The sequence below is a fragment of the Scomber japonicus genome, chromosome 12 (genome assembly GCF_027409825.1).
Source record: "Scomber japonicus isolate fScoJap1 chromosome 12, fScoJap1.pri, whole genome shotgun sequence".
NCBI classification, from domain to species: domain Eukaryota; kingdom Metazoa; phylum Chordata; class Actinopteri; order Scombriformes; family Scombridae; genus Scomber; species Scomber japonicus.
The window spans coordinates 13,921,749-13,984,339 of NC_070589.1; the positions used below are offsets into that span (position 1 = coordinate 13,921,749).

The following is a 62,591-nucleotide window of genomic DNA, read 5'->3' on the forward strand; positions in this document are numbered from 1 at the left end:
GTTTCTGCCAAACACCTGCCCACTCCCCCACATGATGGACGCTTGATCAACCTTAACCTTACATGAGTTTCTTAAATGGCTGCATTTATATTTCTTAAAGGAGTGATAAACAGATGAGTGGTGCTGTACCTCTCAAATATACAGCGTAGGCCGACAAAGCCTAGTGCAAGGGGCAGCGCTATAAGAAGGTCCTGGGGTTGCGGCTGGTCAGAGTCCGCTAACTGTTCCATGTCTTTCCAGGTCACACCTGGAGGAAGCCAGTAGTCCTGACTCCATACATCTGAGAGCAGGTCCATTCTGCTTTAAGAGGATGAGGAGAGGTGGTGAAGTAAATGAAGATGACAAAAAACCAAACAAAACAGTGATTTCCAAATAATTAAAGTCTCCTTACACTCAAATGTATTCTTCTTCTTTTCTTCAATTCAACTTCTGTAAGTGTGATGTGGAAACTTGAAGCTTCCCTTGCACAAATACTGAGGATGGACTTATCAGTGAAGTCGGAGATGTCTTGTGTCCAGCAGAAAAACTTTTGAAAAAAAAAAAGAATAATCAAAGATTCAGATTTGTTCATTGAGGGAGAAAATGCCATTTTAGGGATTTTCTAGGAGGTAATTGAAGATTTTTGGGGGGGATGGGGAATATTAAATACAAGTTATTAGTCAAAATAGAGTATTTTATCTTGAAGAATGTCGGTGGGTATCATCAAACCCCAGCCTAACCACTTTATGTGAGTTTGTACATGTGAACCAGATGAGGAGACCAGTGCTTGGATTTGATTTGGTACAGAAGAGGACACATTCAACATAACATTTAACCAATCTGAGGGTTTATATGGACAACATGATGCAAACTGAATATTTCACACATTTGATACATTTCTACCTAATGAAAAATGTAGAATTTGTTTGATTTCCATTACTTATATGTATACTTATATTTCAAGATAAAAAAAAAACATGATTGGGGACATGACAGTTTGGCTAAATGAGAGTAATTAATTTAAATGTAATTAATCCTGGGTACATATGATTATGTATGGGAGGGGGGTAATCATGTAAGATGAGCTTTTAGAAGCCCATATTTACACCTAATACATGTATATGATGTTATGGGGACTCAAATGGCACTGATGACTCAGCTACAAACATATTCATCCTGTAATTTATAACAGCAAAACTATCATTACATTACATTACTTCTAGGAAAACTACTTATCACATGTAGTTGAAAAAGCAGTGAAACTCAGCTGTGAGTAGTCTATATCGATAAATACAAGCTTTTTAAAATGTAACAAACATACAGTAAACAACACAATGGAGCAATTGTCTGTTGATAGGAAGACTGAACACAGGCAGTCCAACGCAAAGAGAAGCTGCTGCATCATTTCCAATTTGAAACTGAAGTTGTAGTTTCAGCTGCTGAAATAACTCACCTGCTCTGTTGAAGCGATGAATTGGTCAATCCTGAAGACAAAAAGATAAAAATTCCACCTGAAAGAAGCAGTGGTTTTTGTTTCAGCTTGGCTGCTGATGCGCACCGACCTCAGCAGAGGAAAAGGTGAACCAGTCGCTCAGCTTACGTGTCAAGTTAGACAAGAGAAAGGGAAGCAGTGACTAAAACCTTCAACATAAACTCCCCCCCCCCCCAATTAAAGCCTGGCAAACACTTCTGAGTCTGTGGTAACAACATCGAAATAAGTTGTCTGCAAACCTCTGTGTGTGTGTTTGTGTGTGTGTGTGGGGGGGGGGGGGGGGGGGGGGGGGGGGGGGGGGGGGGGTTAGAGTTAGAGTTAGGGGCTTTGTTCTCCAGAAGCACTTTTCACTGAGCGTATATATACACAACACAATACAACACCGGAGGCACACAACAACTTACCATATAAATGCACTGAATACATGACTCACTCACAACATATTTACCAAACACATCAGAGGAATATTTGACATCATGCCTTTTAAAAACCTAGTTCTGTCACCATTCAGTCATTTCTCAGATAGTGTTTCGCAGGTGAACCTTTGTTCTGAAAGCTTCCGGTCTTTCTTTGGTAAAATGATATAGCTTGATATTTGCCAGAGGCGTCTCCTGCTGAAACCCACACTTTATAAACCATTAACTCAGCGTGGACAACAAAGAAAACACTAAACAGCTTAACTAATTCACTAAGAACTCGTACTGATGTGGTTTAGGCTGTAGTTTGTCTCTGGAGTCATTTTTAAACATTTATTATGTTTTAAAATGTGGAGTAGGATATAAATAGCTTTTGACATCAAGTCATGGACCAAATATTTACTTTTAGTTTAATATCATCAGTCATATCTTTTGCTTCATATTTTGTTGCAAAAGTTGTCTGTGTTTGAGCTTCAATGTGCAGAATGTAGTCTGTGCAGAGTTTGACACTACAAGTTTTCACATTTAACAGCTGAACGTTTCTCAGTTCATCTGTTCATTTTGAGTTTAAGGCATAGATCGGGGGGCAGGATTTGTGACATTACAAATAGTTTGGAGGTCAGTCCCGGTCCAATATTAAAGTTACATAAGTGTGATGTGGAAATTTGAAGCCTTCAGTGCACAAACACTTTGTGAAGTAGGAGGCATCTTGTAGGAAAATAAGTCATTTTAAGGAATTTGACATATAATTGAACTTTTTGGTGGAAAAAACATATCAAACACACGTTATTATTCAAAATAGATTAATGTTATACATTTTAAAACATGTCTGGAGGGGACCTTTAACATTTCAGGCCACTGATATTGAGCTTAAAGAGTATGAATGTTCTGTTCCTGTTGATTTGAAATTGATATTATGTTACTTTTGAAAGAAGAAATAATCCATTCTTCTTTTTACAAATAAAAGAAGTGTAATTCATCAGCAAATACACCCTGTTTCAATTTAATACACTTTGCCACTACAACCCTGGTCTGACCAATGTTAGCAAAGATAATTAAAATCAGTAAAATCAAATGAAATCATATAACTGAATCCTTTTACTGACTTATCATCTGACTTTTCTTTTAAGATCTTATAATGAAACTTCCCACTGATCAGAAAAACAAACGTTGTCTGGCTTTAAACTAAAGTTCAGATGATGTGCAGTCGGCTCATTGGTGCCTCCCATTATATTAAATTCAAATTATTTTTAAATGAGTGGCCCACACTGGGGCCAGACTAAACCATGAGAGGAAATACCCAGTATGATATATCTCATTACATTTCCCTATTTTCACCAGACGTGGTACTTTATAGTAAAGATAAAATATTTGACTATGACAGGAAATAAGCATCAGAAAACAGGAAGACTATATCATATCTCATTACATTTTATTATATTCATGACATGCTTCTCCCAGGTTAGCACTCTCTAGACAGCAGCTGAGCCCACACCCACTGCAACTATTCCGGACTCTTCCAGGACTTCAAAGTTTGAAGATAAACAGTCTCTGTTAAGTGTGTGCATTTAGGCCAGCTTTTTGCTCAGAACAAATGTGTGTGCTGTTATAAGGCCTCTGTGTTTTACTGTAAACAAAAAAAAAACCCTCCAATGATGCCCGCCCTCTCAAAACACACACACATAGAGGCACACACTTCTTCTAAACTAACCGATACACACAGGCAAACACTTCAGTTCTCCTCACACCATCCTCCTCCTCAGTCAACACTCAGCTGACAGTATTGTCAGGGAGAGAGATAAGCAGGCTGACAGACTGCTGTCTGGTGATAACATCACTTCTGTTATGCAGATGAGCCATTCTTCCTTTTGGCATGCACATCAGCCTTTAACACAGCTGTGTTATGTGTGGATCATTTAATGGACTAATATGTAAAAGGTGTTAGAAATGTGTGTGAGAGAGAGTTTGTGTATGTTTTACAGCAGACAAATAGGATTTGCATGTGTCTGGGTGTGGGCTGTGCTTAACCACTGTGTTTGCGTGTGTGTGTGTGTGGGTGGGTGGGGGGTTGGGGGGGTTCTCTGCATCTCTGTTGTTGGATAGAATACCAGAAAATTAGATTGTGCATATTCAAGTAGTTATTTTTGCATACTGTAGGCACATGCCTGGACCTCCACAAACTGAGAGGGAAAACAGAGACAGATATACTGTCATCTTGACTCTACAGGACCAGATATTAGATATAAGACAGCCAAAACTGCAAAACGAGACCTAAAACTGACACATTTCTTTATATATCTTGAATTGCAGAAATAATCTATATGAGAGGTGTCACATATAGTAACAGAGAACCACTTCTGTCATGCATGTCAGGCATGAGGTCATGTTTTTCCATGATCCAGCTTTATTTGCATATCTGGGTGCACATGTGTTTTTGTGTGTGTGTACAGCATGTGCATGAGAGGGTGATGAGAACTGAGCGCCTTTGTTGTAAGTAAATTGTCGGAGCCCACTGAAGCACAAATCAGTCCTGTTAATTGCTGGACTAATGAGATGGGGGCGTTGCACTGCAATTCCAGCCATCTGTTGGAGCCTGACTGTAGAGGGTCTGATTTGGACTATTTGTGTTTCTAGTGTGTTCGGTCTTTTTTAAATATATATATTTGGGTTTGTAAGTGTGTGTGTTTTCCTTGTATGTTCCTTCCTCACACCTGCCCTGCATTAGGTTAATTACCCATGCCTTGCCCTCAGTGTTTTTCTCCAGCCCACACCTGTCATGTATCAGTCTCATCAGCCCTACTCTGTCACAAGTGTCCTCCCACCCAATCACTCCCTGCCTACACTTTGGGCTTGTCACTTGGTCCCCAGTCCCCCATTAGCTCTGTCAATATGTAAGTCTCGGTGTTCTGTTCAATCTTGTTGGATCTTTTTGTTGTAACTTGTCTTGTCTAGTTTTTGTTTGTTCTTGTCAGTCCAGGAGTAAAAAAAAAAGTTTCTGCAGCCCTCCCCTAAGTCTCTTGCATTTGGGTCCACCTGCCCCACTCTCTCCCTTACATGACAATGGGCTCTTCATATTCTGTATATTCCATCATTTTTATCATATATGATCTTGAGTGAAGTATTATATATGTATGAATCCATCATGCACTTCTTCCAAAAAAGTTTACTCAGGAAAAGCACACTGGTGCACAGACTGATTCCCACAGTATTTGTGGATACGCTCTTGTAGTTGTCAAAGTGTCCAGAAGAGGTCACAGCTTACCAAATTTCTGACTTACTGAAACTCACAAACTGAGACTACAGGGAATTCAATCAGGAAGGAGACAGCTGAAAAGGGAAAACTGGGGAAATCCCCACAAAAATATGCATTCAGGAAATAAACTTTGATATGATGAACTACAGATGAAACAGTGTTTTTTGTCATACCCCTAAATCACATGGAGTAGCCCAAAATGTTGTTTTGCATCTTTGCTATTCTGACTGCAGCTGATGTGGATCTTTTGAAAAAAGAGCTCCTGTGTGCCTTTTTTCTCTCCTCCAAACAAGCAAAGGATTTTGACCCTCATTTAAGTCAGTCAGTGTGGGGATATATTTTATCTGGTGGTGAGCTGACTCTGTGAAGGCTGATCCTCATCAATTAACTGGCTGTGTCTCTTTACGAGCCTCCGATTGATTATTCGATTGATTTCATTTGCTCTAAAGCTCACCAATATTGATTTGAGTGCAGCGGTGAGGATAGCCTTTGCTCAAAGTAAAAGTTTATGTGTGTTTGGATTTAAAATGCCGTTTGTTGTGTGTGTGTGTGTGTGTGTGTGTGTGTGTGTGTGGGTGTGTGAAGTAATTAGTCTTTCAAAAAGCAAGACCAGACAAAACCTTTTATTTCAATAAAAAACTGAATGCTACTTTAAAGAGAACATTAGGAAAATATTTAATTTCCTTCCTCTTCTAAAAGCAAAAGGTCTACATCCAGGAGGTTGGACCATATACAATAGTTTGGTACTTTATTAAACAGCATTTTGTTCATAATTATATGGAAACAAATCAACTTTTCAATAAATCAGTAAAATATCAATACTAAACTTTTTTTTTATAAAGATCCTTTCAGAGCAACGTTGCATAGGTCTTTACAGTATAACAAGGGCAGAAACAATATTACAAAACAAGTGGCAAAAAGGAGCACATTTGCTTTTTCTTACATTGCTACAGGCACTGTTGAACAGATTTGGCTGGTGCACTGGACGGGGCCTAAAGGCAAAAGGATTAAGGGGATGAAATGAGTGTACATGCAGTTCATAATCGTAACTTTATATGACACATATTAAGTCAGCGTTGTGACCACTGAGCTTCATAAGCCTCTTAAAGGGAACGGCGACGTCAAATAGCAAAACCTTAAATAAAATGTTACGTATTATAAAGTTTGGATTTTATAATAGGATAACACTGGATTTATAACACAGAGAATTGAGACAAAATCTGTAGATAGAAACCCCAGCTAGAACTCATTTTCCAGACACAATTTAATTTAAATGATTCCCTCAAATTATAGATGCTTTGGTCAATTAAAACCCATTTTACCTGAGGAACATGTTAGAGGTGGTACAAATACCACATAATATCCAGCATTACTCACATTAAAAAGTACTTTTTCAAAAAGATGCAGAGAAACTAAAGCAACTCTTATTTTTTTTTTGGTTCATTTTTTTTTTTTTTTTTTGCAACATATAGAGTTTACAGTCTTCTGCACTATCAGAGTGTATTAGTTTTGTCTCAATTACTTCCATGTCTGCCCTTACCCATTTCATTTCTCTTTTATTTAATTAGGGCAGCCCTGCTCTCTATTTATAAGTCAGCCCTGGGATTTGTAAAAACATTACAGAATTACCAAATGACGTGATGACCAGGAGTCATAACATTATGCTGTGATACTGATCGTACTGATCGATACTGATCATACTCATTGATACTGATCATTGTCACTCTAAAAGCTACAGTATTATGTTGTGCACGCCACAAGTCACATTAATTACTGCAAATTGAAATGGATACAGGGCTTCTGGTGTGCCTGCTCCTTTTCTTTATGCCCTGATGCATCCTCATATAGTGACTGTTCAATGCTTTTGATACTGTGTCTGGCAGAAGACAACTTGCATTACCCTTTACACAACAAACATACTGCAGTTACTTTCATTATCAGAGGCAAAAAGCTTTCAGAAGGGCATTGACATCATTAAAAGTCCCTTAAATAAGAACCTTTCTATATCTCTCTAATCCATCTCTTTCTGCATTAACCCTCATCTTTACACCAGCGCATAATCAAACTGTCCTCTGTCCAGTCCCTCCTTATGGTCCGTCCACGATGAAGCTGGCATGCTGCTGTAGGGGTCTAACAAGATGCGGACACAACGAACGACGAGAAAGAGCAGCAGCAGTACGAGGAGGCCCACAAAACACAAGGCCGTTCCCTGTTCGGGGTGCCCCGCCATGGGCTGTAGCACCGTCGGGCCCCTGGGGAACCCGGGTGGAGCAGGAGAGGAGAGGTCATAGTCCACGACCCAGTAGTTTGTATCACTCATGTTGGAAGTCGGAGGAATGTTTTGAAGGATGAAACCACGTATTGTACCAGCTTTGTTCTTCAATCAGAAGCTATGAAGAGGAGCTTTGCTCTGCATGGTCATTGAGTATAATATCTAAACCCAGAGGAGGATCACATGGTGAAATCTGACAGCTGTCAGAGGAGTCAGCAGATTGAACTTAAGCTCAGTGTTTCCCACAAGCCACAGGGTGAATAAATTGCTCCAGCAGAAGTAACACGGGGCAATCAGTAGTGCAAATTAATAAGCCCTCTGGTTAGCCAAGATACAGAACTGAGGCATGCTCAGTAAGCTCCAATTAGAGGGCTGGTTTTATGTCACTGTTTTCTCTTATGCATTAACAACAATGCAATAGCAGAGGCCACTTATTTAACTTCAAATCATATGCATGGTCTTCAGTGGAGGCTGCACATGTCAATATTTGAAGTGTCATCCAATAGCAGCCCTGGGGAGGGGGTATTGTAATTACAAAGTGAAAAGGAAATGAAAAGGAGCATAAATCTCAATGGCTGAAGATGTTCCATAGATCAATTGAAGTGCTTGAAGGCTGTAAATGATCCTTGTTGTAGTGCTTCTGAGAATGTTTGACCTACGGCTGCATTGTATTGGGTTGTCGATCTCCAGGGGAACCTCTTTGTTTTGGGATCGTCTCATCAGGATGGCTGAGAGAAAAAGCAAAGATAACACACAACATGACATGAGTGAGTTTCCAGCATGCAGAGGTGCTGCATGGGAGAAAATCCTGATTGATTCAGGGGGTTCAGAGCTTGACGTGGGCCTGGGAACATGTCAAGGATTATAGATTTTTTTTTGTGTTTCAGGGACCTGAGTGAGGTGTTTTCAGGGGGCCATCTGGCAGTACCCCCGCCAACATTTATTAATTATTGAATGCTAAGAAAGTAAAAAACACAGTCTCACTTGAAAACTGTTATTACATATCCTGTCTTCTAAGTGTTTCTGGTAAGAAAAATAACCGAGACACGGCAGAAGTGCTAGCCCTCTCCTGAACTCAGGTACAAGATAAATAAATCAGACACTGATGACAGAAGAGAAAAATGTGGAGGAGCCCTTAGAGAGTTGCTATGCAGAAACACTCTCCGTACCCTTTTTAATGGGCCGTGGAGTGGAGAGACATTTCCTGCGGTGGGTGCACTCCCCAGTCAGCAGATTCTATTCCAGGAGGCTTCGTCTCCCTCCTTACCACCTCACTGATCCTCACAAAGACACATTGATAGCTCCGCTGCTCTCCGGGTGATGAGACTAAAGGGCACAGCAAAGCTTTAATAGGAGACTTGAAGGCTTAATTAAAGAAACTGCCTGCCTCAGTATCAATTATCAAATGGGCCTGTGGTTATATCAGACAGTCCAGGTAGCTGCATTTAAAGAGAGCAGAAGCTAAATAAACTCGATAGATTCAATAAAAAGGCATGAAGTGGGCATGAAGTTTACACAACAGGACAACACAGACATAATTCACTGAACACAAACCAGTCGGAGCAAAGCTGCTAATGGAAATAATGAATGAGTAGTTCTGAAACACATTTGAGGTGTTGTGCTGTTTAATTACATCAACAACTAATAACATCAAATCACCCTGCTTTTCCTGCACAGACGATTTAGTTTTGGGATTTGACTAATTTGATCAGCTTATATAGTTTATAAGCTCTCAAAAAGCAAACAAGTAATTAAAGTTGGATTTAACAGTTGGATCATTTTGAATTTCTGCTGAGTCAAAGCATTTTCATACAGTTATGCAACACAACCAAACTTTTTGCTTTTCACTACAACTCTACTTGAGTAAGATCCTTAATCTTACATTGGCAGACTAGTTAAATGAATTATGCATTTTCCATTTCTTTTTAATCCCATCATACACCTTCTTCACAAGCAGGAAACCACACAAAACACTTAGAATATTAGAATAATTAGAATATCACAAGCTTAATTGTTCATCACAAGCAAACCCAGCAGATATGTTGTAGCTGCAGATCATGAGAGTTCAAACCTGATCTGAGAAGCTACCTATCTGTTTTCAGGTGCCTCAAAAACTCTGGAGGTTACCCAAGGTCATGGTCATGTACATACAAACACCACATGGCTGGGTGATGAAGATGGAAACCATGTGGTTGCTTTGAGAAGCAAAACAAACACTGATTTAAAGAATATAAAAGAATGAGTGAACATCAATTTCACAGCTCATCGATCCTCATTGAGAGACCTGCTTTGGTTCCTAAGCAGCAGATAAATCACATTGTGGAGCCTCAGTGCACCTGATTTACACAAACTGACTTTTAACAGTGCCGGATGCCAGATGGAAAGTGAAACACGGAGGAATGTCCTGGAATCATATTGTCTACCTTCAAAACAGCAACAAAAATACAGTTAAAGTCCAGAGTAAAATCTCGATATTCAGCCTTTCATAAAGCACCATGGAGCCAATGAACTCTGATGCCAGAGCATGTGCAGTGACATATGGTACTCCTTGTGTCTGTAATACCTGTAATACCTCTCATATATGTCTATGGATTATGAAAGCAGCTTTGAAAAATGTCAAGGACTTCTCGAAATAAAAAGGGTAAAAATCATACTGATGAAAACTGGAGAAAACCCTGAATGTGGCAAAACAAAGCTATATAGATCTGATGTGAGGAGCTCTCAATCTGATGTTTTATTCTTCTGGTTAGAAGAAATAAAAAATCACATCACTTCATCACACACATGGTGTCATTTTATTAATTATATCATTTTCAAAGCTTCCATTTTATTATCTGAAACTATTGCACAATAATACATCAAAAATGCCATAACAGCATTGAAGTTGCATTTTTATGACTTTAATACATTTACACACATTTTTTTAGTTTTGGTGCCTTTTGACTGATTTGTTGTGATGGTGTAGCTGTTTCCATTGTATCAATGTTAGTATGGATTTCATTTATAAGATTTAAAAGAATATTTATTTAAAATGTTAATTTTTTAAAAGGTGGTGAAGTAACATTGACTACATATCCTAAATTAGTGAGAAATAAATTTACACAATGGCACAAAGTTAAAGTTAACCGACAACTTGTAAACATGTGATCCATAAAGTGACGCTCAGCTACGTGTGACGTTCACAACTTTACATTAAGACATAGAAACAAACATAACATAGAAAAAAGTTTGAACAATGCTACATCATCCCAAACTGAAAAACGATTAGATTAGAGAACTTACTTTCCGGCTCATGTTACAGCTGAGGACATCTGATGAAGAACACATCGGTTGATGATGAAGATGATCCAGCAGCTGTTCAGCACCGTGGACAGCTCCGGGCTCCGGGTTTCAGGTCTGTCCTACCGTGCAGTGCCTCCTCTCCTCTGGTCTGTCAGGGGCTTTAAGTCTTCTCAGTTTGCGGGATCCGCCCCACCTTCCTCCCTCCTTCCCTGCCCACTTATGACTGTCCCTCTTTGGCCTGCACACATAATCTTTTCGTCTGGATGAGTAAAGCGCCGAGAGCCGTGTGTGGCTTTTGCATTATGTAAGAGGACTGCATGGGGGGGCTTGTACTGTAACCATGTAGTCAATATGGCACAGACATATGTAGTGTCAATCAGTCTTTTTAAAAGTTCATTATAGCCTAATGATTCTATCATTTAGATAGAATCTCATATACTGATGAAAAATAACCTTTGAACTTAAAAAAGTCATATTGGGTGCATATATAAAGCGGGAAAAAGAACATCCAGCTAAATCCCTGAGAACCTGAGTTTTTTTCTGTAGTTCATCTTTATTCAAATCAAGGGCTTAGCATTATAGCAGATCCTAAATTGAACAAATAGGGTTGTGTAGAGTCATTTGAGATAAATGTATGATTTTGGACTATGTAAAACTCTAAAAACTTTATACAATGGAGTTTTTACAAGAGAGTATGGGGTAAGATATTTTAGAATACAAATATGATAAGATCACTGGAAACCCTTTAGGTTCAGGACAATGCATTGAAGCCATGTAATTGTGTCTGGTAATTCAGTTCAGTTTTAGTAACCATGGAGGCACTTTTACATTTAAAAAAATTACACATTTTCATCTGACTTTGTGACTATATGACTATGACCTCAGTATTTATAAAATCCTGGTGGGGTTGGTTAATAAGTCCCAATGAATGCCACAAGCTAAAACGTATTGGTCTCATAATGAAGTTGTTCTTTACAGGTATTGCTGGCATCAGGATACCTTCAGACTTCTTCCCTTCTTCATGCATCTTGGAAGAAGGTGAGGTTGTGCCAGAAATCCCTAGCATGGGTTGGATAATAATGCACCTAACACTTTTCACCTTTTCAGAACTCTTTTGATGTCAGTTTATAATGTACATTTGTGTACATGTATTTGTGTACTGTGTATATTTAATCAAATCACCACAAATGAATGCACAATGAACTGGCAGCTAAGCAATTGCCAGCCTTGAAATATGAACATTATAGAGCCTTGTTTAGTTTTTTTTAGAAGCTCCAAGCATTAACAATTCTTCAGATTTGATGAATTGATGAAAGTTACTTTACACAGAAAGCACTTGTTTGCAAATGTTTAGAGAATGACAAGTTCATTAGGTTGTATAAGATGGTTTAGTCACAGCTAGTCAGAATGAATTGCTAATTTTGCTGAACTGCAAGAAAATTACATGATCACTGTGAAACAAAACAAGTGGAGCTACCTGACTGTGCCTGAAGCGAAGCTCCACATACTTACTGTGAGAAGTAATTAATTGACACAATTAAAACTGTACAAACACTGGGGCAGATTGCAGTCGGTACACATCTTCATCTCCCCTGCCTGAGGCCGCATGGCGTCTCCCTGTAGGTTTAATTAATAGTCAGCAGATTTTAACGCTGTCCTGAAGGGACTTGTAATCAAATCACACTGAGCAGAGCTGCAGCAGGCCGCCCACTGAGGTTGTAATTGATAAGAGTCTCCAGCTTGCAAGGTTACGAAATTCAACATTTCTATCTCTGTACTTACTGTTACATATTGGAGGTCAAGCTGTGGTTCAGGGAGCAGAAGTAGGTTGCCACTACAGGATATCTGGGTCTCATGACAGCAGGTGAGTCAGAAGGTGTCTTGTAAAGTGCCTGAGCCTTTGCTGATCTATGTCTCCTGTCTTCGTGAGACTTATATCACAACCAGGACCCAAACTAAACCCTGTACTGAAACTAAGTGTTTGGTAGAGCTTGTTGGTTGGCTTCAGAGCCTCATAGGTTTAACTGAAGGTATGTTGTCCCAAACCTCACCAATCACCAACAGTTCAGGGCTTCTTCAGATAACTCCCAACTTTTTCTCTCAAATTGAATTTAATGTTACCTAATACAAGAATTTCAAAAGAACTTTTGGCATCAGTTAGGGTTAGGGTTAGTCACTGGCAAAATATTGTATAATATCTGCTTACATAATGGTTGGATGCTGCTCCATACACCACATTGAAAGCCTTTGTGTTATATAGGCTAGAGCACAGCTTGGTATTGTACATGTTAGTGTGCCACCAGGAACACACTGTAACAAGTAATGAAGTATACAAAGGAAAGCACAGCACTGTCTCCAAGGCCTTTTCTACTTCCAGGCTGTTGTGTTGATGCATCCAGCCTCATTCATTCAGGTTTAATAGGAGTCCTTGTTGCTCAGGGGGGCAGAACAGGGACAAATTCAATGAAGAAGTTCTCATTATACCCTGAGATTTACATGGTTTTACACATTGAAAGAAGCTAAACTCCCTGCAGAAAGAGGTTAATGATATCGCTTATCTGCAATGATCAACTTTCAAAGAGCAAGTTCAGTCGGCTTTAGTCATAATCAAGAAGAACAGAGAAGACTTTGGAGTACTGAAGGAGGTTAGTTAGTATAAGGACGTCCCCAGTCATTCATCACAACAGACAGCTGTGGGATGAGGTCTCCTATATATATTGGCCCTGTGTGTGAATCTACAGGCGTGCGTTATTGCAAGCCTGATCTATCATCCCTATACTACCAAATCCATAGGTTTATCAAGCAGTGTCAATGGCTAGATCCATGGACATCTATCAAACCATGTCAGTTTTTAAATGAGAAAACAAAAGACACACACACACATTCACACACATACACACGCACACATACAGCGTGCAGTTTAATTTTCTCTTGTGAGGGCAAATGCACACAATGCATACAAAGCTGCTGACTCTAAGGAAACTTGGATGAAGCAAATCATAATACAGTGCTCTTTATTCTGCAGACAGACGTAATAATGGATAAAAATAGAATATAGATTGTGTTTTTTTTGTTTAACTCAAAGATAAAATCATGAATTGTACACTTCAAAGATGTATGTAACCTGTAAATCTTAATGAAACCTTTCAAGTATGTGTACACACTGTACAGTACAGTGTGTCATTTTTCCAAGTAAAATTTCTCATTTCCTAAACTTGACATAATAAATAGGTTTGTTAAAATGCACGAGTTTAAGGTAAAATGAGTTCATGTCCATGTAATTCACTAAAAGTTTGAGTTTAACTTTATAAGAAATGGGCCAATAATTAGGTTTCTCTACGGGAGAAAGGCTCTGCATCATTAAAATCAAAAGGACTTTGCTTCCTTAGCATTTTGCGTGTTGTATTTATTAATATCTTGCAACATCTCATGTCAAAAGGGGGCTAACAGAGTGTCCCACATGGGATGGGTTTTCCTGCTGGGAAACAATAATGAACTCAGTAAATTTCACACAATCTGTTATTTTTATATTTGATATTTCTTGGGGGCTAGACTCAGATGACAAAGATGCTTGTTGAACTGACAAAATGAGGTGCACATCTTATGTCAAACATTTCCTAATTTTCATCTATATCTTAAATATACAGATATCAAATCATCAGCACACAGCAGGGGCTCATGACAAAGCGAATCAAGCATAGTACCATCATCGGGGATACTCATCAGTTCTGGTGCTATTAGTAACAGGCCACCTCACGTGGTTCGACCATTAATGGCTTTTGTCACACATAAAAAAAACAGGCATTAATTGAGAGCTTTTTTCACATTAAATTCTGGTGCCAATAACTTAAAAGACAATTACCAGGAGCTCAACATCTCTTCACAGGTATGGACGTTTTTGTAAGTTTATGAAGTAGTTGATGAACGTGTTACAGTACAATCATATGTGTCGTCTGCAGTGACACATAAGTTACACATAATAAAGGCCAATAACAGTCAACACAGCAGAACAGTAGTGTACTCATTCACTCAGGTTTTCATTTTCAGCACTAACCCCTTAAAAACAGCCACATTTAATACAGTAAACCAAACATTTCAGTAAGAAAAAGAAATGAAGAAAGTGCAACATGAGATGGCAAAATGATCCTCAAATAATGAAGCTGCCTCGATGACATATCTGACTGTGGTCCCATCCGAGCTTACTGAGAAGCAACGCTTGACATTTACTATATTTACAATGAGTTAGGAGCTTATATTAATATGTAGATACATGTCTTCTTATTAATGAGGTATGTACACTGATTGACAACTTGAGATGAAATACAAGCATATATTGTATTTCCTCCACTTGTTTTGTGGTTTTGCAAGCTGCAGTGCATTGGGCTGTCTTGGCCGTGGTACATATGAAAATACAGATCATTACATAATATATTTTATGCTTCTGTCTTCATCTTTCTTATTTTACAAGCTTTTGATACATTTTTGATGTAAAAGCCAGCAGGAAACACCACAGCTTCATGTTTAGTGACTCAACATCTTCTAACAGTTATTAGATGCAGCCTTGAAAAAGAAAACTCCCAACTGTTTTCTTACTAAAAATATAAATTACCTTAAAGTCTAAATGGCTAATTAAATCTCTTCTTATATGTGCTTTTTTTGGTCATTTTAATAGCTATTATGAGCCTCCCCAGTGGTTTAGAGTCTGTGATGCTGACATTTAACTGTTGCATGCCATTCCCTCGCCTTTTCCTTTCATTTACATTCATCTGTATATACTTTTGCTGGCACACACAGTCTGCAATTAACATCTACACTGTTATACATTTGGGGCTGCATGTGGACATGGGCAGATGACAAAATTTACGCCACAAATTTAACATTTAAACTGAGGCCTGTGAACTTAAACCATCGGTATCTCTCATGATGTCACACTTGGCTGTGTTGGTTTGCTGCTGGCTGGCACCACCACAAATCTAACAAGTCTCCATTTCACTGCCTCAACTTTCATTTTCCGTTTACAGTATTTGACAAAAACAGTTGTGAGGCATTAAACTTGAGCTTCAGGCTTCATAACATCCATCTGAAGAGCAACAAGTGCCATCACACGGGCTATGTCCATTTTTTTCCCACCGCCGGTCTACCATGATCTTCTGGGATTTGGTCACCAAGGCTGGATGGACTTGTACCATCAGATGAAAGAAAAGAGGTGGAGGGGTGGGGGAGCGGGTGTAACGTTGCTTGCATCCTTTTCAGAAATAAAGTTTATGTTCAATATTCACAATCCTCTCAGTACCTGGAAACCCAAAAACTGAGCAAACCGGTGCAAGAGACAACACATATACGCGCAGTGGATGTTCACATTTCTACGAGTTTGTCAAATCTCCATGTTTTTACACATCGACACATGAATCCTGTGGGTGGCGATAGAGAAATGGTAGTGCGTGTACACAGGAGCATGGGTTTACTCTGCCCTCATTAAATATGTGTGTTTACGAGCGCCAGCACATGCAGGTTTTTTCAGGCACATCCTTGTTTTCTCCTGTCCGGTCTTCTCAGTTTGTGTGTCCAAGATGCACCTCTTAACCTGCGTTCCTCCTCCTTCTAGAGAACCTGCTCGGTGCTGGAGGCAGAGATGTCGAGGAGTCTCCAGGCTGCGTTAGGGTTCAGCTCCTCCTGGTCACGACACAATGCCCAAACATACATCATCCTCATCACCTTCTCCTGTTGAGGAGGGAGAGGAAGAGAGGGTCAGAGACAGTATGGAGACGTTGGACTTAAGTTGAAATTTCAGAGCAAAAGCATTGCCTCTCTGATTGATGATGGGGATGCATGATGCAGTTTGAAACCAAATACCAAATATCAACTTTAAAAAAAACAGTCCAGAGTCCTATTACTACATCAAACATTAATGTCAAAGTAAATAAGACAGATGCGAATGGAGCATGATCTAATTTTAGTCATTTGAGTTTTTTACTTCCCCTAACTGTCTCTGACTATATCAGATTCACTATACTGGAGCAATAATTATGAGTGTACAGACCGGATCTCCTTCCACTATGTCTCCTTTGGGGCTGCGGATCACCATGACGACTTGAGCTTGGAAGGTGATGATGAGCACAGGGCCCTGGTCCATCATCTTCCCCATCGCCAACTACAACAACGCAGAGCGAGGCAATGAACAAATGAAGTGAGAGAGAAGAAAACAAAGCTCAAAGCGAATTCACTTGCCCTTGAGGAACCTCGTTATTATCACTTCCTGCAGTAACCTGGTTTATTAAACGTTGACAAGTGACAAAAACACTTACGTCTATATTATCAATGTCAAGGATTTTGGATTGAAAGAGCAGCCCCAAAGCTCTGGCCTGCTGGATGGGGTGAGCCAGCTGACTGTATGTCTGAGGACAGAAACATAAAAACACACTCAGCATGAAACATTATGCTTTGCACACACTGTAAGCAAACCACACTGGACAGATTAACAGTGATTCTCTGTGAGGGTTTCTATTACTGAAAAGGTGATTGTTTGTTTGTAACTACATTGAAATATTGAGAGGGTGCATAAAACATGTTAAATATGTTAAAACATAGGGAGATGATGATGATGATAAGGTCTAAAGACAGAGTTTTATTTAAGGCTGATTACAAGGAAAACTTAAAGGCAGCAGTATGTAACTTACAGCTTCATAGCACCAGTCCTTTAGTACATCCAGCTCTCCACGGATCATAGCCTGTAGAAAAGACAATGATATTCACTATATTGAAGGCATATTTCATACTGTAAGTGAGCTTAGGCAGTAAAACTGATTTATATTAGTAAGTTATACTTATGACAGTGTATTCCAGTTAAATTCTGTGGCAACTTGTACTTCACATCAAACCTGGTCAGCGGCAGTTTTAAAAATGGAAACAACAGATGTTCACTCCATTAAACCATAATCAGAGTGATTACATGTCAACTGACTGCCATGCTCCATCCCTGGTTTTAAATCTACAGTGTGGGTATTTTGTCTCCTCCTTCTGGAAGTGCGAGTAATTACAAAAACACTGTTGTGCCTGCATAAAATGATCCCCCCTGCCACCCCAATCTCCTCCATCTCCAGGAGCGCTCTGATAAGGGCAGAAGGGAAAAAAAGTGCTGGAGTTGTCAGATAAGGTAATCATCTATGTGTAACCTATTTTCCACCACAATAATGTGTACCTTCAGGAATTCTGGTGCACCGGAACAGCAAAGTCACCACAGATATCAGATTTTAAATTTCTGTGTACTGTGAAATACAGAGATTTGTCTGTAAACTAATTTGGAAGGATTTGAATGTGATGGATGTCCATTTATATGTAAAAGTACCGCACTGAAGGTTTAAATAAAAGCAAATGTTACTTTTCTTCATTATTATTATCTTATATGCTGTCAGCTCTATACAATCAGCTCTAGTACTGACAAAACACATTGTTCTGAGTGTTTCCTGCCATCAGTCATTTGGATTATGTTTCATCTGCTCAGTTTTCTTTGAAAACTGACTTTATTAATCAAAACATAAGAAATCACATTCTGAACCTGATCTGAGTATAGAAATCACTATCTGTGAAGCAAGACCTTTATCACTAAGTCTTTCCCAAGCCTTTCCTTAGTTCCTTTCCTCATTTATTGAGCAGAAAATAGGAATGAAACAAGCAGAGTCAAGGTCAGAGAGAGAGAGAGAGAGAAAACAGAGAAAAGCTAAGAACAGTCTGTTCACCTCCAGTATATTTGGGATGATGTCCTTCTCACACTGTTTGAGAAAAGAGTCTTTGTCAAAGTTGGGGTCTGCCTTCACGATCTCCGTCAGAACCTCTGACATTTCCGTCTTAGAGAAAAGACCACCTGAAATAAAAAACAGCAGCAACAAGAAAGGGATCAGTCAGTACTAGGCATGGGATAATAATAATAATAATAATATAAAGATTTATATGTTGTGCTTCTTCAATATCTGCATTTATAAAAAAAAAAACAAAAAAAAAAACACGCTACACCCAAAACAACTTAGCAGACACACTGGTGGGTCAAAGCAGAGACTATCCAAGTGGATCAAAACACTAACACGACTGAGACCCTTCTCTACATTGAAGCAATGCTCTAAAGGACAAGTGTGTAGGATTTAGTGGCTTCTAGCAATGAGGTTGCAGATTGCAACAAACTGAATACTCCTCTCCATCGCCTTTCAATCGTTTAGGAAAACATACAGTGGCAAAGAAACATAAAAGACCCTCTCTAGAGCCAGTGTTTGTTTTGTCTGTTCTGGTGCAACATAGCAAGCTCACTCTAAAGTTACAAAAACATTATATTTCTTATTTTCATGTAATTACACACTTATAAAAACCTGCTCATGAACATTACAATCCATTTTTGCCAATAGATCCCCTTACATCTTATATAATAGTCCTTTAAATTGACTGCTGTATTTTGAACATGAGTAGGTATTACTGTTGTTGCTAAAACAGATAAACATGTCCATGTTCATCTATTCTGTTAAAACTTAATACTGAAATGGCCATTTTCACATATTGTTTGTAAGGAAACAACTCTGGCCAGTAAGAACTATGAGCTACAGCGGGGCATTACCTATGAGGTCAGTAACTTTGTCAGTCACAGCTCGGGATGCTCTGATAAGGGCATTGTCACTTTCATCATATTTCATCTTCATCTCAAAGAACCCTGCAAGAAACAAAAACAGGGAAAACACTGTGGTGAGGATAAAAAGTTTTTCAGTAATGATGGAGGACACATTTTAGACCTGTGATGGCACATAGACCACTGCCTAGATTTACACCTGAAGCCTGAATTGTGTTAAATTATGAAAATCCACTGTATCTGGTGCCACCTGCTGCCTCTGAAGGAAAATTACACACATCCATCCATTATAAATCCAGGGGATTTTCTTACTATTAAAAACAACATTTTTGTCCTTGAAGTCCTTCCACTGTTGGTACCACTTTGCATCCTTGTGGAGAACGACACCCATATCTTCCCTGAATCACAAAAATACAGTAAAATCAGAGATGTTTATAGCAATTGATGTTATGATGTCATGATGCTCCTTTAAGGCGGTATGGGTTAAAATATAAACAGATTTGAGCTCCAACAGTTACTCACTCATTGGCCTCGAACACTCTGGTGTCACTGTCTGCTCCTTTAGATGAGAAATCACTTCTCTTCCTCAGCTGAGGAGGAGCCCTGTAAGGGCCGGCATCACCAACATCTATCTCCTTCTTCATGGTCTCCACACTCTGCACAGATAACTCACTGATTTAGTAAAAGGTACATGTACAGCAGTCATACTGAGCTGCTCATCTCAGTACACAGTCTAACTTTTAACATATGTGAAACTCGAAATTCAGAAGAGTGAGTTTGACCCGAAAATCTTTAGCATTATGTTGGTTGTTGACTGTGTGACCATAGTAGTCAGGTCAGTCCAACTGTAGCTAGCAGTGATGGCGTGGTGAACCATCCCAGAGCTACTGTTTCAGAGAACCATGGCTTTGCAATAAACGCAACAATGAACAAAAAATGAATGGATGAAAACTCTAAATCACCATGTTATCTTTATGTCTCTGAAATCAGCTACATCAAACATGCCAACAGCATCACTCAAATATAAACAATAAAATGTCATTTACATGAATATAAATTAAGCATTAACGGTCTAGTCTTAACAATTAAACACATCCTCACAATGCTTGAGTCAAAGTGCTCGAGTTTAAGCAACGCTGACATAAGAGTTATGATCACCAGCTTTAGCCAGAAAGTTTTCCCCTCTAACCTGTGAGATGGCCTTGAATGCACTGGTCTTGCCCAGTTTTTCTCCCCCCTTGGAGACAGATTCAGCTGAGTGCATGGCTGTCTTGGCTGCCTCCTCCACACCTTCCTTGATCTTCTTACCAATGTCGGTACGAGTCATCTCCTCCAGACCCTATGGCAAGAGTGCAAAAACACACAAACACAAGAAATAGATGGAATCACTTCGTTAATTGGGGTAATTTTAAAATGACACTTTTTGAGATGTGATGTATTTTTCAAGGTACACAAAAATATCAAATATGTATAGCTGTATAATAGCATCATGAGGAAAAACCTTTATTTCAAACTGTGAAACTATGTCAAAGATACGATAAATCTAGTATGCTAGTATGTGTGGATTCTGAGCAACCAAGCCAGTGTGTTTGGATGAGTGTACTTTATAGGTGGTTCTGTACCTCCTTCATAGTCTCTGACAGGGAGCCGAAAGTCTTCTTGAACACCTCTGAGGTCTTCACCGTCTCTGCCTCAATAGTTTTCTAATGAAGGAAAAAAAATAAACTAACATTGTAAAGCAAATAGTGGTTGATACAGAAAAAATTACAAAAAAACTATTAAAACACAATGAAATAAATCATTTTCTTACATATTTCCGGCGTGCCTGTTGGAGGGCATCGGACTCCTCAAGCTTCTTGGCCTCCTCTCTGAACTTCTTTATGTTATCTTTCATCTCCTGATTCTTACTGAACTCCTGACGGAGGTTATCCACAAACTCTCCCAGGAAACCTTTACGCCCTGAGGCATATCGCACCTAATGAAATAAACATATAACATGTAGCATAAGAGTCCAAGAAAGAAAGTAAGAAGTGGACCAAGCAGTCTGCTGACACAAACTAGTAAAAACAGCCTTTAACTTTCTAAATTAAATCAATTCTTTTGAAATGACAAAATCATTTTTCTTTTTCATGCTATCAACAGTGAGTACATGAGCTTCATCTGGAGATGAGTGGGAGCTGTCAGAGTGTACCTGCACAGCAGCTGCTGGGCTCCTCTGTAACCTGTAGGCATCTCCTCTCCACACAGAGGAGACCAGACACCGGGAGCTGAGGGCCAAGGCACGTCTGCCAACCAGCTGTAATGAAGAGAAACTTTCTATAAGTTAAAAACATCAACTCCCCCAACATTGGTGTGGATGGAGAATAAATGGTAGCTGATGAAACATGTCACCTACCAATAAGCTATAATTAAAAATAATGACATAGGAATAACAACATAGGAAAAGAAGAGTAATTTTGTTGTCTGCATATCTAGATGGGTGACAAATTAAAAGACAACCCAATATAAATTGTCTTAATAAGGTTTTTGGCTAACATGAAACACTTCTCTGCTCCATGACATAGATTCTACAAGTCTGTTGAACACAATTCTTCCAAAAGATAGTCCCTCATTTGGTAGTTTGTCGATGGTGGTGAAGCACACTCTCTAACATATCCCTCCCAAATCTCCCACCGAAATCAGGGGTCTGCGACAGCCACAGTATATAATTTTCAAACTCATTAAAGCAATAAGTGACCTCTTGTGCTCTATGAATAGCCACATTTTCATCCTAAAAGAAACCACTCCCATCAGGTCAGAAATACTTCATCACAAGAGAGACATAACAATGTGGGGCAGGAAAATGCCACTCAGAGCTGCACTGTCAGGGTCAAGCATTCATGTCTTTGATAGAGAGATTGATAGGCTAATTTCCCTTTGGGATTAATAAAGTAAAGTGTTACAGCAACCACAAGACATAAATCAAAATACTTAAACAGTAAGGCAGGTAAAAGAAACAAATACAATTTAAGTTATGTACAAAGAGTTAATTGACTGAATTAAATATAGCATTATATAAAAAAGAGAATACTAACTTTAGCCACTGTAACTAGTAAAACCCTCACCATTTAAAGCCTTTAAAACTGAACAAGCTATATAGTAATTATGAAAGGGAAATTTTCTGCAATATTTCCACCACTAATGTTTTCAACACACTTCTAAAAAATGTGAATCATCAGAGGCCCCACAATACAATATTATGACGATACTTGAGACATGATATGATTGTGAGTATTTTGATAACATATTATGATTTATTACCTTTTTACAACTACAAATCGCTAAAGGAAAACTTTGTTAACATCCATTTTTCCCCTGTATTCATCTCAACGAAGTCATTTTTACTGTAGCAAAATGGGCAGACAGACTGACTAGTACTGTCATGTTGCACACACCTGACAAACTGAACTGTTTGTATTATAATATGTTCTGCAGAGTTAAACTTCACTGAGTACAAACATGTGTGGGCTAGTGCACTATTACAGGTATCTTGAACAATTAAATATGTACAAAAAGTTCATGCAGCCCCTTCAGCAACTGGGGGCAAGTGAAAATAAATGACTGTTAAATTTGAATAACGTTTAATATTAGAATACTACATTATGACAGCTGTGGTTGCATAAACTGTATAATACAGGTCTGTCAGTGAAGCAGTAACACCACACAATGAACCCCTTCATATAGTTTATCCTCTAGCGTCACATATTTTGAAAGTAGGTATTTATAACTAGGAGCCCATTTAAATACAATGGCAGCAGCATGTTTGATCTGCTATCAAAATGAATTCAATATGACAAAATAGGCCTGTGACCAAAGAAAGCGTTTACGAGCAGCTAGCTAAAACTCTTGAATCTGACGGGTCACGTAATTTAGTGTTACACAATATTACGTGACATTATTGGGGTTACCATTAACAGCTAGGTGTTGTATAATAACTGCTCATTGTAACGTTGCTTCAGACTCCCATTTAAACAGAATAATACCATATAATACATGTCTTTAGGTCACATATGCTATGCAGACATATCAGTACACACACATTTAAAATGAAATGTTTACTTAAGACGTTGACAGTTAACATGCAGACCACCGCACGCCTGATGCAACACGGCCTGTCTCTAATGACCGACGTCTGGCTCTCTCGCTGCATTAAAATAATCCCGCTCTGTAATCATTTCCACATAACTGGACATGCACAGACGAACACCGAAGCCGCGTACGCTTATTAATGTTCATAAATATTCCGCCGGAGACCTAAGAGCTGTAATGAAGGACATGAATGAGTGTCTCACCTCGTAGCACCGACACACGGAGGCTGCCATCTTGATCTTGAAATGCGCGGAGCTGCACGTGCTTCCTTGCTGCAGCAGCTGACCTTCCGATAAGCCAATAGGAGCCGAGTTCGTCCTTAACGGGGCGGGGCCAAGTGACAGCACTACTTTAAAGGGAAAAGTTACCCCAAAGTGTAGATAGATAGATACTGTAGCTATTATATAGCCTAATGGGCATTTATACAGCATTTACGGACATTTTTATTGACTAAATCATTGATCGATTCATTGAGAAAGCAATTGGCGGATTAATCTATAAGGGAAAATAATCATTAGTTGCACGCCCATAAAAAGTTTTTTATGGAAAAATGCGGCAACCATAAAAATGAGCAAATGATTGCTGATTTATTTGTTTATTTGTTTTGAAATGTGCAAGGATGACAAAATGTATTACATATGCCTGCTGTAGGTTTTCCAAAACAAAGAGTACATCCACTTCCCACTTACACTCATTGTAATAATCCCAAACATAGACAAAAGAAAGTTTAATATTAATTTACAACTATAACCACAGCCAAAAACTGCTTCTCGCAAGTCAGCAACCCTCTGATTACATTAACCTCTGCCTAATTGACAGCAGCACAAATCTCCCAAGTGGTGGAGGTTTACCAAACAAAAGAATAATCATTTAAGGCAGAGCATATTTTTATATCTTAAAGCATGTCTTGAGGGGATCTTTAATTTTTTACATGGCGTGAATTTTTCTTGATGTCTCCTATTTTAAATATATTTAAAATAATAATTTCACACATGCACCATAAAATGTAAACAGCTGAATACTTTGGCAGGTTTTGTTCCTGTAAAAGTGAACTTTAATGATAATGTTAATGCTCTTTGTGTCCAGGCCTTGTTATTCTCTCCATGTGTCAGCCTGTGCTCTCCGGGTGAGTGCTCAGCGTCTGTCGGCATGCGGGTAAAGCGCGCCCCCTTGAGGCAGCTATGTAAATTACAGGGACTCCTCCCCTCCCTCTGCAGAGTTGGGAGCTCTCCCTTTCTGCAGCCAGCTCGCCTTGACAGCCGACACTGGCGCAGAGTCTCAGCACAAACCTAAAAAGCTATACCATAATTTTTCTGGTTTACAACGATAATTCACACCTGTGCTACTTTTCACACATCTTCTTCCGGAGACAAGCGTCGGAGCGGCCTCGTCTAGAATGGGGAACCGAGACGATGAATACGATTTCTTGTTCAAAGGTAAAAAAAAAAAAAAAAAAAAAAAAGATGACTGCATTCCCCCTGTGCACAGGCTCACACCGACAAAGCTATGCTCTATAAATGCCTGTAAATGTCTGTCTGTGTGTTTTCTCTGTCCAGATGTGAGTTTTCTAAGCAATCGAGCACATGTTTTTCATGAAAACTGCCTGAATGCTTGTCGGTTGGTGTTATTACAACATAACGCTGTCACTGTAACACTACAACGCCTGCAGCTATATTTATAGGTAGCTATAGGATGCAACACCCTATCCGTGCTCGGCCTTTTTTTTTCTTTTTTTTTAATTGAACTTTGATCAACTCATAGAGTAGTATTGTTGGTCTGATCCAGCGGTTTCCACATCTATTCAATGACATTTAATGTTTTCTGCTGATCAGTCCACCTTATGGGTGATTAAAGCCAGGCCTATTAGCCCTTACATCTGCTGATCAATAAGCTTCATCCTCAGACACTCCAGCCAGTAGTTATTGACATTGAAAATGCAGCAACCTGTATTGTGGTGTTTTACAGCGTTATTATGACAGTCAGAGGGCCTTGTCTCCGAGACTCAGGTCCTTGTTTATCTTTAGTGCTCAGTCTGATCCAGAATGCCTTCCTTTGATCGTGATATCAGCTCCTGTGTGGCACATTAACATCCTGGGCCTGTAAAAGCCAAAAGGCCATTTAGATGTAACAAAGTATCCTCTGTGGGATGAATAGGGCATCTGCCGGAGGCGAGGGCTCTCTCTCTCTCTCTCTCTCTCTCTCTCTCTCTCTCTCTCCCTCTGTCTCTCTCCCTCCCTCTCTCTCTGGCTCTCTCTGCCCGAGCCATCATCCCTGTACCCGGCCCGAAACAGGAAGGGCAAGGCGGCCTGAAAGTGTCGATTCAGGTTTTGATGAAGCATGTTATCAGCTTCCTGCAGCCCGGACCAGCACGATGTCGGCAGGGCCAAAGTTCGGCTCTATTTCCTTTGTCTAGGGAAGCGAAAACAAGAAGGCTCCACCTCTGCTGCTGCTTCTGCTCAGCTGTGAACAGCAGCCACCTCAGGCCGGTCCTGACACCAGCTAAAACCCAATCCAGGAGCCCGATCAATCACTTTCCTCTAATGACTCATTTACCACAGCTTAAGACCATTCTACAGGGCCTATTAATAACCAGTGTGTGCTCAGTTTTGACTGTAGATGTGATTCAGAACCAAAATACCAAATCTGGTCCAGTGACTTGTGGTTCACTTATGGGATGTTTTTCTTCTACTATCATCATTATGAAATCCTCACATTACTCACATCAAGGATCCAAACAGGACTTTCTTACTGACATCTCTTGAATCTCTGACGAAAGTTTTATAAATGATTGTTGGTAAATAACATCAGGTGAAAGGAGAAGACAGTATCTGTGTGGTTTCAGGAAGATGTTATTTCAGTGGGTCATTTATTGAAATATCACCAGCCTCAGGGTGGTCTTGATCTGTGAAAGGTCAAGCTTAAACACTGCTAAAGATGCAGGGAGGAAAGTGAACCCCTCATTTATTTGGTTAGTCATATTCAGTAAATAACACTTTTTTCAGCTGGGCTAGACTTTTATCATTTTTGGTTTGTGGATCCCCAAAGGGAAGCCTCTCCACCTTGAATATCAGATAAACAGTGTCTCTGCTATCATTTACATTCATACTTTGTTTTTAGCATTACCGTAATCAATTGTCTCATGTTCATGTACACACACAAACAAAAAGAGATCCACACAGTGAGGTATACTTCAGATTTATTGTAAAACTGGGAAAACTGGTAACTGGATTAGGTTAATTATCAGATATGATCAAAAAGAAAAGATGTACAGTATCAGATTACAGTTCATCATACGTTTGGTTCAGAATCTGTTAAACAAAGCTGTGTTTGCAGAGCTTTTTTTGTCACTATGTTGTAATCCTCTGCTTTTGTCTTTTTGATAAATAGGGAAAAAAAAGACTTGAAATGAACAGAAAACACACAGATGTTCCATTCTAAAATCTGAAAAAAGTTCAAGTGTATAATAAACTCTAAATAGAAATGTAAGATAGATTTTCAGGCCCTGGGGTTTGCTGAAATCAACAGTTAAAGGCACTTCTTTATGCAATATCATCATTTCTTGACTCTATTAATACTTGGCCCATCCTCTCATCCTCCCATCACATATACAGCATCTACACACACACACACACACACACACACACACACATACACTTGTCTAATATCTTATCCTCCCTCTTTTTCTCTCCACTACAGTCGTGTTAATTGGGGACTCGGGTGTAGGAAAGAGCAACCTGCTCTCTCGATTCACACGGAATGAGTTCAACCTAGAGAGTAAGAGCACTATCGGGGTGGAGTTTGCCACACGCAGCATCCAGGTGGACGGCAAGACGATAAAGGCTCAGATCTGGGATACAGCAGGACAGGAGCGCTACAGAGCCATCACCTCGGCGTGAGTCCATGTCTGTGCAGAGCAGATAGTTCTGATACCCAAAACGCCTCAGTGTGGGGAAACACTCCTGCAGTGAAGTTTTAATTGACACTCTATCCAGTTAAAAAAGTACACAGGCTTCTGATCAATGAATAGAATAGGCACTGCTGAAGGAGACTGAAGATAGAGGTTTAAATCTTCTTGAGTTAGACACTGAAAGCCCACTCAGTGTAGTATAGTGTACATGAGTACATCTGAAAACATACAGTAGCAGTCAGAAGACACATTTTCTCGTTCAAGGGAATATGAAGGTGTGTCCAAACTTTTGATCTTTACAGTAAATATAAGCTTTGTTAGTCAGTATTATTTCAGAAAGTAAAGTTTGACTTTTTTTTAAAATTGCACCTGGAGCTAAATTTAAGACCAACTAAAAGGGAAAAAGTCAAATATGGACCCACAAAGATAGATGCAAAGATAGATAGACTTTTCCTACTCTGCTGTGACTAGGCCTGTTCTCACCTGGAAAAATGTCTTTGAAATTGGCAGATACTACAGAGGGGCAGTGGGGGCGCTCTTAGTATACGACATAGCGAAGCACCTGACCTATGAGAACGTGGAGCGCTGGCTGAAGGAGCTGAGGGACCATGCTGACAACAACATTGTCATCATGCTGGTTGGCAACAAAAGCGACCTGCGCCACCTGCGGGCCGTGCCCACAGACGAGGCCCGGGCCTTCGCAGGTACTGGAACTCACAGAGAGAGACACAAAGACAGCTAAATACTGTAGTACAGGCAGGATTTTACAGACAGTCTAGACATGTCTGACAATGGGACCAAGGACCAACCAAGTTCTTCATCATAAATTATCATTAGACCGTCATAAAACCCATATCTGTACTGTGTTTGTTTCTCTTAAACTGGCAAGAAAAGAAGGTTTAAAACATAACTACTTGTTTCTCCTGTTGCCAGAAGAACAGTTAGCTTTTATTGCTGCTAAATGTGTTTTTTCCTTTTATCCCACAGAGAAGAACAATCTGTCATTCATAGAAACATCAGCCTTGGACTCTACAAATGTTGAAGAAGCCTTCAAGAACATCCTTACAGGTATGCTTGTTGTGAGCAGAGGTGGGACATCAGAGTAAAGTTGTTGATATTATACTTCAGGAATAAGAAATTAAATTATTAAAAATCTACTCAGACACAATAATCCCCAAATCTTGGTCTGATAACGTACTGATACTGTGTGGAAGATTTCAAAAGGGTTACAAAGATGAATGACAGAAACTATTTGCAACAGACAAAAAATGGTCATTTCTAGGAACTATACAGTTGAACTTTACTTGTTTAACTTCCTCTTACTGTGGGAAGTGGTTTTTATTGGTCTTTTGATCTGTCCCGTGTAAAATTGCAAATGAAGTATCAATTCGTAGGCTAAATCAGCCCCGTCTCCATCTCTGGTTTTCAGTATCATTGTTTGGATGTACTGGTTTGCCAACACACCATCGTTTTTTTTTCAGTTCTTGGTATTTAATGTTATTAGAAAGGTAATCTTGTAAAGTAATCTTTGCCAGCCACAACAACAAGAGAGTTGTGGAAAATGGCTTATTTGTTCCTCTCATCTCCTCTAAAACAGAAATCTACCGCATCGTATCGCAGAAACAGATTGCTGAGCGGTCTGCCCATGATGAGTCCCCAGGAAACAACGTGGTGGACATCAGCGTGCCACCCACCACGGACGGCCAAAGGGGGAACAAACTGCAGTGCTGTCAGAACCTGTAACCCATGGCAACCGCCCTCCTCACCTGGGTCGATTATTAATTGAAATCTTCGGTGTTGGTATGCTTCCATCTGCCTGGGGGTGCAACGTTGCCTGAATCTGCACTTTTTAGATCAACCGAATTGTTTCCATTATGCCACAAAAGATCAATCCCAGAAAGACGCGTTTGGATGGATTTCAAATTATAATCTGACCCAGGTTCAGTCTGCTACATTCTAGTGCAAAAACAGGACTGATGGTACCGCACGAGTAGCTACCACAGTTACCCCACGGTGTAGTGTAGCAGAATAGCTTTGCCTGAGACCTTGTAAGCCTAGATATCCCCCTGATAGACGATTGTTGCCACATGTTGGAGGCCTGGGTTTGAATCCTGCCTGTTTCAGCAGTACCAGCAGTCCTGTTTTTGGGCTCCACTCCTCCCTGTTCAGTCATCATCTCAAAAGTGGTTGTGACGCTGCTGATGCTTATTTCATTTTTATGTAAAATATATTCTTTTTTTTTTTTGTTTGATTTTGATAGCTTGTCTGCTCACATACATTATATTAATGCCATGAAATTAAATTTTACAATATTATGTTGCGGTGTCCTTTTTTTCTTGTAGCGAAACACAAAATAACATACCTGCACATTGATCATACCACTGGAGAAAAATAGAAAGCAGAAGATTTACATTAGTGGATGCTCTTCAGTGATTCCTGAATCCCATGCTCCGACCTCTGGGTCAGGTCAGACTGCGGTGGCGGTGCAGTGAAGATGTCATAGTCATAGTTTACACTGTGAGTCAGAAGATTCAATGGAAATGTTGACACCAAGAACATAAAATGGGCATGACCCCACTCACAGTGATTGACAGTCAGTGGTGGAGGAAGCATTCAGATCCTTTACTCAAGTAAAAGTACAGCTATACAACAATGTTGAAATACTCAACAAAATGAAATTGAAATGTAAAAGTAGTTTTTCTGCAGGTAAATGACTCACACTTGATGATTGATACTGATGCATCAACGTGCAAGCAGAATTCTACTATTGTAGCTGGTTTAGGTGGATATAGTTTTAACTTTTACATACAGTTATGTTGCCTAATCCATTGGCTCACCCATTGAAAGGATCACAAGGTAAATGTTTGGGGCATTCATAATATGATAAAGGGGATCAGAAAGCATAAAAAAAAATTCTATTATTCAAATATGTATTAATTTTTTCAGGACTTTTCTTCAGTCGTTCATTTATTGGGAACATTAGATCATTTTACCTGTTTGAGATGTGGAAGTACTACAAAGAAGGGACTATAGCACGTTGTCTTCACTTGCTCATAAAGATACTTTTATACAACATTTTGCTCAAAGACCTTCTTCAGGTGTATCATCTATAATCTTTGACCGAAACATGGTATGACTTAAAGTCTGGTAATTGATCACATGAAGACAGTGTGCAGATGTCCCTTCTTTTTAGAACGTACCTGTCTCAAAGGTAACTCAGGTAAACATGTTTACTGAGAAAGTAACTCTCCTGTGTAAGAAAAATCTTAAACTGTCAAGTAATAGCTGTTAAATAAATCTAGTGGAGTAAACAGCACAATGTTTGCCTCTGACATGTAGTGGAGTGGAAGTATAAAGTAACATAATGTTGGTTACTCAGGTAAATCATAAGCACCTCAAATATGTACAGTACTTGAGTAAATGTACTTAGTTACATTCCACCACAGTTGATAATTATATTTCCAAATACATGGAGTTAACCACGAACAGAATACAGAGTTGGGGGGGGAAAAAACATGAATACCCAAAACCAGCAGATAAGTCATGTTTCACATTGACTGAGTCCAGGAGTCCCTTGTGTTTTATTGCACAATAACCCAACTTTCCAGGGGATGCAGCAGGAAGACTACAATAACACAAAATACTTTGTTTAGCATATGCTGCATACATTGATTGACATCTCAAAACTTGACACGTCTCTTTTGCACCTTTACTGAGTACCAGCCTGTCCTGATACATTTCTGTGTTTTTTATATAGGACAAAAGTCAGTAACCTCACTATTTAGAACACTGTTTTTCTTCTATTTAAAATTGCATCTCTTGTGATGTAGGACATTATCACTAAGTCATTGCTAGGCAGCTCAATTAATGAATGGTGCATTTACAAGTGGAGCAGAGCCGTTGCTTAATGCACTTTTATGACAATAGTAGAAACTTCACCCAATTAGAATGTAAACACTTCAACACCTTTGATAGTATTTTCTTATACATTACTGCACTGCCGTTTCACGGATGCAGTTACTGTTCTTCCATATACTACAATCTTCACTGACCCCATGACAAGTGTGATATACATGTGATGCCTTGACAGTTGTCAAAACAGGAAAATGACTTAATTGTCATTGTCCAGACAGCAATGATAAAGCTTTACCCAGAAAATTTCAAAGGGTTTAGATTATAGACAAGAATGTAGGCATGAGCGACTGTTTCCCTCTACTCATCAAGAAGGAATATTCACAGATAGACTTTGTCAATCTTTTTTTTTTTAAGATTATTATCCTCCGCCGGGCTAATGGCTGCCCATTGTTCAAAAACAGCTAAATACATTGTGAAGGGGCATCGGGGAGAATTATAGGTAGTGAATATGTCTCATATTATACTGTAGTAGCATGCTGAATCAGTTATATCCTGCTACATTAGCTTGTGTCTTAGTATTTCATAAGTTTGTGTCACGGACATACAGTTGGGCTGGTTAGTGCATTATCCATGGTTTCGTCGTCCACATCCCAGCACTGGATGCCCATTGACAACGGTGTAGCAACATCAACTGTGATTCTGGAATGAGTTCTTCCCAAAACCACATCTGTGGTCGGTCAATACCGTCGTAGTTTACATCAAGTGCTTCAATAAAAGAAAAAGAAAAAAAAAACAGAGGGAGGAGGTAGCTCTCCCCTCTCAGAATGGTCCATATGAAGTGCAAAAGTTCATTAATATGATTAATTTTGTTTTTAGAGAGTGCTTCAGTGGGCTTTATTTTAAATATTCCTCTTGCCACTGTGTTGCACTCATACAATGGTCTCGTCAGTCATTTTCTTGGTCGACTTGGTCGGCACAGAACGCTGGGTGGTGTGTGCTCCTTTCATGTCAGGCATGAGCAGGCGCACTTTCTGATTGGTCCTCCTCCACTCCGAGTACAACTGACAGTGATACCGAAATGACACCTGAGATTGAATGGAAGACGGGGTAGGGGGCAAGACACATGAGGTGACAAGGGAGGAAAAAATGACATCAATAAAACTGACATCAAGATATTCGAGACATAGTAGTACGGATGCAGAACAGGAATGTTATGCTGACTGAAGCTGTAACTGCTGTAGGATACTCTTTCACAATTTGTCATTTTTAAATCATTCCTTTGCTGCTGACAGGATTAGGTTTCAGATTCATAATACATCCTATTCTTTAAGAATATTACACTTTTAAGTATGATCTGTGAGGGTAAAAAGCAGAGTAAAGCTATTGTTACTCAGTTAAATAAATTAAGAGAATCAGTACATACATGTGTGTATGTATTCATTTTATGGCCAACTTAAAAGCAAATGGTGAAGGCTATGTTCTTGAAAATATCAAGTTACACATACCCTCACATCTCTCTCCTTTGACTTTGTTCAAGGTCATTAAAACCAGAAAAAATACCTATTTCAACAATAATCAAAGGGAAATCATATTTCTGTTGTTTTGTTTTGTATTGTGCCTGTACCAGTTTACAATTGTTTTCCACATCTACCTGAGACACCAGGATATTATAAACAGGCTAACTTGAGGGTGTAAAGAAGACAAAAGGGATAAACTAACAGTACATCTCAACAGTAACACAGAAACATATATGTTTCCCCTCACAGTTACAGGAGACTAAAGTAAATAATGCACTAGCTACCAGTGTCCAGAGGATGTAGATCGTGAAGAGGGCGATGGTGAGCGCTATGAGGCCAACAGCCTCCAGTCTGCTCTTCAGTTGCAGGTGGTCCTGGGCCCCCCTCAGACACAGCCACCCAGAGATGGCTGCCAGGGGTGTGATGAGAAGGAAGCAGGCCATGTCACACAGCAGCGTGCGCTTCTCACTGCGGGGGCCGGGGTCCTTCAGCCACTGAGCAAAAAAAAAAATGTTCACTGGTTAACTGTCACATTTTTTTTTGTGTCAATAATCATTTCTGCCTTGTAAGTAGTTCCTCAGTTACACTCGGACTGTTGCAATATGATTTCAAAATTCATAACATCCATGAACACAAATGCAATTCAATTTTATATCATCTTAGCCAGTGTTACTTTGATTGACTGATGCATCCTTAGCTTGCAGGTGTGATTACTACAAAATACTGCCGTCTAAAAAGAGAGTCTAGAAAATTGTCAATTTCAGTTGAATACCTTAAATACAGCTTGAGAAACGCCACAAATGCTACTTAAAACCAGTCCTATGAATAGAGGGTGCTTGCTACAAGGACAGGCAACCATCTCATCTCTATGCGCATGTCACCTCAAATCCTGAAGATGCCCTCTGTTGGCACATTATCTACAAGATTAAAATTTCACAGAATCCCATCTTTTTTTGTACAAAACCAAACCAAAAACAGTCAACACAATCAGTCTCTGTTATTTTCACCCATGTACTGGATCCTTACACTAACTAACCTGTGTGAGGGGTTGTGGCCGCCGTTCGATGGTGAACTCTGTGTGACAGAGTTCACAGTAGCTGGTGTTGGAGGAGGACAGCCACTTCTCCAAGCAGCTCTTGTGCACTTTACCCAGTGTGCCAGTGCAGTCGCAGGGTGAGAGCAGTGTCTCCCCTCCAGCTCCCTCGTGGCAAATCCGACACATCCCTACATCACTGTGGTAAGCGAGACAGCAGAGCAGGTAAGAGAACAGTGGGATGATTAACCAAAGTACAGTGTAATTATGGTATATCCATGAGGTCCCCATGTGAGCTCGTCCCTTGCTTACCTCTGCAAGCTCACCGCTTTAACAACGGTGGAGAGTGGGCGGCCGTCTTTAGCGGTAACCTTGGCAATGTACTGGGCCTGCGCAGTGGAATCAGACTCCTCTGAATCCTTAGAGGCATCAGATTCAGCGTTCCCCGAGTAATCACAAAGAGAACCAGGTAGGTGGCAGCACCCTGATGAAGACATGGCTCTGTTGAGGGTGACGAAGATGATGACTTCAAAAGGAGGTCTGATGTTCTTGTCTTCTCCTCTCCTTCTCTGTCAGACTGCAGAGCAAACACCTGATGAATGGTGAGCAGGAGAACAAGCATGGGTGTCTCCAAATGTGACTACACTTACTTAGTATTGCAATAAGTGCAAATTGATATAATTCTTGCGAGCATCTGTGAAATTAACATCTTATGCACCCACCACATAGTTTTACATGCATATTCAGACATGCATAATACATTCTATTTTTCTGCAATATGAACATACTTTATAACCTTGAATTGCGCTTTGTTTCAGATGCAGCCATACACTTAAGATCTTTTATGTTTTTTTCTGGTGTTCTGTCAGTTTTTTACACTGACTGGTCCTGAAGAACCTTACCTTATTTTAACTATATTTTTATATCTGAAATGACAAAGTTAAACTTGAAACTGAACTTCAACAGTGCTCAGCATTGCTCTGTTGATACAAGGAAGGATGACAGCTTATACTGTTTGCCAAATTCCAGATGTGGAGGTTTCCAAAGATACAGTATAAACAGATACTTAACACTATGGGTAAGCATGTATATGTGCAGAAGACAGCTTTTAAAATTATGCAGTGGTGGCACTAAAAAAAATGTATCTGCTAAAAATAATGAATACATTCAGTGTGTGATACAGTGACAAGCAAACGTAGAATGTCTGCATTAATTCATGAGCTGTGTGAAAATGTATTTGGAGTTCCTCTCCATTAAAAAAATCTATTTCTCTTATTGTTACTGTAGTTTAATGTTGGATGTGATGCTGTGATACTTCACTGTACAGAATGATATATAGCAGAGTTTAACACTAGAAGGCTGTTTTAACATTTATCTGCTGAAAGAGGAAAGTTTCTCTGAAATGGACATCTAGGAGACATCTTGTGTCCAGCAGTTTAATTTCTGATATGTAATATATTTGCATTTGTATAGATTTTGAACTTTGAAGGATATAGAGATATGAGGGAGTAGATGTCATTTTGATGATTTTAATGTAGTAATTCCCCTATGTGTTCTTGGTAAAAAAAACATATCAGACACAAATTATTATTCCAAGCAAAGTAAGTTTACATGTGTTAATCATAGGTTTCAATACATGTTTGTAGGGGATCTTTACAGGTAAAATTTAGTTATTTTGAACTGTTGTGGTCCTGTCAACAACAGTCCCTGCAACCTGATAACGTTACTATCAACAACAACTCCTTTTACAGATAAAACACTATGACAACACGTAAGTATGGGAAATATTTTGTGTATTCACATGAAGCAAAATAAAACAATGCTTCCTGCAATCTAACAATGCATTTTTTAAATCAGGTGTCACTAATGTCAAAATATCACATGCCAACATCTGACGTTAACCGATAATGTTAGAGCACTGCAAATTCACATTAGACATTTAGATAATTAACAGTTAATTACAGATAAGAAGACGCAGGTGTATTGACAGTGCTCATTTGGGAACGATATGGATTTACATGACTGACAAAGTGCCGTTTAATGTGCAAACCACCGACAAAAGGCTACATTTTCCTCACTGTAAGAAAACCGTATCGGGTAGCTAAAACAGCGGTCAGCCGATAAGCTGATATGACATGTTTATATATGTATATATTTTAAACCAGGTAAACAAGGTTTTAAAAAATGTTAAATTTACTCACCCACGGCCTCTCTTTTCTCGCTTGGCCTTGGCCCTGCGTTAAAACCAGACACAGGCTAGCTGAGCTAACTGGACAGCCCTAGCTACAAATTATGACATTGACATCTAACCAAAAGCTGATGATACGAGGGGAGACAAAAGACGAGCACATGCACTGTGACCTCTCCATGGCCTTGTAGTATATCTCACTCGGGTGGTTTTGTTTGAAAAGGTGCGGGGGAGGGGGGGAAAGCAGCGGCTGTTTCTCCCTGGATTACTTGACACAGCTAACGCGGCTAACTGGCTAGCAACGGGCAAGCCTACCTCAGCATCCCTCAGCTGTGCGCGGGTCATGTGACACAACGCTGCCTTCAAAGTCATCGGTGATATTGAAAAAATGAACACATTAAACAAATTAAGCTGCGAGCAAATGCGACTAGTGTTCATGTAAGAACGAGTGGTGATTTTTCAGTTTATGTCAGTATTGCCAGAATGTGATGTTAGAGGTGGTCAGTAAACATAAGTTTGTAAAAATAAAAATAAAAAGTTGATGATAAAAATGGTGCAAAATGGTGGTCCAATGATTTCATTTACACATCTGAAACAAGAGCTCATAAGCATTAAGTACCCTAAATCAAAATAACAATAAAAAACTACCAGTCTTATGTACAATCTACTCCTAACGTGTTGGTGTCTTTGATCAATGCCGCAGATACCACTTTCCGACCGTATATCACTGCAGTTTACAACGAGACTTGAATGCAGCGCACATAAAAAACAATACCAACAAAACGTATAGTCCTGCTTGTTTGGATACACTGTGTTCATTACATGTTTGAATTTCTTCTCCCTGTCAATACTGGTTTGATTTAAACAAGAAAACGACTATTATCTTCCACCGAGAAAACATCTGGCGTAAACTCATTTTAAATAAAACCGCTAGGTGTCAGTATTTAGTCAACCCTCTTAGTGTGTAATGGTCTATATTTTAATAACAGTGGGTCCAAAAATTAGACCTTCATTGGTGCAAAACAGGAGTTTTTTGTTTGTTTGTTTTTTGCCACCATATTGTAATGCTGCTTACATGATTGCAAATGTAATATCAGTACAATTATGATTCCACACTGACAGGATCATTCCACCTGTGTAATGAATGGTTTGACTTTTGATACTTTAGGTTCTGCTGATAATCTGTACAGTTTTACACAAGTAAAAATAATGGATATGACAACTTCTTACACCACTGTCACCTAATACAGATATAATTGCTTGTCTTGCTGACTCTCATCATTTTCTGTACTTTGGCTAGAGTAGCTGATGCAAAGGTACACGCAACAAAAGAGAGAAAAATAGGTCACTGGTTTGGAAACAAAGCATTCAGACTTATCATAGTGAATGAAAGTCTCAGCTGCTCTGATTTGATTCTTCCAGAAATCTATTGATACTTAAGTGTTGGCAGAATAGGGTTTGTTAAAGGGGTTATAACAGAGTCCTTTTGCAAAGTGCTACTATTTTTAATGTCCAGTAGCTCCACTGGTTAAAGCTGTATAGCTGACACTGTGCTGCTACCATATACGTTATCCTACTGTACAAACACAAGTGATGATTAGCAAAAATAAGAAATCTCAAATACTTGTTTTGTATTGACTTTCTGAATGAGTTGCACTTTTGTTGAGTCACTGAAATTAGAAGCATGTTTTGATGAGCTATAGGTCAATGACTTTTCAGCATTTCTATTTTTACCAACAGTCATGCAAAAGTAAACAGCAGACAAAAGCAAACACTTTACAAAGTCCCCCTGACCTTGCTCAAGACCAATTGTTGCAATGGTAAGCCAGATCTAGCTGAATTTTATTCTGCATTCTTTAGAAACATTAAACATCAAGGGACTTTAAACGATTATGAAATGTAAACCTTTGTTAAATCTAAAATGTCAATTTTCTGCAGCCTAAAATAGCAACCCCCAATATAATTTTCAACCTTTAGTTACCTATATCTATCTATTTCTGTCATATTGTCCTCCTGCCTGACCCTCACACATGCCTCCTCCTCTTTATTCCCTTTGAACCCAAACACTGATAAAGAAGAGGTCCACTCATGGTGAGTGTGATCTGAGCACATTACTGAGAAGAGGGCTCATCACACACACATAAACACACACACACACACACACACACACACACACACACACACACACACACACACACACACACACACACACAGATACCTCACAGTGTGTTTCTCATTAGTTATCCTACTGGTTATGTTTGATCAAAGTCCAACAGGAATCATGAGACACTACCTCGTCGCATATGTGGAATATCATGAGACATGCGTTAGTGGACTTTAACATGGACAGACACACTAATGCACATGCGAGGCATTTACACAATTATTAAACATTCACGTTTAGGCAGTTAATTAACTTAATAAATTATGATAATCATAATCTCAAAATCTAAGGACATTTTTGTTGACATGTAGAGATTCAGTATGAACTAATGCTGATTTTGTCCCAACATTACTTCACATTGTTGAGCTTCTTCGTCAGTATGTCATGATTCTAGCCTGGCCTGCACTGACCTGACTCAGTCTATGGTGAAACCTTCTGCACATGTAGGCTACAGTAATGAAAATAAATAACATATAGCACATTATCACTTTAGTTCATGTTTATTTGCTTTTCTCTCCTTTCAGCTGCAATGTTGGGCACAGAAACTCTCTTGGTTGTGCATTGTGACTTTATTGAGTGTTTTCATTACTGTCAGATAACAAAGACTCCAGGAGGTCTGCACCTGGTTTAGAAATAGTCCAGCACAGTAAAACCACAAAAATTGGTCAATTCCTGAGTTTTAAAGGATTGATTTTGTTACTTTCAGACAGAGCCAGGCTCGCTGTTTCCATGTTTCCAGTCTTTGTGCTTAGAATCGCTAACTGGCTGAAGTTTCATAATGGACTAATAAGAGGGATATTGATATTCTCATCTAACTCTTGGAAAGAAAGAAAGTGCCAAAACTATTTCTTTAATCTTAAACATCTTTGTTAGATGCACAGACAGACAGACAACATGTTTTATTTTTTATTTTTTATTTAAAGGCAAGGCAAGGCAGTTTTATTTATATAGCGCATTTCATACACAATGGCAACTCAATGTGCTTTACATAAAACAGAAAAACATGTAATTTGAGAAACATTAAAACATACAATTAACCCCCCTCCCCCCACACTAATAATAAAAACAAAGTAAATAATAAAAACATTTGTATAGCATTTAACCATGATGTATTGGTCACAATACAACAAGTTTTGAGATGGGTGATGTTGTGTTGATGTGTGATGTTGATAATGTGAAGTGGCAGACACACACACACAATGCCTCAATACATATTCTGGATGCCTACATAATTTATCTCAGGTTCTACAGACATAAAGGGAAAGAAAGTCAGACAGCCAGTAAGTGAGACAAATGGGCGTAGACAGACAAATTGCATAACTTATTCACAACGTTTGGCTTTCAATAACAGTCTAATTCAAGTGCTGCAGTTCCATCCCGTGATCCTTTAAACTGTCAGCAGGAGTCCTCATGAGCAGCAGTGCAGCAGTAATTCACTTTTTCTCATTTTCCAGTGCCCTCTTGTCCTTCTGTGAAGGACACTATCTTGATATTGCTGCCTTCCTCACACTACAGCTGTTCAAAATTCAAACTGTCCAATATGTGCCATCAGAATAAAGGTATAGTCTTAGTTTTTCGAAGGACTTTGGTGTCCATTCAGACCTCTCTAGTCCTCCAGGTGTCCATTCATTCTCAGACAGTGCTCTGGATATTTTGTGTTACATTTAGCAGACAGTAAGATCAGTTCATCTTACTCTAAATATAAATCTGGTAAACTCACTCCAGTCTGTCTTACAATGTTTAGTATCTGTCCATCAACTATAGAGAGCCATCTTGGGATGGTTAAATGTGGTATTTACTTTATTTCATTCCGCATCTCTTGTCTGTTCACGTTTCAGTTAGAATTGGAAATTCATAGAATCTCATTCAGAAAAATTCTTGGTATTACTTCATGTTTATCTATCTATCAAAGTGTTTATTTTTGATCTTTCGGACTTTCACCTTGCACTGACCGTATTGATCTAAAGTTACAAATAGACCTGCAGCAAAAACAGTACACGAAACTACTTTGATCATAACATAACTTTAAATCTAGATCGTCTTCCAAATGAGACAATTTGATGAACATATAGATTGATTTGAATTCCCTTTAATTGCTTTTAGTTTACAAATGAATATATATTTTTTTTAAGTTTTAGAACAATTAAAGGCCGTTTTGTTTGATTTGAACAGCACCTTGCAGACTTTATTCAGAGCAAATGTTTTATTTAACAGCAAAATATTTTAGGCTAAAACTACCATTTGTACATATTACTCAAGCAAAATGCATTTGACTGGGTCTTTATTCAAGGGCAACCCGTATTCATCTCATTTCAGTATAATGCTGTGTAATAGCACAGGGTATGCCATCCCTCATCACTATTTCAGCATCCATCCATGTGTCATGAGACCCACATAACCTTTCTAACTCAGGACATGCCATTATTGGTTTTGACTTTACAAATGTGAACAGTGAAACCATGCACATGACTCCAACTTCTCATGCTGTGCTCCCAATTACAAAACGGTGTGCTGCATTATTGAATCACTAACTGACTATTCTGAGTGTGGTCAGCTGATAATGCAGTAGCTGTTAGGGCAAAAAAAATCCAGTGAAGATTGTCTCATGAATGAAATTGCATCTTCCCTTCCATGCAAAGTGCTATTTAGGTGCACTTAAACAAAGAAACACAATGGTTAAATGCTGCTGTTGTGTAGCTGCAGCTGGACTATTAGCTGTTCTGCAGCCAATAATACAAGGCTGCTTGTACATGGTGGGTTTTAAGGGGTCAGTGTATTCAGGTGTGTAACTCTTGGAACTCATCAGTCTGCCAGTACAAAAGGTCATTTGAATTAAAGCCAATATTGTTTGTAAGAGCAAGGTGAAAATATTCATCCAGATGCCTTTAATTTGATCCAGATGCCTCCATTTTTATTTTTTATAGAATGCCTATTTTCATCTGTCATTAGAGAAAAAAACTGCATGTTTTTCCCAAAATTGTTTGAAATCCAACTGCTTGAGCGTAATCAATGTCATCCTCAAAGGGAAAAGGTAAAATTGAGTAGGTTTGGTGCAGCTAAAACAATTTACTCTGTTGCGCCTTTGTGGATGATAATGGTGTGAAGTTGAACATCCTCAGCTTTATGTGTGATCATGTGTGATAGTGCATATACATTATTGAAACATTCAAATGAGAAACCTGTAATAAATCAAATAACCTGAGAGGAATTCAGGGAATTAACTACCTGATATATCAAAGTACTTCATGACATTGATGCAAAAGTCCTGCAAATTCAATACTGCCGCCAAGCTGTCCTGCTCACTGATGAAACATTGCTACCAAAGACCCAATTCACATAGTATAGCCTAAATAATATAGAAACATATCTAATTGTCTCAATTAGACAGTGGGGAACAGTAAATTTTTTGTACATTGTCCCCACCAATATACAGAACCAAAATAACAGAAACTGTCCAAATACACATTGGACAAACACACAGTCTTCCACCACTATTACACATTATACAGATATGATTGCTTGGTAGAGTAGCTAATGCAGAGGTAGAAGCAACAAATGAGAGAAAAATAGGTCACTGGATTCAAAGCAAATCAATCAAAATAATCAAAGTGGACTTAGGTTTCGTCTGGTTCACTCTGGTTTGATTCTTGGAGACATCTATTGATACTTGGCAGATTAGGGTTTGCTAAAGTGGGCTATAACAGTCTTGTTCATTTTGCAGAGGAACCTACTGTTTTTACTGTCCAGTAGCTCCAGTGGTCCACTATGTTGTATAGCTGACACTGTGTTCCCATGTATGTATGTATGTATGTATGTATGTATGTATCTATGTATCTATCTATCTAGATGCATATATATGAATAGCAATCATAAATACCAAAATGATATACAATCATAACATAATATTATAAATATAAACGAAATAGAAAACACAGAAATAAAAGTAGACTAAATTTCACAAATCCTATATCACACAAATAGAACAACGCATTTATAAATTGTGGTTTATTTGGTAGTATGACTATTTTTCCTTTATTGCATTATTAGATTACCATACACAATTAGGTATGCTAAATTCCCCCGCTCTTCCAAACTGCTTCCAGCAGATAGACCTGGGGTCAACCTACCCCTATCTCTTATATCTGACTGTGAGATCTTCTCAGCAGGCAGAATCTAGCTCAGGAAGTAGAACAAGGTCGCACACTGGAACGAGGTTAATTGACCCGCACGGTGACAACATATTGACTCACGTGTAAATAACCGATAGAAACCCATAGTGTCTTCTCTTATGGTACGTACCTGCCCGGGCAGCTGCCCATTTCGCTCATATCTAAATCCTCCACTGATTTAATCCTACTGTACAAACTGAACTGATGACCAGTTAAAATAACAATTCTCAAATACTTGCATTTAATTGACATACTGAGCAAGTTGCACTTTTGTTGAGTTCATGACATTGGAAGAAGGTTTTGTTTTTTAATCAAAGGTCACCCAAAATTAAAACTCAGTGAGATAAACCCGCCTGCAGAAGTGTGCCACGTGCTCGTGTGCAATGTAAAGGTCTTCTTAGCTTTGAGAGATAACAGAGATTTCCAGCTTGCACCTGCACATGTTGCATCTCTGATTCATTAACTGCTGAGCATGTGAACAGTGCATGATCAAGGCGGAGACGGCCTGACGTCACGGGTCCGGCTGCCCAATAGCAGCGCGTGTTTCCCAGCCTATGGTTGTACAGTAAATACTAGCAGCACTGCCTCCTTCCCTCTTGATGCAGCGATGAAAGCAGAGGAGAAAATCGAGACACGCTAGTGGATGTGACACAAAAACACCAGTTAGAACTACGAATAGCTTCACCACCAGCCGTCAGCCTTGTTCACCTCGCAGCTGTCCAGTAGTTTTATCGAAGAGAAGAAGCTAGCTGTGAGAAAGAGGAAGCAGAGCTAACAGTGAGACATAGGGGGGTTTGTCGGCCCACTGCAATCTGAATCACCGAAACTCACCCCCACCGCTGGTTCATCATCGACGTGCGCATCCTAACGGAGGCAGAAAGCACCGGGAAGGGACGGGACCCGAGCCAGTGTTTGACCCTCTGCCGCAGCCCCGAGGTGCGCTGCTTGGCAGAGCATGCTAAATAATGAGCCAAAGGGATACACTGGTTCATTTGTTCGCTGGAGGGTGAGTCAAATAACACCGTTTTATTACGGTAATTCTGATATTGTTCTTTATAAGAGTCGCAGCAATAAAACATGACTCATTTGTCCATGTAGCTAGCTAACAAGGTCCGCGCGTGCATGTGTCACAATCCTGGCAACGGTGTGCGCGTCACTGTCATCACTATCTGACTTCCGGTCAACACTACAAAATATTACAAATTTCATCATTAAGTATTAAAATAAACGTGCCTAGAGGGTGAATCTTGGCGTATATGTAGTTTCAATGACTACTTTGAGGCATTTAACTCGATCTTTGTTTGCTCGTAAATAACCAACAAATTGTATTTTCCATGGAGGTGACATTACTTTATGCTTTGGTTGTGAAGGAGAATGTAGTTATTTTCCGGTCTACGCGTATTTTGTCACCAGCTTTATGTAACTCTACTGCAGTCACATCAGTGATACTGATTTTCACCAGAGATTTTGCATTTGAAGAAACTGAGACATTATTTTGGTGACTGAGACTAAACGTATGTTGCAGGTCAGTGCAGGGGGAGTGAACAGTGTGATGAATTATTTCTTTATCTAGTGTTACTTTAGTGATGCATATAACCATGGATGTTGGCACAATTTTCTGGGAAGGGGTGCTGGGGGGGGGGGGGGGGGGGTTCATGGACTACCTCACCTATTGCACATGGACTACTTCATCCCCTCACACTGTTTCTTCTTTCATGGTGCCCCACCCTGGACAGCACTGTCCAACACAGCAGTACTGATTAGACTGAGCTATGAATGATGCTGGATAAATTATGTGAAACAGAACATTAAAATAGAAAAATAGGTACCTGCAGTTTGCTAAGTTTCTTGCATGGACATTCACACATTTGGAAACAGTACTTTTACTGTCAGCTGTCTTTCACTTGTAACATGTAAAAATTGGTGTGTGCGTGTACGTCTGTGTAAATATGTCAGATGGCATATATATGCTCATCATGTTAATGTGTGCCATTTACAGACTGCAGACATTTTCATTCATCATTTTGTATATTATGAATTCATGTAGAGGCTACAGCATATGTTGTATTAAATCTATTGAAGTAGGTCAACAGTTGTTGCTGCTAGGTTGCTAAGGAGCCCTTCTTGCCTCAAGATAATGCAGACTATACTGTCCTGGCTGGTTGTTGACTTAGTACTCTGAGCAGGAGACAGGCTTATCTTTTCTGACAATCACATCACTGGGCTAAGAAAGCATACATCCTTTATGTTGAAAGGAAACATCAATGATAGAAAGTAGGTCAAATTTAGGCACCAAAAGTTTGATGCAGTAAAGGGAAGCTGCTGATGGCACCCCTACTTCCAACATCTCATGAACTCAGTTTCTTTGTTTGTTTCAAACACTGCTTAATGTTAAGGACTTCCAGGTACTGCAGATGAGCATTACTGCTCAGAGATCTGTTTAATAGTATTTGGTCCCAGAAACGGTCATCTTATACTGTATTGCTGTCCAAACTGTAGGTGGGAGTTAATTTTTTAGAGAGTGAAACCCTGGTAAAGTTCAAGTTTTCTGCTGTTTCTGAGAGAATCCTTTGTAGACCAATGACTGAGGCCATGATAGAGGAATGATGACTGTATATAGATCAGCAACACTTCTGATTCATCATTCTGTGAAACGCCCTGAAAAGTTGTTGATCAAAGAAAATGTAAAAACAGGCAAAACATGTAACAGTTTAACACCTTTTGTCTTCAGTTTCTATTTGTCTGTTACCTCTCCTTTCATCTCTGCACCAAGCCATTGACATTGAAATGGTAATCTCATTACACCACAATTATTCTCCTATCTCTCCTGTGAGGGATTTAAACTCTGAGACTTTGCTTTCTTGAATAAGCATAATCAGATTTTCTTTCTTCCCCAAAAAACATGAGCTGGAGGCCTCAGCGCAGTGCTTTCCTCTCACAGTCCACAGCCGTTGAGACACACATGCAGCAGCCAGCATAGCCTAGAAAGTAGGCCAAGGGTCACCGCTGCCTGCGAGCATGAATGTGGGTCGGTCTTTTGAAAGGTAAATATAGCTGTTGCCACTCGAAAGAGACTGCAGAAAGAGGAATTCACTGCTAGCTGCCAGGATGTCAGCGTACCCCACTGTAGAGCCACAAGTTAACCCGACCCAAAGAGCATTTGCCTCGATAGTCAACAAGCACTTTTTAATTTTATGGTGGTTTGACTGTTAACCTACAAGCCCTATTGTGGAAAGCAGCACGCCTCTGGTGAAAGCAGAGAGGATCAACTAATCACAATCAGTGGTGTACTGACAGAACATTATTTTGAGATTATGTGTGGCAGCCCTGGTTTTAAAAACTAGTGTATTAATTTAAACCACATCAATGCAAATGGACAATGTGGTGATATTGATCTGTGCTCCATGCATTATGTTTTTCAGAGAATGATTGGAAATAATATTGTTTTAGTTTGTTTACATGCTGGTGATCTCAGTCGCAGTTGAGGTCAAAGTCTAAGCAACGTGATCACGAGTTTCTTCAGTTGATTTGTAAGCAGTTATGCCTTTATTTACAGCGCAGATGTCTGTTTGAGTGCAGCGAAACACCTGAACAACAGTCTGATATTCACAACATCTTATTTTTGCCCTCTCAGATAGCAAAAGTCAGCAAAGTGGTCACAGTTACACTGAGCTGGGGGTTGTTTTCTGCATCATGAAACCAGTCAGACACTTTTAGCTGGTAGCTTCACACATCTCGGTATCTTGAGTATGGTGGCATCAGGTCACGGTGTGTGGATCTGTGCCTGCTTGTAGATAAATTTAGATTAGAAGTTTAGCTCAGAGGAATAACAGATTGTGTATTACGGATAATAAGATGGTTTAAAAAGATAAATAAACAAACAAACAAAAGACCTGACAGAGGGAATAGGACATAGGTCAATAGGATATGACATGACTCATGTTAACATAAAAAACATTTTTTTTCAAGCATTTTTTTTCACACAATTGTTTTAATCCCTCTAGATGTGGCGGTACAGTTGGTGCTATTTTGACTTGTCCTCTGGAAGTGGTGAAGACCAGACTGCAGTCCTCCTCCATCACTCTCTACATCTCTGAAGTCCAGCTCAACACTGTCAACGGAGCAAGTGTGGCCCGCGTAGCCCCGCCAGGGCCTCTGCATTGTCTCAAGTAAGGACAATGACACTCAATGTGCCAGATGGCTGTCTGGGTAAAAGAGGAGTATTACCAAGTTTAAAGGATAAAGAGGGAGGATACTATTTTTATCTTGACTGTAAGCAAATCTTAAGGTTTTACTTTAACAAATACAGTTGGCTAAAATATATTGAATTGTCAGTCAGTATTGTTCAATCATTTTGCTTGGAATTTGTAATATTGTGATACAGTTTCATTGTTTTTTGCTTTAAGTGTTAATTGATCATAATCTGAACCAGCTTGAGAATTTTAACTGTGTCAAATGAATAGTGAATATTTATACTATTATTTAGAAAACAATTGTGAATGGTTTTCAAATTGTATGTGTAAATCATGGACAGCTTTATACAACACAAAGCTTTATACAACACAAAGCTATATGTAGACGCAACCTGAATACATACAGTGTGGGAATGGAGATGAACAGAGGCACATATGCACCGAGAGGCACAGTTGAGCCGAAGTTGACAGCTGCAGGTGTCAGCCTGCAAGTATTCTGAGATTTATTACATGTTTAATGATAGCAAAGACAGGAACAAAAGGAAGATCTGTAAGACACATATGACATTTCTGGTAAGTTTTGTAATCAGTCTATGAGCTGTGACACATGCTCTGTGTTTGTTGTCACAGCAGATGTCCGTTAGTGAAGTTGTTCTTTGGCTGTTAATGACCAAGGTTCACATTACACGCTAAAGTTTAAGTTTTTACAGTTGAGTGACTCAGTGACTTAGATAAGATTTTGTTCATTGAAGTTTGAACAAACCAAATCAGATTTTTTTATATCAGATTAGGATCATTTGCATATGTGGTCCAAGATCTGATTTATATGTCTGGCTACAGTTCATTCAGAAATTCAGGATTTTTTTTTTAATGTGTCATGTATTTTGTTATAATTCAGTTTCAGCACTTCACAGCACAGTGAACATTAACTGTTGCCTTCCCATTCTCATTCTTATCGTCTGCATTATCATTGTCTGCTGACCTCCACAGCTAATAATCCAGGCATGTGGCATGTGTGCTACTCAGCCATGTGATCCATGTTCATGATTTGCCTGTTGCACAAATGATGTCACTTCAGTTCAATATGCGCATGTTTGTCAGTTTAGGACCTCAGTGGTGTTCACACTCGACACAAAAATCGCAACTGACTGTGATACTCTAAAGTTAAGCTGCGCCACGATGAAAGACTTTGACATTTAAAAACACAAATAGCCAATGAGAATAATAATAATAATTCCTTCAGACACAATTATTCCTTGGCGCTGTTAGAGCGCGGGCCCAAGGTGGATTTAACCACAGTAGTAGTACAGTAACATTCATTTTCTCATTTTATGCAATTCGTTAGGTTCCACTGCAGCTACAAACTTGAAAAGTGTAAAACCCTCCCTGAGGACCTTGTACTGTAGACCCTTATATTTTTTTGGATTGCTGTGTTGTTCTTGGCTTGAGCTACTTGTTTACAGAACAATCAAACCAACCAAAATATTTAGGCAGTAGAACAAATAAAGACAAAATAAATCATTGTATGCCTCATTTTGACCTTAAAGCTCTGTGTAGATTTTGGGTACTTTCTCCACTACTGGGCAATCAGCGTAAGAAATACACAAGAAATTGTTCCTTTTTTTTGGAAACATGATATGTCTTTTGTTCACCGTATCAGTACTAGACATAGTGGAAAGTTACCAAAATGATGGGAAGTGAGACTGAAGGGGAATCCGACATTGGTTAACTGCTTATTTGGAACCTGTGGTGTTTGCCGACTTGATGCTGATTCAAAATATATCAGATCTCAGTCTGATCTGCCTCACATGTCACCCCAGTATTTATGTGATGGTACAGGAAGCCGGTGAGGCTGAAAAGCAGTAATCAGTGTTGGTCAGTGAGGGATTAACAGCTTTTAAGTAAATATTCAACCTAACTAACGAGGCTCTACTCTTGTTCTCTAGCAACCTATTTCCATGACCGTTAGAGTATGTCACACATGCACAGCACAGTGTTTAACAAACTGCATTGTGCACAAGCTGCTGTGACTGGAATTTTCCACTGCCAAATGTTTGGAGTAATAGTCTCATAAATTAAGAAACTTTGAGAAACCTCTCACGTTTGACTTCACTTGTGCCGACATAAACCAACTTCTTGAGTTGTCTTTGAGATAAACAACCGCTGGCAGAAACTGTACACCGCTATTACAGAGTAATAGAGAGTAGGGCAGAAGAGGATAGAGCGATATGGCAGGGAAAGGAAAAACAAAGTCAAAAGCTGGTCAACATGTAGTGAGGTGAAGGTCTTGTTCCATTTTAGAGCAGAGTATGTTTATTTCTGTTTATTTGTTTTGTAGGACTGTGGGGAACAGTGTCACTGCTACCTCTGTATGCTATTTAAGTAAATCTCTGTATACTAAGGTATGTTATACTGAATGTAGAGCCAGAAACCCGCAAATGAACGAAATACAATCAAATAGCTCAGATCGGGAGCCATTTTCTTATCTAGACCTTGGAGTCTCCTATTTGCACTTGAAGCAGGGTGTGTGAAAATGTGCAGTGCATGGAGGTGAATGATAGGACACACTTTCTCTGAAAGAGGTTACTAGGTTACACTTTTAACCCAGGTGACAAAAGAGATAATGAAACACGTGAGCTGTCTCTGTAACACCACTATAAACACTGCCAGAGCAGGGTTAGGTGCCATTTATTTTGGGTCTCTCAGTATGTTGATAGCGACCCTGTTTATAAAGTCAGGCTGTATTGAGTGTTGTGCCCTGGCAGAAAGCCCAAGAAGCTATAATTTACCCGCTCATCTGTTTAGGCGTCCCACATTAGGTACAAATGTAGCTGTAAACAGAGGTGTGCTGCCAAATGAAATGTCATCTCTGCTATTTGACCTCTGTGATATGTTGGGTTTCTTTTCTATTCCCTATAGTACTTTACTTAACTCTGTATATTTCTTGATTTTCTACACACTATTGTGAGATAAAAAACGGTGTCTCTAACATAACCTCAGAATGGATCCCGCTCATAGGATTGCAGTTTCCTAACATTAAAAATGAAATATTCACATGTTATTTTTGTTGAGCATTTTGGATTAAAGGATTAAGAAGCAGCTGTTGACATGACAACACCTGCTTGCACAGTTAGGACATCCTTCCTCTATGCAATCACATGATTATTAATCTAACTATATAACCTTATATAAAGCATATTATATGGATATTAAATGTATTGTGTGTGTGCTTGTTGTATATTAAAACATGAATTAAAATGTTTTCTCTCCCCACAGGTTAATCATTGAGAAAGAGGGAGCCCGTTCACTCTTTAGAGGACTCGGACCCAATCTTGTGGGTGTGGCACCTTCCAGGTAAGTACAGTACTACCTACAATAATCTTGGAGTGCTGCATACCCTGTCCTGCTTACCATCTCCTGCTGTGTGATGTCTTTAGCAATAGCACACATATACAGAATAAAATCAAAAGAAAGAGAAAACATTCTACATTTGTATATCTGATAAGTGACACAGTAAGTCACCACAGTATCAGAATCAAACTCGATCAGCACAATCAGTTATCAGATACAAAGGTCTTTCCTGCGTCATTTCCCTCACACATTACATCAAACCTGGGTACACGTTTTTGTTGCTGCATTTGCTTCTGCCAGGTTTTCTTAGATTTTTTTTTTTTTTTTTAAAGCTTAAAGCTTGCAGCAAATTATAGCGGGCCACAAATACCGAAATGAATGTAGTTAAAGTCTACAGCACTACCATGTAAATCCTAGCTCCAAATCCCAGCGGAAATGAGCAGGTTCCTTCATTCTAAGCTGGTTCGAGTTGCATAACAGCCTGAACTCAGTAGATCAAAGTCTGAATGAAACAGCAGCAGCAGCAGCAGGCGGCCAGCAGTGACACTACCATCATGTGACTGTTGTTGTTGTATATTATCACAATGGAGTTCCTATAATGAGAGAGTTGTGTTTGAGTCTAATCCCCCTCCCTGACCTGTCTAGTCCTCCCCAGCTACTGCTGCATCACATGGCCATTGTCATTCTCCTGCGTTGGTTTGTTTATCTCTCTCTCTCTCTCTCTCTCTCTCTCTCTCTCTCTCTCTCTGACTCATCCTGTCCCGCCATGTTTGTCATTCACTTCCTGTATTAATTCAGAATTGTTTTATCCTCTTCGTCCTTCGCGGCCTATGCGGTCTCACCCTGTATGACTCAGACTCTCTGAGGGGCATAAAATGCTCCTGGGTGTGTATGTGTTTCAGTCACATGGGCCGGTTGTCCAGTTGTGGAAATGGCAGCTAGTTTCCTGGTCATGACAGCTATAGTAGACTGAGCTATAAGAACATGTTGTTACATAAGGAACAAACCAGATGAACTCATTGGCAACACACAATCTCTCCCTTTCTGTCTTCTGTGTAGTTTTGAGATCCTCTTGTGTCAAGTGCAGATCAGTATTCTCAGGCTGTGTGATATTACACATGAATTATATATCATATCTATATTTTGTACTGAATTGTCACTGAAGCTATATCAAACTTATTTTGTGTTAAATTCGTGCATACAATTAACGATGGCTCCACTTGCTAAATCAGATGTCAAGGATACCTTATTAATTAATTAATCAAATTTCCTTAATTCACCCCTGTATATTACTTCTTATTCTATATTTATCTTTGGACACGTGTTTGCCAGCAGCATGGAGGGATTGTTTTTTACGTCACTGGTATGTTCTAGTTATGAAACAAGTACAATAAAAATGCACGCTATGAATAGAAAGAACTCCTCCACTGAAGTTGATTGATTTTGATTTTCGCATTTAACTTTCACACATTAATTATTAGAGCACCAAAAAATATAAGCAATTTTTGTTGTAATTGACTTGAAAAACAGTAACATGTGTTACATGTAAAGATGCAACATTACCATTGAGTTTAACTACAATTTAATTTTGGTAAGTGTATGTTTTAGATACAATATAATTGCATTAAATAACATATTTATTGCTTTATTTAGCTACAAAAGCAGCTGTTGGTTGCTGAGCTGCAGACTTATTCTCTCTTGTTAATAATTTGGAAACCGCACTCTGATTGTGATGCTGGAAAACTAAAACAAATCTTTTGATACTAATGAGTGTACGGCCTACCAGACATGCTTCTGGGCTTCATTAGCCACACACACATACACACACACACACACATGTGCATACAGAACAGCTTGTACCACCAGCACCACTCATTACGTATAAGAGATGCGTATAAACATTCAGACCCGCTCACATAATTCATCTGTCATACACAGAACACTGTGATCGTGCATACTTTTTATTCAGAACGAGGGCAGGGCAGGGATGTGTAATTCCAGTCAGCGGGAATATTGACTAAATCCTGTGATTTTATTTAGTGAGGAGGAGCTAGGATCATCAGAGATAAATCTGCTACTAAAGCTTGCCATGAGATTGAGACACACACACACACACACACACACAGATTAACTCCTTTCAGTGGCTTTTACGCTACATATTAGCTGGGCTTAGCTCTGCTGCAAGCCCTCATGTACAGTTAAGGCAATATTTTATCTCAGGCAATTGAAATAAGGCTTTCATATATATTGAGGTTAACTTGGTCTTATTGCTATTCTTTTTTAAATCTGGCAATTATATAAAAGGTTTCCTATTTACTTAAAGTCTGTGTAAAGTAAGAATAAATATGTGTTCTGAGTTTGACATACCAGAGAAAAGTGTGTTGTTAATCACCCTGCCAAATTTGAATGATTAAAAAAATCGCCAAATATATGAAATTAGGCTTCAAAGTTGTGTAAAAATCAGCCTCTTTCTCTGCTTCCAAACGTTGTGGTAGTGCCCGCCGAGTTTGCTGAAACCCCGCCCCCTACCAAGTGTGACCTGTCAATCAAAGTCACCACCTCTACCAGAAACATGGACACTAGGTCTGAGAGCCTTCTGCCGCTAACTCGGCGGCTAACTCGGCTAACTGTAGACTGTAGTAGTAGTAGTGTGCGCTGAATGTATTTATACCCACCCACTAAATCCTGAACACAGAAATCTTGAAACACAGTTTGTGAAGCCTAGCTTCACAATTCAAATCTAAATGGTTGAAATACTTTTAACACCTTTTTTAGAAATACATTTATGACCTATTTAATGTGTTTAGAAGAAAATGTCTGAATTCACATTACACAGTCTTTAACTGATGGAATTTAACTGATGAATTCAATTCATGGATGCTCATCATTCTTTTTTTTGTTGCAGATATATTATTTTGAGCAATGGTAAATGTGTTCAGACTGAAGAAGCTAATTGTTTGTAGGAAAAGAGTGTGTGTGTTTTAGTGTTTTTCATTTCTGACTAACCTGTGTCCCCGTGTTGTTACATGTTACAGGGCGATCTACTTTGCTGCCTATTCAACAGCTAAGGAGAAACTCAATGGCGTGCTGGAGCCAGACTCTACCCATGTGCACATGGTATCAGCTGGGCTGGCAGGTAATGATTGCTCCTTCTCCCCCTCCCTTCTGTTCGTCTGTCTGTCTGTTTGTCTTGTCTGTCTGTGATCTCTGCCTGTTTGTCTGTTTGTCTGTCTGTCAGTCTGCCTGGGCAGTGTATCTCACTGATGGGTTTTATTTAAAAAAAAAAAAAAAAACATGTTAAAGAATTATTCCGTTTGTCTTCCTCAGACAAATTTCATTTTTCTTTTTCTTTTCATCAGTTTTTTTTTCACAGTTTGAACTAAATCAGAGTATTACTCCACCCCCTTCCCTTCTTTACCCCCTTGCCATATACAGTACATACATGTGTGGGATAGTGGGATCTTCACAAACTTGTTAATATTAAAAGCATGCTAAAGCTAAATGCTAGTTTTTTTTGTTGTAAGTAGGCATTACGTAGCTGTTTCATGTACACAAATATATCAATAAGGGGTTTATCAGAAAGCACAATTTAAGACTCTCAGGATCAAAATAACCTTGAATATGGATTATGGCGCTACCAGCCTCAGTTAGTTTATTGTGAAACTAAGTCATGACATTTACAGAGACCAATTTTGTCAAAATCGCTGTACTATTATATATCAGTTATATCAGTATCAGAGCTAATTTTGTGGCATTTTAGGAACATTTTAAAACAACAACTAATAAAGTATCTTAAATGATGCCAATCAGATCTTTGCTGCTCACTCTTGTGAGAATTTACTTTCTGTAACTACACCGAGATAATACTTGTCAGTTGACTATGGCCTTGACAGCCCACATATAGCAGAGGAGGCGAAAGCTTATCTCAGTAGTCTCAGCAGATAAGACAAATCAGCCAGGCATATTCAGCTTTATTGTGCCACTGCTGACATTTATACTACTTTATGTATTTTCACCTGTTTGACAAAAAGAGTGACACCACATGGTCCTCAAAGTTTAGGTTGTGCTTTCCTCCTATATAAGCCCCGTTGTCCCCCATGTCCTCCTTTTTTTTCTCCTCTCATTGCCCCTCTTTCCTTTTTTTTGTATTCTTTAATTTTGAGCCCTCTTCAGAGGACTCTGTAAATGGTTTAACATCCCAGTTGTTACTTAAACAGTGTGGTCTGGGCCCCCTTCTTTACTCTGTGTGTATAGAGGAGAGAGCACGGCCCCCAAAGGTCAACCGGGGCCCCTGGCACTCGGGCGGACACGTCAGGTAGCACCCCATTTCTCTACACTGGTATGATGAAAACCATGGTGATTTTTATGAATATTAGTTAGTTCGTAATGGTTATTTATTTGTAAAGATATTACCATTGCTTACGGCAATGTGTTTGCTGCTGGTTTGTAGTTTTAGGTTGTTATTATAAGGTTTTGTTATTGCCTAGTCTTGACACACATCTACCCCCTTCCCCTTAGTCTTGTTCTTGCAACGCAGTAACGGTAAAATAATGAATTCTGTGGATTTCATGTTGTCAGCACAAAAGAAATGCTAACCTTGTCACTGCTACACAGGGCTGTAATCAATGTGCTCCATTTTGTCTTTTGTCATCATCCATCAACACCATTTGTGCCTCAGTCATTTCTTTTCAAGGAGAATTGGTGTCACTCCATCATTTTAAAGGCAGGTACTATTTCAACATGACTGACTCTTTTCAAACTAGTTGAATTATGAAGTTTAACCTCAATAGTACTGGCAGTGGCAACAGTTTAAAACACATGCAGCTGTCTATTTCATATACTTAAACACTCTTTGTAGAATTCTGTTTTTCTTCATTTTGCACATATTTCTTTATGAGCACGGCAGTTACATACTTTTATCTTTAGGACCTGGAATGAAATAATGATGCATTACATACATTTTGGCCATGAGCCAGACATGCTGAAAAGCTGTTTTATGGTTTCTTGGACAAACATCTGTGAAGTTGAACAACACAAATGTGTCATTGTCTATCACTTGCACATATTATCTGTGTTCTCCCCAAGCTTGAGCAATAGAAGAGTTATTTGATACAGTTCAGAGTAGATTCAGCTTGCAGGAGACACCAATACCCTGGTGACTGGATAATTGTTTCCAGTTTTACGAAGTAACTTTGCAGAATCACTGTCTCCCATGGCCTCCCTGCAGTGAGTTGTGGCTCTTCTTGCACTAGGCGAAGGGTGGCCACTCCCCCCCGCCCCAGCAGTTAATCTAAAGCATGTTTCCATCACCGAATGTAGGTCAAACTCTGGAGAAACCGCACAGGGTCTGTGTGCCTATAGAAGGATCTTTGTGCACCACATGCAGCAACATGTCTGATGCAGATCCAGTTTCATTTCCATTCCAGAAATGTATGTCAAGTAACTTTGTGCCTTGTCATAGAAGTTTATGGCCCTGCCATTGTTTTTTGCTGAGGTTTATATACATAAATGGTGGTAAATACACCAAAATATATGTTGAGTCATTCTTTGTGTGTATATCGTTGGCTCAGAAGAATAACTGATGAAAAAAATGAGATCATTTATTTTATTTACATTTATTTACTCATGAATTACTCCATTGTAGTAATTAACAGACACGCTTTATAAAAATGATCAATTTTATTAATAATGAAAGCCTGTAAAAAACAAACATAATAATAATTTTTTAATTATTTAAAACGTTCATAATAAACATTTTAGAAAAGCAAAAAAAACCCAAACTATTAACAAACTCAACAAACGATTCAAATGAAATTATTAGATTGTCATACTAACACAACTACATCAGTGTAATTTTGAACATTAGGTTGTTCATTTTACATATAATATTGAAACTTTGCATGAGAGCATTTGGTAACTTAAAAACATCTGTGAACATAGTATTTATGAAGTAATGTCATTTTGTGTGACGCTGAATTGGACTTATTTAATAACTCCTTTAGGAGTTATTTGATGTGTTTCTCTAGAAATAGACTGACTCTCTGGCGTCACATTTTTCTCCTCATGAAAGGACATCTGAAGGTTATTTTTAAACATATCCCACTTTTGAAATAATCAGGTTTGGTCCAGAGAGGTATTTGGGGCTGGTTGGGTTGGTTGCATTCACTGTCCCACTTGTGTCATCTGTGAGTTCATCCATATCTCATCACATATTCATAATATAGTCTCTTCCTTCCGTCTCCATGTTTCATCACCATCATACACTGCAGAGTGTCAAAACGACAAGGTTAGCATTTCCCCCTGCCTCTCTTCATTTCCTTATTTTATTAAGCATTTGATGTCGTCTTTTCTCTAATATCTACATTGTAAACTGATAATGGAAGGATGGTTATAAAGAATACATCCTCAATTTTAATTGTGCCTTTGTATTTGCACTTGTGTTTCACCTCGCTCTTGTGAGATGGAGCTGGAGTTTTGGATTGGGTTGACTTCTGTTCAGTCGACATTTTCTTTATTCCAGTTGATTAAAAGGAATAAAGTGAGGGATGATCTGGGAATAAAGTGGAAGTAAAACAAATGTAAACTGATTCAAAGTATGAGAATATATTAGAGGGGATGGGGTTTAGAGTTGGGATACGGGTTTTGGGAAAAGATGGGGGGGGGCGGACCGCCGTCCTTCACCTCCCATCTTTTCTCCATACACCTATACAGAAAGTGGGATGGGGTTGGTGGTTGGTTGGGTTGGGGGTGGATGTGACTGCTGCTTGTGTGTGACTGTGGTACAGAAAAGCCTGTGTCTATTTTAGGGCTTTACTGTAAAGCTTTCACCCCTGCGTGATTGGGTGGGACATCCCCGCCATCTGAGCCCCCCATATCTGCAGGCTACTAGCTGCAGCGGGGAGGAGCTGGAGGAGCTTTGCCCCTCCCTCGTGAGTACACGCCATAGACGCTACTTCCTTCTACTTCCCTCTTTTTTATCTTCTTCTTTCTCCTCTTCCTCTTCTTCTTCTTTATGTTCTTCTCTTCAACAGACCTGTGTCATCCTCTCCTCTTCACGCAGTTGCCTTAACGTAGGGCTGTGTTGCACTGATACACTAGATGTGACTGAGGCCTCTTTTTTTATAGACTTGCTCTGGTCTTAGCTGTGTTCTGCAAATGGCCATGTTTTATTTCTCTATGGTACATCAGTTGTATAAAAAAAAGTTACACGGCCTTTGTGTCATTTTGTAATGATACAAAGTGCACATTAATTAACTTTATGCCCATTTCAAGCTTTACATTACTGTACATTGTCTAGCATTCATACTAAACAAAAACCCAATGACTGTTCAAAATATCACCTGTAAAAGACTCAAACATGCACACATTCTCCTGTGCTAAGTATATATTGTAAGGTGTTTTTATTAATGTATTTTCAGCACCTCAATTATTGACTGACCCCTGTTTTAGATCAGCCTAAGATTAAGGTGTACATTAGAAAACAGCTGCCCATCAGTTTTAGGAAGTCTGTACTTAATTCCAAGTCAGAGACTTTCCACTTTAGTCCTGCTGAATAATTGAAGAATCTCCTCCAGACACCACTTTGTTTCTATGTGCTGTAGTACTATAGCTGTGCTAGCATCAGGCCAAAAGCCTGTCTTGAGTGTCTAACCAGTTAACTGCTGGTTTGTTGAATGTTATAGAATAAATAAAATACACACATTCAAGGACTAACAAGGGAGTACATTCATATTAACCTTACAATGAGACTTTGAGCAATGTCACAGCTTTGTTGTGACTTGAAGTTTTGGTGTAACAGATGTGCTTAATAAAAGGCTTATGTTGTAGTTATGTGTGTATTTGAAAGCAAATTAAAAGAAAAAACAGACCGCCTCTGTAAGCTCTTTAAAATGAGCTTATGTTATAATTGTGAGTGATTTTTATTACAACCACAAGAGCTCTCATTAGCATTTAAAAGAAATGAATTAGGCTGCAGAATAATAACAATCTGCCACACTCAAAGGCCTAAAATGAATTTGCTGCTTGGCCTCATTTCCCAGTCTGCTATTAGATATTTTTCAAGATGATAAATGAATCAATAAAGCACTTACAGCTGCTGCCTTCATGCACTGTTGTTAGTTAAGATACTTTACTTCAGGAAGAGAGCTGTTTACATGCACCTGAGAAGCAGTTCACACAAAGAGGATCAATATGTGAAACAAAACGACTGTAACTCAATGAATGACTTTTTGAAAAGAGATGATATTGATACAGATACTCATCTATTCTCAATCATTGAAATCAAAAAGCTCATGAAAAAGACCAACACTAGTTGATCCTGTTTCGTGAAGTGCTTTTTTGTCTGTCTTTTTTTAGCGTAGATTATTTAATGTTGATAATTAGATTGTGTATTCCTGAGTGTCTCTGCATCTGTCTGAACCTTTGCACTTTACTGAATTTCTCAGGGTTCACCGCCATCACAGCCACCAATCCCATTTGGCTGATCAAGACACGCCTGCAGCTGGACTCCAGGTGAGAAATATATTATCAGAACCCTATCAGCAACTTTCTTTAAAAAATCCTAAGAAGCTGGGTTTGTGCTTTTGTTGGACTTTAATTCTAAGTGTCTCCATGACCACAGAAACCGGGGAGAGCGACGCATGAATGCGTTTGAGTGTGTGCAGCGGGTGTACCAGATGGACGGTCTGCGAGGTTTCTACAGGGGCATGTCAGCCTCATACGCTGGAATCTCTGAGACTGTTATCCATTTTGTCATCTATGAGAGCATCAAACGGAAACTATTGGAGGCGAAGGCCCAGAACAGCATGGACGACGAGGTGGAGTCTGTCAAAGACGCCTCTGACTTTGTGGGCATGATGCTCGCAGCAGCCACCTCCAAGACCTGTGCTACCTCCATCGCCTACCCCCATGGTAAACTCCAGTCTCGCTCATCTTAGTTTTTCTCTTTAGGGTGAAGTTTGGGATATTCTATACTTTTCAAAATCAACAGTCCGTCTCTCAAAACTTACATTTCTTACTTCTCAAGACTTACAGTTGTTTATCATTTAGCTTTGCCCATATTCTACTTTACCATACTGTCATTTTTTTTTTAAGACACTCTCAGTTGTGAATGTTTGAAGTCATTCTGGGACATGGAAAAATAATTGATGAAAAACTCTTTAGATTTTCTTCTTTAGTAAAAGTATTTTAAAGTAAAATTACTTTGTGATGGAGAAAAATGGCCCATATGAGTGATATTATGTTGTTGAAGCTGATGGAGGTGGAGCTCATTTGAACTGCTTTGAATGCTGTATTATATTTTAGGTGTCAGATTCATTGAGTGAAGTTAAAGCTACAATATTTTCCCCTGAATTCTAATAGAGAAATTAGTGTAAAATTTAAACACTTCAACAAATGTATGAGTACTTCAAAATAACATTTACATTTGCAATTACACTATTTCATATTATTTCCGAGTTTCTGAAATAGATATAAAGCACTATGAAGATTTAATTAAACAAACTTTCCTCTGCTTTCAAATTGCAGAGGTGATACGCACACGGCTACGAGAGGAGGGAAGCAAGTACCGCTCGTTCTTCCAAACTCTGATTACAGTACCCAGGGAGGAGGGATACCGAGCGCTGTATCGTGGCCTAACCACCCACCTGGTCAGACAGATCCCCAACACCGCCATCATGATGTGCACCTATGAAGTGGTGGTCTACCTGCTTGGTCGTTAGCCCACCAGGCATGTCTCCCTCCTGGTTTCAGAGGGAGACAGAAGCGGTTAGCCAAATGATTGAGAAGGATGCCCTTTGGTGAGGAACAGTGGGAGTGGAAAAAGTCAAAGTGAAGACCAAAGGAAAACCGAAGATACTCTAGAGGACCAGCAAAGGACAAATAAGTAAAAAAAAAAAAGATGAAGAAAAAGGAAGGAGGAAGTTCCTTTGTTACCACATCAGCATCTCCACTTCCAGTTCCCTTTATCAGACTGCTGGAACAGATAGAGGGCGCTGTAGGTCACAGAATAGGATATATGAGTAGGATGAGAAAGGAAAGAGAAAGATAGAGAAAGTTTGACATCTGTTAAACAGAAGGTACCTCTGAAAGAAACTATTTTAAGCACAACTCAGTGGCCTTAAAGGAAAGAGTTTTAGTTTGAGTCATTTCATTTTCTCTGAGTGAAAAGTAAAAAAACAAACACCCTTTTCACTTCTACAGAGATGATATTGCAAAAGGGGAATGCTTGAAGACCACTGCATTTGAAAGGAAAGACAACTAAATGTAGGTCAGTTTCAATTATCAAAGTATTTCCACTTGGCACTATTCTGTCTGCACTAGTACACACTTGCTTCAATGCTGTTAGACTACTGTAAGATTTGATTACTGGCAGTTGAGGAATGTCCCATTGTGAGAAGAATATTTTCACTTAAAACAAAAGACATCAGTCTGTTTTAACAGGTCCTAATCCACCCGTCTTTGCACTACAGAAAGTACGTTTTCAAGCATTCCCCTCTGAATGCTGCAGTTGACCCCTGGATGGCCTGAAGTTCATGCAAAGCAGTGCACTCACTGGCCAAATACAATGAAACACAATGAAGAGCTTGTGATGGCCCGTCACTCACATGCCTCAGAGTATTTATAAAGAGTATATGAAAAAGCTGACTTTCTTCTAGTGTTTTTATTCCTCTATATGATCCCGTGCCTGGAGGTGACATGCTTTGGCTGAAGTTGGCCTTGAGTGTTTGCCAGTCTGTCTCGTTGTGCAAACTGAAATAAGATTGATGTACAAGGCCAGCTTCTTCCAGTGCCCAGTCGCTGCTCAGGACTCTGAAATCTGTGTGTGAAAACATAAGACCAACGTGTCCTTTTCAAGATGTGAAGTGTGCGACTGTCCAAAAGGTACCCAGACTAAGTATCTGCCATTGGAATGCCACTACTTGAATATAATGTGACAGTGTGGGGAAATGTTGGAGTCTGAGAATGTTGGTGGGAATTCAACAGCACCCCATTAACTGGTTCTATGTGTATGTATGTGTCTAACATGTTCAAGAGAGCGAGAGAGAGTTTGTGTGTGCGTGTGTGTCTGTGTGTGTGTGTGTACGTCGTGCGCATCTGCAGTCATGCATGCATGCCTGCATGTATAATAAATATCTACTCCAGATTTCCCTCCACTAATTATTAATCTTGCAAGACACTGCGGTTGGGAGTGTGGAAAAGCTACTGTACAATACTGGCAGCTTTCATTCCCACTCTCATGCCAGTCCTTCCTTCCAGTGGCTTCCAACTGACCTGATAACATGCACTTTTGTGGCCTTTTTGGGCTTGTGCTTTGCATTTTCTTGTGTGGACAGTTTAAACTTGTACATTGTAAAAGAAAAAAGTATTACTGTATATCAAAATGGTATTTTGCGCAACTGTTCTTATAGCAGATTATATTGTACAGTGTAGAGTTCTCAGTAGTTGTAAAGGATGTCCAGTGTGTGTGTACATAATATAGATACTGTATATGCATATCATTTTTTTTCTTAGGTCCGTGTATGATCATGCTGTATTTTGCATCTGCAAATAATTGTTTTCATTTTTGTGCAATTTAACCTTGTTTTTTGACATGAATATTGATATAGCTTGTCTGATTTTTTTTTTTTTTTTTTTTTTGTATTTAGCTGACATGCAAGCATTCATGCTAACATGAAAGCTAACAAATGCTGCAGGAAAAATACTTGCCAGCATTCGTGCTGGAGCATCGGTTAGTCATAAAAAGTGTTCCATGTTGCAGAGTTTCCATCGTTTGTGCTGTTTACATTGTTCTGTACTTTCTGTCAGATCATTTTATGGTTTTCCTAGCAACATGTTGTGACTTTAAAGATGAGACGTGTTTTAATGTGAGAGTTCAAAAAATGGAGTAGTCTTTTCTTTAACACTGTGAAGAGTGCCACAGCTAGTTAGTAGGATTATTTAAAACACAAATTGAGAGATCCACAGATTGTTCAACATATGTGTTAATTGGAAAGAATCATTAAATGTTCTCTTTTTTAAGGATCACATAGCATATACAAAGAATTATTTTTGGGGAAAAGTTGACACATTTTTACAAATTGTATCCAAGCATCTTATCTTTTTTTCTTGTTTTCTTTATTGTAAAACCCTCCCTCCACAACCCCCCTTACATACTATAACCACCGTGGTCTCTCATACTTGTTCTCAATATGGGAATTATAAAGTCTCCTGAGTCCCAATGTTAAAACAGCATATACAGAAAATTGAGGTGCATTCAGTTGTTTCAGTTACATTTCAGAGGCAAACCAACGCCTGTGTTCTAATTTATAATAGTTATTGATTTTCAGTCTCCATTGACATGTTGCTGGTCCAAAGTTGCTGTTTGTGCTGTTTCAAAAAAAAAAAAAAAAATACTGACTCATTTTAATGTCCACATTTTCCTGTAAAAAAACACTAATAGCTTTTATGTCTTTGGCTCCGTTGAAAAAATACTTGAGGTCAAATTACCAAAATGTGACAGGAATAGACAGCTGGACAAACAGTGCAAACATTTTACTTATTTTTTTACCTCTCATTTCAGTGTCTGTATGCAATTTAGTATCTTCGTCCTGTATGCTTGGACAGGAACCTCAAGCAGGGTTGAATAAAACCTGGAAAATTGATTTTGCCAGCTCAGTTGTTGATGTATTTGTTTGTTTGTTTTTTAAACACAAAAGTAAATAAAAAATACATTTGAAACTAAAATTGAATTGACATTTTCATTTTTATCTTATTGTTGGACTTGTACACACTTGTTATAATGCTA

At 39.1% G+C, this 62,591-nt stretch overlaps 6 protein-coding genes across 7 annotated transcripts in view; 2 read left to right on the forward strand and 4 right to left on the reverse strand.

Moving 5' to 3' along the window:
• LOC128368953 (ceramide synthase 2-like) overlaps nt 1–296 on the reverse strand; it is a 6,617-nt gene extending 6,321 nt beyond the window's left edge. The window contains exon 1 of the mRNA XM_053329883.1: nt 130–296. Within this exon, the coding sequence (XP_053185858.1) occupies nt 130–296 (167 nt within the window). The remainder of the gene's footprint in view (nt 1–129) is intronic.
• Nucleotides 297–7,184: 6,888 nt separating this feature from the next.
• Nucleotides 7,185–7,460, reverse strand: LOC128368962 (cortexin-1-like). Its single transcript, XM_053329895.1, has one exon. It carries the CDS (start codon nt 7,458–7,460, stop codon nt 7,185–7,187), a length of 276 nt encoding a protein of 91 aa, XP_053185870.1.
• An 8,382-nt stretch (nt 7,461–15,842) lies between these two features.
• Nucleotides 15,843–23,663, reverse strand: LOC128369610 (mitochondrial import inner membrane translocase subunit TIM44-like). The gene is made up of 13 exons (XM_053330687.1): nt 23,634–23,663; nt 21,494–21,598; nt 21,113–21,277; nt 20,925–21,005; nt 20,492–20,641; nt 19,825–19,958; nt 19,615–19,700; nt 19,294–19,386; nt 18,431–18,555; nt 17,372–17,422; nt 17,000–17,089; nt 16,735–16,845; nt 15,843–16,415 (listed from the first exon to the last, which is right to left on the reverse strand). Exons 1-13 carry the CDS (start codon nt 23,661–23,663, stop codon nt 16,296–16,298), a joined length of 1,341 nt encoding a protein of 446 aa, XP_053186662.1. The 3' UTR covers nt 15,843–16,295.
• Nucleotides 23,664–24,654: 991 nt separating this feature from the next.
• LOC128368961 (ras-related protein Rab-11B) lies at nt 24,655–29,646 on the forward strand. Its single transcript, XM_053329894.1, has 5 exons — nt 24,655–24,866; nt 27,127–27,322; nt 27,848–28,041; nt 28,325–28,405; nt 28,935–29,646. Exons 1-5 carry the CDS (start codon nt 24,827–24,829, stop codon nt 29,078–29,080), a joined length of 657 nt encoding a protein of 218 aa, XP_053185869.1. The 5' UTR covers nt 24,655–24,826; the 3' UTR covers nt 29,081–29,646.
• A 2,443-nt stretch (nt 29,647–32,089) lies between these two features.
• On the reverse strand, nt 32,090–36,207 carry LOC128368958 (E3 ubiquitin-protein ligase MARCHF2-like). 2 transcript variants are annotated; one of them, XM_053329889.1, is made up of 5 exons: nt 35,944–36,207; nt 34,055–34,319; nt 33,746–33,941; nt 32,994–33,203; nt 32,090–32,277 (listed from the first exon to the last, which is right to left on the reverse strand). In XM_053329889.1, exons 2-5 carry the CDS (start codon nt 34,237–34,239, stop codon nt 32,122–32,124), a joined length of 747 nt encoding a protein of 248 aa, XP_053185864.1. In that variant the 5' UTR covers nt 34,240–34,319; nt 35,944–36,207; the 3' UTR covers nt 32,090–32,121. The 2 variants fall into 2 exon arrangements, with proteins under 2 accessions (XP_053185864.1, XP_053185865.1); XM_053329890.1 differs by having other exon boundaries at nt 34,055–34,334.
• Nucleotides 36,208–42,863: 6,656 nt separating this feature from the next.
• LOC128368955 (solute carrier family 25 member 36-A-like) lies at nt 42,864–59,615 on the forward strand. Its single transcript, XM_053329886.1, has 7 exons — nt 42,864–43,269; nt 46,268–46,432; nt 49,733–49,810; nt 52,843–52,943; nt 58,252–58,318; nt 58,428–58,717; nt 59,333–59,615. The coding sequence occupies exons 1-7, from the start codon at nt 43,229–43,231 to the stop codon at nt 59,524–59,526; spliced, it is 936 nt and encodes a 311-aa protein (XP_053185861.1). The 5' UTR covers nt 42,864–43,228; the 3' UTR covers nt 59,527–59,615.
• Nucleotides 59,616–62,591: the final 2,976 nt, after the last annotated feature.

What these genes read in the sequence shown, in the direction of transcription:
- LOC128368961 (XM_053329894.1), top strand. Translation starts at nt 24,827, where the DNA reads ATGGGGAACCGAGACGATGAATACGATTTCTTGTTCAAAG. An exon ending in CGAGGCCCGGGCCTTCGCAG is followed by an intron (nt 28,042 to 28,324) that starts GTACTGGAACTC and finishes TTTATCCCACAG; the next exon opens with AGAAGAACAATCTGTCATTC. An exon ending in CTTCAAGAACATCCTTACAG is followed by an intron (nt 28,406 to 28,934) that starts GTATGCTTGTTG and finishes CCTCTAAAACAG; the next exon opens with AAATCTACCGCATCGTATCG.
- LOC128368962 (XM_053329895.1), bottom strand. Translation starts at nt 7,460, where the DNA reads ATGAGTGATACAAACTACTGGGTCGTGGACTATGACCTCTCCTCTCCT.
- LOC128368955 (XM_053329886.1), top strand. Translation starts at nt 43,229, where the DNA reads ATGAGCCAAAGGGATACACTGGTTCATTTGTTCGCTGGAGG. An exon ending in GGTATCAGCTGGGCTGGCAG is followed by an intron (nt 52,944 to 58,251) that starts GTAATGATTGCT and finishes TGAATTTCTCAG; the next exon opens with GGTTCACCGCCATCACAGCC. An exon ending in CGCCTGCAGCTGGACTCCAG is followed by an intron (nt 58,319 to 58,427) that starts GTGAGAAATATA and finishes CCATGACCACAG; the next exon opens with AAACCGGGGAGAGCGACGCA.
- LOC128368958 (XM_053329889.1), bottom strand. Translation starts at nt 34,239, where the DNA reads ATGTCTTCATCAGGGTGCTGCCACCTACCTGGTTCTCTTTGTGATTAC. An exon ending in AAAGCGGTGAGCTTGCAGAG is followed by an intron (nt 33,942 to 34,054) that starts GTAAGCAAGGGA and finishes CGCTTACCACAG; the next exon opens with TGATGTAGGGATGTGTCGGA. An exon ending in GGCCACAACCCCTCACACAG is followed by an intron (nt 33,204 to 33,745) that starts GTTAGTTAGTGT and finishes TTTTTTGCTCAG; the next exon opens with TGGCTGAAGGACCCCGGCCC.
- LOC128369610 (XM_053330687.1), bottom strand. Translation starts at nt 23,663, where the DNA reads ATGGCAGCCTCCGTGTGTCGGTGCTACGAG. An exon ending in AACAGGCACGCCGGAAATAT is followed by an intron (nt 21,006 to 21,112) that starts GTAAGAAAATGA and finishes TTCCTTCATTAG; the next exon opens with AAAACTATTGAGGCAGAGAC. An exon ending in AGAGTGTTCGAGGCCAATGA is followed by an intron (nt 19,701 to 19,824) that starts GTGAGTAACTGT and finishes TTTGTGATTCAG; the next exon opens with GGAAGATATGGGTGTCGTTC.